The sequence below is a fragment of the Hesperophylax consimilis genome, chromosome 22, assembly GCF_061612785.1.
Source record: "Hesperophylax consimilis isolate HC1 chromosome 22, BYU_Hcon_1.0, whole genome shotgun sequence".
Classification (NCBI taxonomy): Eukaryota; Metazoa; Arthropoda; class Insecta; order Trichoptera; family Limnephilidae; genus Hesperophylax; species Hesperophylax consimilis.
The window spans coordinates 21,964,674-22,025,621 of NC_142857.1; the positions used below are offsets into that span (position 1 = coordinate 21,964,674).

General features: G+C 36.1%; 3 protein-coding genes across 4 annotated transcripts in view; 2 read left to right on the forward strand and 1 right to left on the reverse strand.

The window, feature by feature from the left end:
- Indy (tricarboxylate transporter protein I'm not dead yet) overlaps positions 1–15,360 on the forward strand; it is a 128,927-nt gene extending 113,567 nt beyond the window's left edge. The window contains exons 10-18 of one of the 2 annotated variants that reach the window (XM_089645207.1): positions 1–98; positions 1,759–1,873; positions 2,685–2,776; positions 2,978–3,075; positions 5,139–5,255; positions 11,164–11,256; positions 11,859–12,052; positions 13,205–13,342; positions 14,309–15,360. The exon at positions 1–98 is cut by the window's left edge and continues 25 nt beyond it. In XM_089645207.1, the coding sequence (XP_089501333.1) occupies positions 1–98; positions 1,759–1,873; positions 2,685–2,776; positions 2,978–3,075; positions 5,139–5,255; positions 11,164–11,256; positions 11,859–12,052; positions 13,205–13,342; positions 14,309–14,428 (1,065 nt within the window). In that variant the 3' untranslated portion in view covers positions 14,429–15,360. The remainder of the gene's footprint in view (positions 99–1,758; positions 1,874–2,684; positions 2,777–2,977; positions 3,076–5,138; positions 5,256–11,163; positions 11,257–11,858; positions 12,053–13,204; positions 13,343–14,308) is intronic. The other variant, XM_089645208.1, reaches the window with a different exon arrangement.
- Positions 15,361–32,361: 17,001 nt separating this feature from the next.
- Positions 32,362–44,552, forward strand: RhoGAP5A (Rho GTPase activating protein at 5A). Its single transcript, XM_089644875.1, has 8 exons — positions 32,362–32,542; positions 33,668–33,869; positions 37,338–37,562; positions 37,833–38,113; positions 39,260–39,520; positions 40,390–40,521; positions 42,029–42,134; positions 42,689–44,552. The coding sequence occupies exons 1-8, from the start codon at positions 32,491–32,493 to the stop codon at positions 42,849–42,851; spliced, it is 1,422 nt and encodes a 473-aa protein (XP_089501001.1). The 5' UTR covers positions 32,362–32,490; the 3' UTR covers positions 42,852–44,552.
- A 4,575-nt stretch (positions 44,553–49,127) lies between these two features.
- LOC149413241 (rhomboid-related protein 2-like) lies at positions 49,128–58,238 on the reverse strand. The gene is made up of 6 exons (XM_089645235.1): positions 58,014–58,238; positions 56,123–56,372; positions 55,163–55,403; positions 52,927–53,140; positions 50,899–51,049; positions 49,128–50,067 (listed from the first exon to the last, which is right to left on the reverse strand). Exons 1-6 carry the CDS (start codon positions 58,113–58,115, stop codon positions 49,904–49,906), a joined length of 1,122 nt encoding a protein of 373 aa, XP_089501361.1. The 5' UTR covers positions 58,116–58,238; the 3' UTR covers positions 49,128–49,903.
- Between the last annotated feature and the right edge of the window lie 2,710 nt (positions 58,239–60,948).

A 60,948-nucleotide genomic window follows, 5' to 3' on the forward strand; every position in this document is an offset into this window, starting at 1 on the left:
GATTTCCCCCACTTCATGATGTACAACGTGCCCCCCATGCTGATCATGCAGTTCGCCATCTGGGTGATCCTCCAGGCCATGTTCATGGGCATGTTCAGGTAATATAAGGAACATTTTTACAATACTAGAAGTCGGGATTTTTTCAGAGCAGAAATTCTGGGACTAACTACCATTTGTATTCCTCATTTCCCAGAATACTAATGGAGGGAAATAATTGTGCAGAGTCAGTGAACATCTTCAATTTATCACCTGACAAATACAAAAGTTTGTTACTGAGGCAGTTCAGTTATGTATAATACAGTCCCTAAAAAGGGCATTAATAAATAAATAAATATCAAACACTCATCAAAGAGCAAACGTGTTCGACATTTTCACAGATGCAGTGCATACGCAAAAGATGCGCAATAAATATGGGATCTTTGCGGTACCACTTTAGGAAGAGAGACATTTCTGCCGTCAAAAGTAAAAACACAGTATTGTCATTGAGAGTCTCAAGGACCATACTGTGGTTTTACCTATGACGGTAGAAATGTACAGACTGAAAGTATGTTCCCATTCCCATGATGCTTAATGATTAAAGAGAGATGTTAGCACAAAAACCAACTCTAAAACAAACAAACAAACAGTTGATGTCACATGGTCATATATTTATTTGATGTGCATTGGTTTACCATGTGCTTGGCTTTTTTTCTAAATCCAACCCATCAGGCTAATTTGTTCACTTTTGGGGACAGCTCATAAGGTCTCATAGAAATCGTTGTATCTCCCTCACTGTCATGGTGAGAAATATATTCAAATCTAGAAGTTAACCAACCACAGAAGAATCAAAATGTACCTCTATGAAAGCAGAGAAATATTTATGAAACTTTGTGAATTTTTTTATTTATTTGGATTCACAGACATAGGAATTAATAGACGAGAAGATAATGGCGAGGGGTTAAATCAACTGTTGAAGAACGAAGGGAGTGAAGCTGACTGTGATTCGTCAATAAATCAATCTGACAGTAAATAGGCATCTCGCATTATAATATCACCATTTACTTCTTAAAAGTAAAATCTGCTTTTGAATGAATAGACATTTTTACATGGGAGCGCAAATTACTCGCCACGTTATGAACTAATTTGCGAAGTCCAAATTCGGCAAAGTAAATTTCTTCTGTTTGCAGAGTCGTAGTTAGTTTCAGAGTATTTAGTTAAGACACTTTTACAAATGTTTCATAATTTACTTACCCCAGTAAACAACGATGAGCACACTTGAGAATCGCTACATTGTGATGTGATAGTATATGTTTCTAAAACTGATCCATATAATACGGTGTGAATAAGCTTAAAATAGAGTAAAATAATGCTTACTTATGGAATGTAATACGACAATTGGGTTTATTCTCTTTTTCACATCTATTTTTACAAGTTTTCATATCACAAGTCAACATTTTGCCGTGTTATTTCGTAAAATGAACCGATGATGCCTCGACCATAGTTCGCACAAGAATGATGACGTCACGTTTTCAAATTTCACTTGAGGCCATACGCGAGCCCAGCCGGCTCCAATGGAACCGGTTTGGGGAGTGGGGATAATACGCTTTTAATCACTTAGGGCAGGTCTACTAATATTCATATGTCTATGTTTGGATTTTATTTCAAAGCGGAAATACACACAAAAGAATAAGAACATGCCAAAGGCCAGAGGTGTTAAAGAAAATCAAACTGTCATTTAAGAACTTTTTGAAAATGAATTTGTTTTTTTTCTGTCCCTAGGCCCAACAGCCAAGACGCCAAGGATGTGAACCTGGGAGAGAACGGAGCCAAGATCGCCAAGAAAGTTGTAGATGATCAGTACATCGCTCTGGGACCAATGACATGGCACGAAACCGTTAGTACTATATTCTACCACTTTCGAATTCGTATTATAAACTCCCAATAATTTTAAATACATCTATTTGAATTTCGCTCTTGTTTTCCGAATAAATATGTTTTATGTATGTAGGTAATGATATCAATTGTGAAGCAAGAAAATACTTCATAATAATTATGTAAATAAAAAAGAAGAAAAAAAATTACTAACTAAGGGGGTACTTCACCATCCTCTTGATAGCTCATCCATAGGATAACGTGTATTAATAAATAAACAAAAAAATACTAGCAATAGATGGAAAACTCAACTAACTTATCTGATACATAACCACTACGCATAGGATAGAGTACCGAATATTAAACTCGCACTTTATAAATAAATAAATTCACAAACCATCAGAGAAATATTCTTTTATGGACCTCTTGTATTTGGTAAGATCGCAACTGAAAATATCCACCTTGGACAATACGCTATTGTAATTATTGTATAGTCTGTTCAGGAAAGAATTCTGCTTAGAGTTCGTTTTGCATTGATCCACCCTGAACAGGACAGAAGAGCGTGTAAATATATATATATGGCAAGACGCTAATATAATTTAATAACAATCGATTATTTAAATTAAAAATTAGTTAATTTTCGGCAGTCAAATCAAAGCTCCATAGCTTGTGATAGAAATGATGTTGCAAGCCTAAAATATTTGTGTTGATCTAATGATTCCAGACAGAAGAAGCTGTGCAAATTTCACTATGCTAAAGCTCACCGTTGCTGCTTTAGCACACGGGCTTTTATTTATTTGGTTCATTTTACTAATAATTTATTGTTATTTCAGAGTGCCGGTCTTCTCTTCATCTTGGCCGTGTTCTTGTTCTTCCTGAGAAGTCCCGGCTTCATGCCCGGATGGGCTGACGTCATGTCAGACTTGTAAGTATTATCCATTTTGCATACATACAGTCTGATGACATTATTTATCTAGGGCAAACGGACCCCCTCAGTTTATCTCTATCCGAAACTAAACGAAAAAGTCACACAATGTAATACGATTGACCGAAAGAATCTTCAATCATATCTGTTGGTATATTTGTTGGTCTATTCTAATCTGTTTGTTGTTTTCCACCCTTCCAGAAAGGTGAAGGATGCTGTGACGGCCATGTTCATAGTCATCATGATGTTCGTCATTCCGGCCAACCTAGACTTCCTCAAGTTCTTCACCTACAAATCAGGTATCAAACAACACATCGCAGCACTTGTAAATTATATTAATACTGTATTTTATTGTACAACTCACTACCTAACTAGTTTGAAGAGTATTAACCCCATTCAGATCTTGCATTACAAATACTTGAATTGTTTTTTAACAACATAGCAATGAAAATAAAACATATTTAAGTATTTTCAACTGCTTCAACCCTTTTGTAAGTTAGGTTAGTTTTATATTCATGAATATCGAAGACTGTATTCCTCAAATGGATTTCTATGCAAACGTTTTCCTCTTCTTCAATGTCGAATATCGTCAATGAATAAACTATACCGCCCAAATGTAACTTCTCGCGAACATTTCATATCTCTATGGCTGGCTTTACACACGTAAGTATTTTCTTGTAAGTCTAAAAGCTTACGTAAGTGACTTATGGCAAAATTACCAATGTAAATGACATTATAAGTTACTTACTGTAATTTAAAGCAAGTTACAGAAGTCGTAAGTGGTATGAGTTTCAGACATGTCTAATTGTGTCCGCGCGAATTGATGAAGTTGATAAGTTGAAACGCCTACCGTAAAAAGTGGTACCTAAACGCCGCGATGCGAGACGCTAAAAATTTAAAAACAGGTTTTTGTAGGATTTTTTTTTCTATAAAAACTAGTATACACGCCTCACAACGTTGCCCAACTGGGTGGTAACATAGCTCCCCTACCTTTACACTGTACAGTTAGGGGCGCTCTTGTGAGGTGTCACATAAACAAAGTATTTATTATTTGAACTAAAATCTGATTAGAATAAGTGGATAAGTACATTATAATCTCCAGAAAACAATATAAAAAATAAAACTCAAATTAGCTCTATGAAAATGAATTTTAACAGAAATAAAATTTTCTGATACCAAAAACTGAAGAGATGTCATTTATTTTTCAGGTGGTAAAAAGTTTTCCGAAAATGAGCATTTTTCTTTTTGATTAGCCATTTCTGTTTTTAACATGACGTGTTGGAATTCGAAGTGAGTTGATGTCATCTGGCTTTCATTCGGATAGAATTAAAGAACTGTTATTGGTCCCCCATTCAATTCTGCCGTTAACGGCACAAAAGTGCCTTGACTATTTTTTTTCTCAAGCCAACTTCTATTCCAACACAACGGGAAGCCATCTTACCGCATATAAACTTACAGGTGTATCGGTCGTTGTGAGCACTTATATGAGTTAAACTTTCAAACATCTTTTGTGAGCATTAATTGCCATAAGTTGTACGAATATGTAAAGCACTTGTGAGTAACTTTAATAAGTCTTAATTTTACTTGGTGTAAAGCTAGCCTAAGGAATTCAATAAAAAACATCTACATAATTTCACTGCTGTTTAATATTTCCCTTGATGTAACTCAGGGCACAAGAAAATCTTAGCATCATATTTTGTATGTAATTACCCGTGCTCATCACTTTTTTTTTACATGTTTATTTTTCAAAATAAATATCTGATGCCACGCATCACTTTTTTTGTTAAAGTGATTATATATATATACAATATAAATAACGAATACGGCTTAAATGCCAAGAATCTCATATATAAAATCCTGATATAATTTTTAACTATTGGACGCTACAATTTATTCCTCGATATCCTTTACTCATTTAGCTCACTAAAACAAAATTGAATTTTCTACACACTAGCTTTAGTTATCGGTTAAATGTACAATATTTTTTCCATAAAAAAATTGCATAACATAAAAAAGTGTTGGCTAAAGGATAAAGCGACAATTTGATAAATTTATTCTTTATAATCTTCAATTAACAATATTCACTCAAAATTGTTTCATAAATCAGCAGAAAGGAGAGGAAATCATATTTGTTACATTACATTCTTCTTTAGGACTTATCATGTGACAACTTGCATATTTTTAAGACAAGAAGTAATTTTTTTAAAGGGTTGAGCCGTTTAAAAAAAATCTTTGATCTTTGCTCTGAATGGGGCGTAACGCTTGCGAATGCCGTGTTTGTTGACTTGTCGTGTTTGATCACTAATAAACGGTTGGCCCCGTGCGCCCTCCGATATTACCCCCTCCTTGCACCATATTATAGTTCCTGTCGTGGAGAAGCAGAGCGCGTCTCGCCTCAGCGCCTCGGAGAAACAAGAAGCCATCGCCGGAGGAGCCGCAGAAGGCAACACGCTGATGGATAAAGGGCCCGTCCGTAAAGGTACCCACGAAACAACGGTGGTGATCAGTCCTTCTACATATGTTGTGTTCCTTCGCTTAGTTTCACATTTAGACTATTATTCTAGGTGTCTGTTGATTGTGAGTCCGTGTTGTTGGTGCAACCTTCAATGCTGGTTTTATAATTTACCTAGTCAAATGTAGACCTAACCTAACCCACCTTAACTTGAACCATCCTAACCTAACCTAGTTTAACACTCTGAGATACAAATTAATTATTTGGTGATGACAGCAACAAAAATAACTCAATAATACATAAAATTGTGTTTTAAAGGTCTACTGTAATTCAAATGAAGACAAACTATATTTTAATACAATATCAGAACGTCGTTGTTGATATTTTTTGTTGCTGGTATTGTACAGTAAGAACTTGTTATTTTGCAGTTCATTATTAAAAATTAAAATTTTGCATTTGGTATTTTTTTATATAAAAACCCTTGACAAGCATGGTGCTTACAGTTATCAAAGTTTACAAATCTCTAGTTTTAGGCCCGGTTGTTTCACAAAATTTGAACAATTCATCCAATAGTTAAAATTCAAGTTCTGTGAAAGTTCTATTATTATTTCATCATGGGCTGGTTATTTTACAGCACTTGAATAATAACGAAACTTGACAATTAACTTTGAAATTTGATGAATTGTTCAAATTCTGTTAAACAACCCGTCCTTAATTTCAAATCTCAGATGGTTAACCCATTCAACCTAACCTAACCTATCCTTACCAAACCTAACCTATCCTAATTGAAGGTTGGAAATTGATTCTCTACTCTATGTATTTCTAGACGGTTGCTTGGCTAATTTAACAGATGATTTTTTTATTTCGTAAAAGATTTTAAACCTGTAGGCGACCAAAGTGGCTTGCAAATACATATACATTCAAGTACACATGACTTTTGATGTACGTTCAAAAGCTATGACGAAATGAAGGTTTTTTTTATGGTTTCGACTATACATTAATAAAACTGAATATATGTAAGTATTTGCAGCAATAATTGCCGCCCTACGGATTTAATTTCTGTCCTCTTTTATGATCTTATTTCAACTACCTTCTATACAATTCTCCTCTTACGTAACTTTTATTTTTTTAAACATAACGCATCTGAAGGGACTCTTTTGTTTGTTGTTTTCTCCCTCTAATCAGTGTTCTAATGTCATTCTTTTAATTTTTTTAAGAAACTACATAACTTTTAACGATGTATGAATTTTTTAATATTTTGAGTCAAAACATAATCTGAATACTAAATAGTAACATTGTTTGTAAAATTAACAAGAATAATAAATTGTTGATTTTCAATTAACATTAAAAAAAATATTACTATTTGATCTTCGAATAATCTCGTGCTCTTCAGCATTTTGAAATTACTGTGACGATAATTTAAGCATGATACAGTGATATTTAAAAATAGTCAGTTTCACAACAATTAACCTTTTCACTGCTAACCGCATCATATGGTGCGAAAATAATCAAATTCAGTAATCCCTCATCATTCTCAGCTTAAAAGCTCGCATAAACTTGCTGGGCTTTCTCGTCAAAAGAAAGATTTAAAGTGTTTTAAAATCTTGTAAAAAGTATGAAACACGTCGAGAGAAATATAAAGCTCTATATTGCTGTGGTAAGTAAAAACACAGGATTTTCCTTGATAATCTCTACAAAGGTGCTGTTTTTACTACACATTTAGTTTTATTAGATTATTCTAATTGGATGTTTTGTATTTCTGTATGAATGGATTCACATAGAAATATATTGATATTACACTCAACTGTTTTTATATCCGCCTCTAGTCAAGTTATGTGGCTTCGCTATCAGCGCCGCATTACAGGAATCTAATCCAAGCATTAATGAGGCATTACTGTAATTGTTTTTATTCAACTTATTATGTAGTGAACAGGTTAAATCCCAAGCATCCTTCTCGAAATAAGAAAGCTACAATGTTTTGATGTGCGCTTTTGTCAAAGCTTGTTAGGATAATAATGCTATGCAACGTTTTGGTGAATGTCCCCATACAATTAAATGTGTGTTTTTGAGCTTGCAAAATCTACCTTAATTAATTTTTTAAGTCCCCGGCTTTACTTTAGGAAAGGTTTAAGATTAATTCCCTTTTTGCTTTTTTAGTGAAGTCCCAGTTTTGTGGAGATTCTAAATATTTACTTGCTTCATTTATTCATGTATTTGAAATTGTTTCTCTGACAACCCTTTTAATTTATAATTTGTAATTTTGAAGTAGACAATTGATGATTATATCCTGCCTGCATTTTAAAACATGTTTTGTGAAACGTCTTTTTATGCATGTGTTTTTTTATTGATTTGCGATGAATAAGAACTTTATTAAGCATAAATATCCAAATTGATACACCAGCTCATCAGGGAAAGGAAAACAAATCAAGTTGCGCAGAGCAGGGAGGGGAATCTGATGTTATACAGGCAACTCATATTATAATATCACTATTTAATACTCGAAAATAAAATCTGCTTACAAATTACTAGTCCTTTTGAGAATGGCGTGCAAATTACTGGCTGCGTGAAAACCTTAATTACAAATCCCAAATTGGAAAATAAAAATTTGGGCTTGTTTCCAAAATCGAAAATTTTGTTACACTTTTTACAAATGTGTTATAATTTACTCACCTCACCTATTTGTGTATCGCTATGCTACTCGAATCGTAGATGAATCGGTTAACAATGAACATTCAGACCCTGCGCAGAAAAATCCAACAATACAAAACATTGCCTTACTTTGGCAAACTTTACTTTTTGCGCAGGGTCTGTTTATTTAAATGTGCGCTCTTCAGCGGTCAACACGACTGATATCGTAGTTTATTCCAACTATTCTCAAACACTCCCGGTGCCAAAAATTTGGTCAAGTGGTTTGCCTTCAGCTCGTTGAAATGATTCCCAGATTTTATGTTGAGGCAAGTGTATCAATTTAGATGTCTATGTTAAAAGTCAAAACCTTCAAATAATATTTTATTCATCTACTTTAACAAATTTACATTTGAGGTTATTTTTATCCTAATTAGATATGCATTTTTCACAAAGCTACCTACTGATTTAATAGTGTTTGATAATTATTTAAAATTTTGATTGATAATTAGTTGAACTAAAACTAAATTTAATAATATACGTAGAGGTGATATTTTACAAAAACGGCGCTATAAAAATCATTCAAATTTTATTATTATTATAATAACTTATAATTTAAGACAATTTTTTCTTTTGACCGACAACTTCATTGGTGGTGAGGGAAAGCTAAACCATGTGACTAATCTTTAAAAAAAATTTTTTTTTCGAAACTGCATAAATAAATTTTTAAGCAATACTGATTTTTCCTTTCCACTTTTTCTTGATGTCTCATAATTATTCTTTTAGATGTTACTTTTTTTTAATTTCATAATACATATTTCCTTTTAAAGTTCTGCATTGTTTTTGGAGACTCACAGAACAATCATTATTCAAAGGTGTTAAACTACTTTTTTTAAAAAAATATTTACGATATAAAAAGTGGCTTAATGAATTTTTTTTTAATTCCATTTACAGTCAGACCTCATCAATTGAAATTAAAATCTGTTGACATTTTTTGATTTATAGCAAAATCATTTGTCACTAAACCGAGCTATGAAACCTATTGACGCGGTATGGCTGTACTTTTTTTTCCATTTTCTACATTTAGAATTGCTCTCCTGTGTTTAGTTTTTATTTTGTTGCATGACCAACTTATGTACGAAAATTCTCACCTTTATAAAATTACATACTGTCCTCTTATTCAATAAGTCTTCAGTCCTGATTTTGTCATCATATCTTATTTGTTTTATCCTTTTCTCATTATTAATTTTGATTAAAGTGGAAAACATTGGTGAATTGGAAAAGGTTTTTTTCCTTATAAGATAATAAATTTTGTATAAAATGAGATAACCCAACCCCTTACTGGTATAATGGAGTAGAACTAAAATAATAATAAGCCATGTTTATGTTTTGGAATTAAAATTTTGGTTTGGAAAGGTTTCCATGTCTCATTTTGGGTTTGACAAGCATTCAATAACTCATTTTGGGTTCGACAAGCATTCAATGTCTCATTTTGGGTTTGAAGAGCATTCAATATCTTATTTTGGGTTCGACAAGCATTCAATGTCTCATTTTGGGTTTGAAGAGCATTCAATATCTTATTTTGGGTTTGACAAGCATTCAATGTCTCATTTTGGGTTTGAAGAGCATTCAATATCTTATTTTGGGTTTGACAAGCATTCAATGTCTCATTTTGGATATGGAAAGCATTCTAAGTCTCATTTTGTGTTTGAAAAGAATTCAATATCTCATTTTGGATATGGAAAGCATTCCAAGTCTCATTTTGAGTTTGAAAAGAATTCAATTTCTCATTTTGGATATGGAAAGCATTCTAAGTCTCATTTTGAGTTTGGAAAGCATTCAAAGTCTCATTTTGAGTTTGGAAAGCATTCAATGTCTCATTTTGGATATGGAAAGCATTCTAAGTCTCATTTTATGTTTGAAAAGAATTCAATGTCTCATTTTGGATATGGAAAGCATTCTAAATCTCATTTTGTGTTTGAAAAGCATGAAATGTTTCATTTTGGATATGGAAAGCATTAAATATCTCCTTTTGGGTTTGTAAAGCATTCCTTGTCTGATTTAGGGTGAATAGCCGCTGTGCCTGTCCATTTTTGTTGTTTGTGCCTGATATTGCCATTAAATTTGCAAACATTGTTTACAACAATACATAGTTATCTTTAATTACTTGATTTAAGATAGTACAAACTAAAATATTAGAACAGTGCATAATGTTTTTGATTTTTTCAGAATTATATATCTATAGAATATTTTTTTATTTATGTCACATCACAGGTCTGTTTTACTTTTTTGCTTATATCGTGTGCTGCTTAAAATATTGATGTGTTTCGCCTGTTGTGTGCTTGAAAACTGCTTTAAAAATTATATTGTGTTTGTCCATTAGAAATAAATAAGTGCATTTTTTTTATTTCCACTTAAATGATTGTGTTATTAGACCAGATAAACTCGTATTTCCTAGGCCTGTTTCCTTTAAATTATGTTTTCTGTACTGATTTCATGCTGTTATCATTTCATCCATCTACTTAGTATTTTATTAGTAGAATATTGATCTTTGTTAAAACCTTTTTTTTCTATCAATTTCTGCACAAATATTTCGGCTATAATGAATCCTCGGAGTAAATAATCCATATCGTGTGCTATATATTGATTGACAATTAATTCATACTCAAATAAATTATTTTGTAACAGGGGTTTAACTTAATCTAGTTCTACTTATTAGATTCTTATGCGCCGGTTCAGCGTTGGTATTATTTAAGACCGTTAATGTGATAATAAATCAAGTTTTTCATTATTTCGACCTATACTTATAATGTTTACACCATTCATAATTATACGAATGGGGGGGAGGTATTACGGGGTTTTGAATTTATTTTTTGGATTAAAAAACTAATGTTGAATAATTCGCGTTTTAATAACTTTTCTCTCAAATTATTCATTGATTGTCAATAATTACACATATTCAACCCAAAAATTATTCATTGATCGTCAATAATTACACATATTCAACCCAAAAATTATTCATTGATCATCAATAATTACACATATTCAACCCAAAAATTATTCATTGATCGTCAATAATTACACATTCAACCCAAAAATTATTCATTGATCATCAATAATTACACATATTCAACCCAAAAATGAAAATTCTCTTAATTATCCAATAGATTTGTTGATTGTCATTTCTAATCTTGAATTAATTCATTCTGAACGTTGATTGAATATGGATTGTAATACGTATGATGATTTGCTTCAGGGTTGAGCCGCGAAGTGAGAATGTTCCGTATTAATAGGTTTACTTTATTTACAGCGCCCCCCACTCTGCCCACAAAGCCCAGCCCTGGAATTGTCACCTGGAAGGTTCTCAAGGAGAAGATTCCATGGGGTCTACTCTTCTTGCTTGGTAAGATTATACCAATACAATGAAAACTCTGCATAATTCATAATTTTTCCAGAAATTAGATTCCGAAAATGATCTTCTACATATAAATCTATTTGAATTTCACTTTAGTTTTTCATAATGAATGAGTGCAAATTTTGAAAGCATCGATAGTGACATCAAATGCGTGGATAATGCAGAAAGAAAGAGTTGAATACTATTTTGTGGAACCAGAAGACAACACCCAATGACAACGTTGGTGAATTTTGCCAAAGTGACTAATCTACTCGAAAACATGCAAGCAATTCATTTTAGGGCTCAAAGTCAAGCAACATTATCTACAAAAAAACTTACCAAAATATTTGAGGGCTTAAAATCAAGCAACCTTATCTACACAAAAATATACCTATATTAAAAAAATTACTTGCATGTCTTTTTGTAGATAATCATACTTGACTTTAAGCCTAGAATTATTTTATGTTTTATGTAGGTAATATTGTTTGACATTACATCCTCATACTATCTACGGAGTTAGGTGAAACATGAGAGACAGCGCAATGGACAAATGTCTCGAGTGCTTACAGGAATTTTTCGGACTGTCTCTGTAACAATAATCCTGTCTCCAGGTGGTGGCTTCGCCCTGGCTGATGGCTCCAAGGCATCCGGCATGTCCGCCCTGATCGGTAGCTCGCTGACTGGTCTCCGAGTGCTGCCGCCCTACCTCATCCTGCTCATCATCGTCATCATCTGCGAATGCCTCACTGAGTTCACCTCCAACGTGGCCATCGCCAATATCATCCTGCCCGTGCTCGCTGAGATGGTGAGTCCTTTATCCACTTCACTCCTGGCAACACCAAATTCTTAATCACTATTATTAACTAACCATCTCGCCGTTTCCCTGCAAAGGGATTTCCCTGCGGTAGGCGGAGAGAACTGACCTCCAAATAACTCGGTCATTCACATTCATACATCGCCTCGTTTATACCCTTTTTTTATTGTGACTCATATGGCCTGACTCAAGTTTTTGGTTCACTTGATCGTGCCATGTCTTACTCGGGCGTCCCCGACTTTACCATTCATTAGATTTTCTTTGTTGAGTTTTTCCATGTTCCCAAGACCCAGGTTCACTCTTTCCTTTCGACAAAAAGACCCTCCACACATCCTCCCCAAAGATGACATTGAAAAAAAATGCCAGGTTATGTAAAAAAATAAATAAAATAATCTGCCCAGAGTCAAATATCTTACCCCTCTGCTGAGGAGCCATAGTTCATACAATATGCGTTAAGAAAATTAAGATAATATTTGTAGCTCTTAGTCGAAGTACGATACAGTTAAATATGACCGAAGGCGATAAAGTTGAATTAGCTCAGTGGTAGAGCAAAGCCCTGGCAAGGCTGAGGTCCTGGGTTCATTTCTTAGATGCGACCGAATCTTTTTCTGATTTTTCTGTTTCACATTTTTCATTTGAGAGTCGTTAATATTAATAATAATAATAATGTGTTTTATTATCTTTTTTATTGTAACAAATAGATATAATGATATCCTCACTGATATCTCCTGTGCTGAGGATTTCATTTACATATTATGTATAATTTAACTATGTATAAGAAAATTAATATTACAACAAATTTACATATGAATTTAATTATACCCTTCAATTATTTAATTATTGTCTTCAATGTCATCAATAAGGTTACTTTTGCACTATCTATCATAAAATTGCATTAGCACAATTGTACTGGCATCTGCAGATGCATCAGAAAAGGGACCAAATGTATCAAAATCCCTCAGGCAAAGAAAGGTTGACCAATACTGTACCAATCGCTCCCATGGGCGGACCAATCATGTATAATTTTAATGGTAACAAAAGCTCCTGGTAGCGAATATATTAGCTTCATAGCACCATGATTTCAGAATACATATTCAGTATTGCCATCGGATGACGTTATTAAGTGTATTATCTGAATTCCAGTCTGTGGCCATGGAAATTCACCCCATGTACCTGATGATGCCTGCTGCGATTGCCTGCTCCATGGCGTTCCACATGCCGGTGGGAACGCCGCCCAACGCCATTGTGGCTGGAGTGGCCAACATCCGCACCGGAACCATGGTAACCAACTGCCCATTCATTTACTCTTCTACTTTGACTTCTTTTCTATATCCTACCCTTATACTATTCTTATATTTTACTGTTTCGCGATATTCCCATCTTTTCTTTTAACCAGTGGACTGCAGTAGAGTCTCTGGAGAACATGTGAGCATTCTAATATTATCCTGCCATGCGATTTTGACTTTAATGATTCGAAAAATGTATGAAAAACATCGTTTGGGCTAATAAAACTACCGCCGACCAATCACGGGGCGTTTGAGCGTCTCACGGTCTTAATCTTTTTTGAATGACGATTTATTAATTATATGTGTAATTATATACAGGGTTTTCCATTAAGAGGTGTTATTTTGATATTCAAAGAAACTTTTCCCGTAAAAGATCAATGGTTTTGTTGCTTGTGTGGCACGTAGCGCCGTCTTGTTGAAAGTAAACGTTGTCCAGATCAATACCATCCAATTCCGGCCATAAAAAATCATTAATCATCTCTCGATAGCGCAATCCATTCACCGTAACTGTTGCTCCAGCCTCAGACCATAAACCGCACCAAACAGTCACACGTTGAGGATAGAGAGGCTTTTCAACAATAACTCTTGGGTTTTCCGAGCCCCAGATGTGACAATTTTGCTTGTTGACGAAGCCACCGAGGTGGAAATGGGCCTCATCACTCAAGATGATTTGCATTTGATTCACTCAAGTGAATTTTAATAATTTCAATGCGTTGTTGAAGCGTGTATTGTTCCATTTTTATTTGGCTTAGTTTCTACTTGTCAAATGTCAAAAAATGACAGCTTCAAAAGTAACATCTACCGAAATAGCGGGCTATTCAAAATAACACCTCTTATTGGAAAACCCTGTATAATAAAGTTATATGTTCAGAATCTGCGTTTGTTGATCTATACGAATATATTTAATTTTAAGCTATAATATTTTGCGCACAAGTTCCTTATTGTAATTTTTTTTTTTCAGGCTATTGCTGGCATCGGTCCCACACTCATCACAACCATCGTGACCTGGGCCTTCTTCCCCACCTGGGGAACCATCATCTTCCCCGACGTCCTCAGCTTCCCCGAGTGGGCCAAGTCATAAGCCACTTCCCCATAATCCCCACCCTTCTCATCGAGTACACACTCGTACAAGTTGGTTACAAGACCGCCATAAGTATAACAGAACTTTGCATGGCCTTATTGTGTTACCTTACTAATTATCAGTGTGTTAGATGAACATTACCGCGGTATTCCCCGTTTGGGATGATTTCCCGGGAATTTACCCATTACTACTCATTATACAGACAGAGTTGTACATAATTAGTCGAAACTTTAACCACAGATTCTTGATTGTATCATGAGTCTAATTATCATTGATTGTATGTCTCAAGAATCTTACCACAGATTCTTGATTGCATCATTAGTCTTAGCACCAATTTATTAGTAATTTCATAAATACAGACCAATAAATCTTGACGATGTTCAACTTGTATGCATTTAGAAATTGGTGCTTTAACTTTTTCCATAATATAACCAACAGCAAGTAATGACTTAGAATCGGGGTAATAAAGGACTTGATAAATAATAACTATTATTAAGATGGCTGCATAATTCGGCTAGTCTAACCTAACCTAACTTTTCCTCTCCCAATCCAAAACCCAACCTTAGTTAGTTGAGAAAGAAAACCCACTTGACTGCATACTGTGAATGTTTAGCCAATATATTACTCATTGACCTACAAAAGTTAGTGTGAATGTTCTCTTATTGAATCACTCCTAGTTAAGTAGTCAAACTAAATCATTATATCGTTGCGTTCACGGTAAAGCCTTCTTTGCTTTACCCGCATTTTACTCATGACGCTTACGTTCCGGCAAACTAATTGTGATTTTTTTTTATTCTTCTTGACACTTTTTCCCATCGCTATCGGTCTCTTGACAATTTTACGAAAACTATATTAAAGACTCTAACTCTGTTTATGCCACTGTAATTTATAATTACAGTCGTCAACCTTTGTCAGGGCTGATACATATTAAATGTTTTTTTCTGCCCTGACGAAGACATGCTTACGTTGACATGTTATACACAAAGTTACAGGTTGTGTACACGAAGTTACAGTGTGCATAAACAAAGTTTAGGTGTGTGTGTACACAAAGTTATAGTATATCATTTAAATAATATTATTTTCGGAGAATCTGCTTTGAGACCTAATTATATTTATCAACATTGATTTTTACAGTTTAGAAGACTTGTTTAAATACTTTGTTGTGATAAATGTATGTTAAGCTTAGTTACTACTGTTTAGTACAATTATTAACGTGCCGACTCTGTTTGAACAGAGTGACGTACATCGCACCTTTGTACGCAGATTATTCGAACTGCGTAAAGTTGTATAATATTTTAGGCGAATTTTTATTTTTATTTTACAAAAGTTTTAACTACTGTGTATTGTGTAGATACTGTTACAATTTTATTTTATTTGTAGAAATTACAAATGGACTGAATGTTTAATTTCAATTATGTAGGTTTTTTGTGTGTCCGGATGATATTCATAAATGCCCATTATTATATTTGATATTTTTTCGTTTTAATGTTTAAGATGGTTTTAATGTTGCAATTTATTGTATTTTTGTGCATTTTTCTGCTCAAATTAATTTCATTTATTTTTTACATAAGGCAATACTTTCATTATTTAAGCATTTTTTCATCAGACAAGATATATTTTTTTGTAAATAAAGTTAAATTTATTTTTTATATGCATTTTATCAAATCCCTTTAAAATCACAAATAATTTAATGTCAATTCAATGATAATTTTTACGTAGGTTTAATAGTTTTATTTTGGCTTTTATTTATGAATAGAATAGTTTTAATTAATGATGAAATGAATCAACATCATATGCATCTAGTGTAAAATTTTATGTCGGACTGCATTTTCCATTTTGGTTCAAAGTGGGCTGTATATAATTCATTTTGGTCCAAAGTACACCGTATATAAAGCTTATTTTGAGACATATTGAGTAATGAATTCAATCGAAGTATCATAATTTTGACCAAACTTGTGTGAAATAATGGATCAATTGAAAAACCAGTTGCTAGAAATCAGGGAAAGAGCTTTTGTATTGAGATTGACTCCAGACATCAGCTGGTCCTACTAAAACATAGAATGATTGTTTAATTAACTAAAACAGTGGAATAAGTCTGTTGACATTATTTTTCCACTATGTATCTTATGTATTTATTTTTCGTGTGTAAAAGAAAATCTTTCTTATGCAACTCCTAAAGTGAATTTCTTATTAATACAATATGTGAGGCATATTATATATTTTTAAAACAATAATTTGTATATTTGTGACTCATGAACTATGTACAATATATTTTTATTGTAAAATTAATAAATAAAAAATATTAAAAAATCATTTGTTTTATCTGCACATATCCCAGTGCCGTTCCCACCATCTTTCTTCCATATTTCCATTGTGAAAAGTTTTTGGTTAGTATTTATTAATACATAGCATTTTATATTTGTTTCGAGACTTGGTTGTTTTGATGAGCAGATGAATCGAGAAAGGAGTGAGTGCAAATATTAATATATGATGTAGGTTTGTGGAAGATGAAGTTGGGGACACCCAAAAAGATACGACACAATCAAGCGAATCAGATACTTGAGTCGGGTTAAGTCGAGAGTCAGAGTAACAAGAAAATGAAGAAATAACAGGCAAAAAAACTGTTCTTGCAAAATCTATTAGGATTAGTTTCATGCCAGTGAAAAAGCATGGTTTTGTTGAATAGCTGGCATGCTGTAACGGTTTATTTGCCTCGCCTGCAAGATAGAACCGTTACGTTTATCTCTGCTGGCTGGCGAAACCAACACTAAAGCTGTTAACGCCGCTCTGGCAACGTAAATTAAAGGAAGAAGACATGAACACGAGAGGATGGGTTTTTGGCCGGCAACGGGGACTTCAGTTACAAGCGGGCAAGCGGCTAGAAGACATCTTGGAAGGACTGGACGTGGAATCTCGAACGGAAATGGTCGCGTTAGTTAGTTTCACTTTTGATTGACTGGACAATATCTTCTTAAAATTACTACTAAATTTTGTTGAGATTAATCATCTCCGCATGGCGCCCTATAAATTATCACAGGTTAGTTGATCTCATGGTATTTTATGTCACTTTTGCGTAATTCTTAATGTTACAACTAAATTCCAAGTTGCTAGTGATCTTCAACCTAGCTCACGGCCTTGAGTTTATTATAACCATTATTAAAATTATTGAGTCTCATGTTTCTAAATTATGAATTAATAAATATTGTTAACTTTACTTTCTTTTATTCTTTCAATGCAATCCCTTCTTATAGAAAACATAATTATCACAATGACGCACCAACGCGTCTTTAATATTGGCATACCTTTTTAAATTATTACAATGGCCCCAACGTATCATTTTCAATCCATAAAATTTAATTTATTACAGCTACTCAGGTGCTTGTAGGTCAGTATTCACACTACCTACTCACTGTGGTTGAGGTGGAGATCTTGGAAGAAATAGGAAACAAACACTTTATTCTACAAGTAACTGCAATAGTACGCAGTGAAGTTCATAATTTTTATTGCCGCACCGAGCCATTTTGGTTACGAAAATATCAACTTTCAAAAAAGCAACAAAACAGTGCATCCATGTGATCACTCAGACATGCTGCACGTCTTCCATCACTCCCTCAACCTCACACTGCATGCGAAAAATGCGTGCGATTGAATGGCATACAAGCTACTATCAGCGACACGATGCCCATGCCACTAGCATGCTGAAGGCCGCTACTGGCATGCCTTTGCTCGAGTTACTAGCATGTGTATCTGCGGCTTGGCTAGTGCCACACCTAATGTAAAATAGGTACCTATTTATAAAAATCACTACTAGACTGAACCAAAAAATAAATACTGATTGAAAAATGGAATAGAAAAAAATATGAAGATTTTTGACAGATGTGTCACAGTGTTTAGTGGTTCTTTGCTTTACTATGGTAAGTTAAAACATTACAAAGAAGTACACATTAAATTTTTTCCTATCAATTGAAACACATAATTTATATGTCAATGGCAGCATCTATTATAAGATATGGATTAACAATATGGGGAAATACTACTATAACCAATCTGAAACAATTCTAAGTTGTACAAAACGCAATTGTAAAATTACTAGTCGTCCCTAATATTTTCAAACAGAGACATAATACACCGTTGCTGTTTCAGAGTGCCAAAATTTTACCTGTTATGGCAAAAAATTATAATTCAGCATATATTTACCCCGCAGCATAAAGAGAAATTAGAACATAAATACAGCACTAGATTCACGCACAATGACGGGTTAATAGTTCCGAAATTTAATAATAAGTACGGACAGAGAATGTTTGAATACAACATACCAAAGATATTTATTTTATTACTTCACACTATAAAGCAATGTAAGTCTATGAATAAGATTAAAAGATATGGTGGAAAATTGGCTATCGGAAAAAAAAAATTTCTTTAATATGTATGAAAAAATGTCGAATCCGTAGATATAAGATGTAAATTCTAACTTTTAAAATGCATATGTAACTAAACGTTAAGTACCTGTTGACAAGCCAATTCATTTGGCTTAGCAGGACTTGTTTGTTGATATGTATTAACTATTCATTCAATAAAAAATAAAAAGGTAGATTTTTATCGATTATAGATATGCCTGCACCATATTATTTTGTAATTAAACTCTTCCTTAGGACAACTATCCCGAAAATGAGATTGTGGAAAAGGTGTCATGTTGTAGAAGATTGTCCTTATTTTGTAAACTATACTGGAGATCTATTATACTGGTGCTGACTCCGCTCCTACTGATGCCCATCATCATTATTGAGACAAAGCAGGTAGGACACGATATCAGAATGAGTTTGTAGCGTAGGCACTCAAATATTGAAACGAGGTGTCACAATATTGTCTGGAGGAGGGTGGCTTGAGATTTTCACAGTGTTTTTACTTACCAGTGCAAGATATTAAAGGAAGAAAGAGGCTAACTAACCATCGTACAATTTCCCACAGGGGTAGGCAGAGAGGACAGACCACCAAACAATTCGGTCTTGGCACAAGCTCCTTGCCTCATTCACATTCATATATCATCTCTCTCATACTCTTCAAAGAGGCGAGTGCGCAAATATGCACATTCATGCGTAAATTAAATTAAGTAATCAAGTTAATATAACCCATAGATTGTATATTAACCATAGATACGTACACAACAATGAAACAGTCACAGTAAAAATAGATAGTTAATCTGTTTATACTTCTCCTATTCAAGTAAAAAATAGCATTACAGGAAGACCTTCAAACAAGGGATAATTCAAAATACACATAAAGAGTTTGTTCAAAAATTTTAACGTGTGGTGCGAACTCTGAGAACCTATCATAAAATATCAGTTATTTTTGTGTAAGCTTGCGTAAAATAAAAATCTGGTAAAGCGTTCCTTTCTTTGAGATGTGTGCAGAAAATGAAAACATGTGTGCGTAAATTCATCTGAAATCTGAGTGTCATACAAATGTAAGTAGTGTTGAGTCCATCAACTGGCTCAAGATGGTTGGGAGCAGTCGGGACTCTTCTGCGGTATTCACATAATTAAAAATAAAAATCCTGACCTACCGTGCTGATGCTGGTGACCCACACTGGAGTCTCGCTTGTGGTTGATCCAATCGCTCTGCTCATTCTTGGCAGGACTGCCAGACGACTGCAACTTAGCTGCTTTGGTCAAGTCATAATCTCGTCTTAATATTTCTCTTAAAATATTTAATATTTCTTATAACATTTTTCTCTTTATCTCAATAAATTTTTTACAGCAACACCAATTGGCGGAGATGAGATGTAATCCTGTTATATAACTAACAACATGTACGCACTCGCATACTGCCTACTAACACTGAGACCATACACGTCAAGACTCGTAAGTCTTGACGTGTATGGTGAAGGAGGAAACCATCTGTTTCCTTAGAATGCCGTGGGAAAGTGGTAGGCAACCTCCAATGACCCACACTCCAATCATCCTGACGAACCAAGCACCTGCGCTCCATACAATGTGTCATCAGGAGAACCGCATCACTGACATTATTTCTTATGACGGTTGTAAAGTTAATTTTTTAGGATCCGCCAAACTCAACAATAATCAACATCGCAACTGCCCTTAAGAATATTTGGTTATAGTTCCCTGTTTGTTTTGCAGTCTTACAAATGCATCCTCTGCATTCTAATAATAAGCATTTACTGGGTGACGGGTGCCTTACCACTAGCCGTCTCATCCCTACTGCCTCTCTTTTTCTTCCCCGTGCTGGGCATCATGAGCTCGGATGAAGTAGCCTTCACATACATGAAGTCGGCGAGCATGACACTTCTAGGATGTCTTATGATCACCGTGGGAGTTATGGAATCCAATCTACACCATAGGATCGGATTGACACTTGTGAAGTTATGGGGTTATTCTCATAGGCGGTTTGTCTTTTAGTCTTTATTTATTTTGTGTTTTGGGCGGACCAGGTTTGGTACCTGACGTAAAGAGCTCCACGATATTATAAATCTTGCTTTATAAACATTTATAAAATTTAATTTGGCCATCGCTATCTAGCAACGACATATATAACATTCTCATTTGCAATGCTCAGAAAGTGAAAGGCCCCGAATTCAATTCAACGTGCTTTTTTAACGTGTATGTACTTATGTAATCATTTTGATTTATTATTCGCTGACGTCTTTTCGTGTATTATTTTTTGTGACTAACACGAAAACTGATTATAGCTTGTGTTTTGGATTTGGAGTCACAACCATGTTAACTTCAATGATTGTCCCCAACCCAATGGTCATAATGGTGACTTTGCCTGTCGTCAAAGATTTGTTAAACATTCTTCAGAAGGTAGGCAAAATCTTTTTCGTTTTCTTGAAACATTATTTAAAAAGAACACACTCAAACAAATGTATTAGTAATAATATGAGTTTTTTATCAGGAAGGAATAGCAGAAATATATGAGGAACCAGAGCCTACAATTGAAAAAAAGACATCAGAAAATATCCTCGAAGGGTTTGTAAAATTATGACTTGTTATTTTATTTATTAGTAGTGGACCCTGCAATGATTCGCCATTGCTAATATCTTTCTCAGGCATCTCCGAGATCTTCCACCATTCACTACTGTATACCACAATGTTATTCTTAAAAAACTACATTACATCGACATAATTCGACTCCGTATCTTATTCCAGTGTAGGGATATTGCATTAAGTATACCTCGGGCGTCCCCGACTTCCTCTACCATTCAATCTTTAAACACTCCTGGCACTAATTAGAACAAACTCTGAATTTTGGTTGGCAAGGCTGAATTTTTATATATTACCAGCTGATGTGTACCCGGCGTTACTTGACTTATCTCTATTTTCCATAAATATAACATGCATGTATTATATATATATAAACCTAGAAGAAATTATCTAAATGATAGTGGAAACCCTGTCAAAATCCGTTGTGTAGTTTAAAAGAACTAAGCGCACAAACAGACAGACGTGGATAGCGACTTTCTTTTATACTATTTAGAGATTGTGTACCAAAGAGGAACTCGACAGGCCAGTGCGGAACACCCTTTCATAATTGAGGTCATGGGTCGTTTCTCCGAGTCGTTCCTATTAAACGAGCTACTGGCTCATTCATTTCCTTTATCATTTAATCTTTAACCTGTGTTAATAAATCACACTATTTAGCCACTTCCTTCAACTGTTTCCCGTCGTCCAACTAAATGATGCTAAAGTTCCCATCTTTTCAAATACTCTTCGCTCTAATCCTTAGCCATTGATCTCCAATCGGGCCTTGTCGTTCCACTCCAATATTATACCACACCTCGTCTTTGGTCTGTCTCTGGGTTGTTTCCACTCGAACAAATATTTGTTCACAACTTTCCGTGTCCTTTTTATCTGGCTTTATTTCCATATGTCTAGCCCATCACAGTTTTCAGAACCTACGGAATCTTACATTGGTAATATGATCAATTAGATTTTTAACTTTGTTTGTTCTAAATGATTATTTTTTTTACCTTCTGTTCAAGTCTGCTTATTTACGTTTAACAAGGTAGATAAAACACTGATCTTAATTTCGTTTTATATATGAGCAGTTGTTTTTGCTAATGCTAATGGTTTAATCATGTTTTATTCACGTTCATTAGACTGTATCCTGTACCAAGTCGTATCGCCATGTGCTATTACGTAACGGTAGCCTACTCGGCATCAATTGGTAAGTCAGAATTATAAGTTTTATATTATGAACTGTGCAATACCTGTGTTACTACGATGTGAATTTTGTTTTAGATAAATCATTTGTATTGTCTGTTTTAGGTAGCATTGCCACTTTTGTTGCAAGCCCGGGAAACATGGCTTTGAAAGGACTTTTTGAAACGTAAGAGTTTTTTAACATTAAAATTAGTTAGTGTGCATCGCTACACTTATCATATTTAATCGGGAAAGCCTTGCTTGACCTAACACCGGACATGATGTTGAAAATATATGTGCGGCCTCTCCTGGAATATATGCTTTCCAAATTTTGCGAAAGATGTACATCTAATGGAGAGAGTGCAGAGACGATTTACAAAATACCAACAACCTTGAAAGACCGGCAATATGAAGATGGACTCAAGTAACTAAGATTACCAGCATTAAAAGAAAGAAGAGAAATGGGTGACTCAAAATTTTATCCAGACGTTATAGTTGTCTTGGCATCTAAGAAATCTTCATCACCAACAAAAATATAAATCTCCGTGGACAGTCAAAAAATTAACAAAACACCTTTTGCATCCAACCTAGTAAACACTTTCTTGCAAAAGAGAAGTTGAAGCATGGAACAAACTTCCACCCTATTCATTATGTATAAACCAATTTAGCTCGATTGGATTCTTGTTTGAAGAGAAGAATGGATTAACTTATTTTTAAATTTAAAACAACTCAATTACTGTCACTCACTCGTGCGATAGCTTTCCAAATTTGGGTAGGTGATTTTTATGAATTAATCATAAATTGAAACTTTTTGGAATATAGGTGGATTCACTGCAGTTAAAGTTAAACATCCGGAAATCTCCATCATGCAAAATTGAAAGAGTTAATATGAGTTTTTCTGTTTGAAGGTATTTCCCAAGCGGACCTACCATTGAATTTCCCCTGTTTTGGATAAACACCATTGTTCCAATGTGTTTCATGCAAATAGGCATCTATCTTTTTTTCCAGTTTTTCTATCTCGGAATGTTCAGGTAAGATGTATAAGATAATATCTTATTGTTGTTTTACCAAAATGAGAATGACAGAGTAATTATTTTTTGATACATCATTTTATGTGTCTCTTGTAGGCCTAAAAGTAATGCAGCCATTTCTGCCGCTATGCCGGATCAGGAGAAGGTAGCCTTCAAGAAAGCCGTTGAAGACAGATATGCAGAATTGGGACCACTAACATTCTTTGAAATGGTATTATAATAAAAAAAAAAATTGCGTGAAATTAAATTGGGCATCATTGCTGAAATTACAAAACTCCTAAAGTGCCTATGACGTGCAGGCACGCCAACGCAAGCCGACCGTCTGGTGCAAAGGCGTGCAGGCACGCAAATGCTACTATGAGAATATTTATTGCTATATATATATAAGTGGGTAATTTGATGTTGTTAATGTAGAAGTACCCATTAAAGAAAATATAATAATTGTTAAACTGAGATTTAAATAGTTCTTCTACGTCGAGCAAAAGAAAGGCTTCATGGCTAGCATAAAATTATCTCAAATATTGCTCTTCGTCGACCAAAAGACAGGCTTCATGGCTAGCATAAAATCATCTCAAATATTGCTCTTCGTCGAGCAAAAGGCAGGCTTCATGGCTAGCATAAAATAGTCTCAAATATTGCTCTTCGTCGAGCAAAAGGCAGGCTTCATGGCTAGCATAAAATAGTCTCAAATATTGCTCTTCATGGAGCAAAAGAAAGGCTTCATGGCTAGCATAAAATTAACTCAAATATTGCTCATCATGGAGCAAAAGAAAAGCTTCAGGGCTAGCATAAAATTATCTCAAATATTGCTCTTCATGGAGCAAAAGAAAGGCTTCATGGCTAGCATAAAATTAACTCAAATATTGCTCTTCATGGAGCAAAAGAAAAGCTTCATGGCTAGCATAAAATTATTTCAAATATTGCTCTTCATGGAGCAAAAGAAAGGCTTCATGGCTAGCATAAAATTATCTCAAATATTGCTCTTCATGGAGCAAAAGAAAAGCTTCATGGCTAGCATAAAATTATCTCAAATATTGCTCTTCATGGAGCAAAAGAAAGGCTTCATGGTTAGCATAAAATTATCTCAAATATTGCTCTTCATGGAGCAAAAGAAAAGCTTCATGGCTAGCATAAAATTATCTCAAATATTGCTCTTCATGGAGCAAAAGAAAGGCTTCATGGTTAGCATAAAATTATCTCAAATATTGCCCGATAAAGGAAATTTACTTGGTGTTCAAGTTCAACAAGTTAATGAGACTTTCAATAATTTTTTTTTTTTTTTTTTTTTTTTTACAGTATTACCGCACAAGAGTCCCAACTGCTCCCGTCTGGAGCCAGTGAGACTATGGCATCCCCAATTGGGGTATGTTGTGAGGCTGAGGGTATTGGGGAGGGGAGGGAGATGGGGAAGAGGAAGGTGAGGAAGTACCTGGCTATTCAGATCTGGTCACCAAACACGGCTAAAGCCATTTCAAGCAACGTTTCAATTCTGAATGGTGGTCTTACACCAGGGCGATACTGAGAGTATCTTCCACTCTGGAACGTGCCGCAAATATACTATATATTATTTTAATTAATTAATTGTGAAATAACACAAATTAATCAAATAAAATTTATTTGCGCACGCCGGGTTCGAACCCGCGACCTTCGGATCTGTAGTCAAAAGCGTATACCACTAGACCACGCCGGCCGTCAAATAATAATCTGTTTTCTAAATTCTAGGCAACTGGGTTTTTCCTACTGCTTGAAATATGTTTGTACTTGTCCAGAAAACCATTACAACATGATGGATGGTCAGGAACTACTGCCTTGTAAGTGTCTTGTTATTTATCAAAGCACTTATATATTTTACCGTGGGAGTTAAATGTTATGACTAAGTCCAGAGAATATGAGACTTAATTAATATGGGTTTCCGGATACGGAATCCTGCCTGTACATGTGTATGTGTCATGTACCCAATTTTTCCATTACACAAGAAACATTGTGTATTTTATTTTTTAATGATAAACAAATGTTTATAAGACAAGGTTTTATGCATAGCATAAAGGATAACAACTAATTATAAGCAATAATTAGTCGCCTGAAATATCAATACAAATTGAAAATATCTCCCGAGTAAAAATTAATGCCGCCAACGGGAATTGAACACGTGCCTTCTGATGTCTGGTCAGGTGCTCTGAAACCACTGAGCTATGTCGGCTTATTTCCAACTCGCCAAATGATTCAATATGTAATAGTTTTTGTCTTTACTAGTTTACTTTGTTATCCTTTATGCTATGCATAAAACCTTGTCTTATAAACATTATTTTATCATTAAAAAATAATAATATTTGACAAGTCAAAAATATTTCACCAATAAATGAGGATATTATATGTCTCGACGCCATCTAGTGAGAAATTTAGCACTAACAAAGCCTTTCCTACAAAAATAATGTTGGTTGTTTACAGGTGGAAAAAATATAATAAGCAGTAATTGTTGATTGAGGTACTAGTACATATTGAATCATTTGGCGGGTTGGAAATAAGCCGACATAGCTCAGTGGTTTCAGAGCATTGTGTATTTTATTTAATGTATATCTGCTGTTATTGTTTCAGAACTGCCCAAAACAGCATGCCAGCTTTACTGATTGTGATTATAATGTTCATCATACCTAGGAAACTTAGCTTCCTTAAGTTTTTTAACCTTAAACTGAGTAAGTTTGAAGAAATACATATTTAGTTTGGTTGTTTTCCCGAACAAAATATGAAATTCCAATCTGGGTTGCAATTTCCTACTGCTCGTTTGTATAATAGTGGTCAATCTTAAATAATCTTCACACTCTAATGATTTTAAAATATCCATTCTTCCAGAAAGATCTGAGCTACCGCATTCCAGCACTCTTGGCTTGCTAGCTTGGAAGCAGATCCATGAAGAATTGCCTTGGGGAGTCATATATCTCATTGGTCAGCATTATTATTTCACAAAACTTTCAAACAAAACTGATATATAATTTTTTTCAGACAACTACTGCATTTTCATATTACGTAACACCACCCACATATTACTATAGAGTAATTACTCAAACACTTACTACAAACCGTACAGACATGTAATTTTTCTAAAATTATTTTATACTGATAAGAATGAATGTCATAATAATTTTAAGGTGCTGGCTATACGATATGCAGCGTTGTGATAAAGACCGGAACCTCGGATCTCCTGGCCCACTGGGTGTACTGGTTCAAAGACCTGCCCAAGGAGGTGACTATTCTGCTGGTTCTCGTCATGACTAAATGCCTGGCAGAAGTTACCTTCAATGTTGTAGCCCTCAACCTCCTGCAGCCAATCATTTCAGAAATAGTAAGATATCGTTATCTTTATAATCCATTTAACAAGTTTTTTAAAAAGAGAGGATTGCTCACTACAAGACTTTTATATACCGCCGCCCCGGGAACATACTGCCATAGGTCACCCCAAGTGGTTTTTTACGTTTGTTGACTTAGCAGGGGTGCGCGGGTTCATGTGGTGAGGTTTTTATAGGTCTTGGTGGCGGATGCGTCTGGATCGGTCTGGATCGGGAGAGACTAGTTGAGGGAGACCTTTTGACCTCTCCAGCCAGACTCTCTCGGCCCATGGACTTGCACCACAGTGGCAGGGATGACCCACTGACCCTCAGATTCCTAGCCAACTCTCATATCTTTTCCTTCCCTGAATTTCCTCTCCTCCTTTCCTTGAAAAGACCTTTCACACAGCATCCCCAATCCCCAAAGATAACATCAGCCCTGAGGGAAATTGTTTTCTTAGAGCCTCCTGGAAAATGTTTAATTCTGTACGTGAACTGAGCCTTGAAGAGATTCATGTTGCGAGAGAGAGGCAACATTGAAGTCAGCAAGATATGTCACAGCTGAGCTATTCAGTGCAAGAATAAGTCGTAAAAACAACCCATTTTCAATCACCGTTCAATAAGGAAGTTGGGTAAAAATATATTCACTTTTGAAAAATATGTTCATGTTCACGGATTCTGAATACACATATGTATATAATTCCATATTTTTACTCTCAGAATTAATAAATCGTTTTTGAAAAGTGATTTAAAGCTATACCTACAAACGCTTCCATGATTGGTCGAACAAAATCTGGTACCTACAATGTAATAACTAAACATCTCTGTGTATCTCTTTCTGTTACATGGCATACTTTGAGAATCAAAGGGAAAGGTTGCCATACAGTTTTATGTTATGTAGTTTTGTATTTGTATGATGTAAGGTTCTGAGATAATTTTTATGGTTGTGTTTTTAGTTTTATTTTACATATGGTTGTGACTAGGGAATGCAATCCCGCAAGAAAATGTCAATCCAGGTATTTGCGGGACTGAACAATCTTAGTCCCGCTGGATCCAGGTATTTGCGGGATCCAGCAGAGTGGACTTAGATATCTAACCAATCGTATAATAAAGACCTAATACCTCGATCTACCAACCTTGATTTAAGAGTTTTAAATTTATACCTATAATTAAACAAGTTCTTTGGGATATTTTAAATGAATTATTTATAGGTATACCTTTAGTTAGACATAGGTAAAGTTTAAGTCATAAATTGGCAAAGAATAAGATAAGACATAAATTTACATAACATACCCGCCTCGGAACAGACTTTGTCTAGTGAGGTGGGTAAAAGAAATCTATGTACACAAATGAAAATAAAATAAACGCCCGGATTGCCGGCACTGAAACTGAAACTGAACTGAAACTTAAATTTAAATAATAACGTTCACACGATAAACAATATTCTTGTACAATGAGCATCGTAAGTTGAATTAAACATTATTTTGGAAATAGCTTCGTAAAAAAGTTAAAGTATTAATTGTGTCATCTGATAAACGGCTTCTGATATTGGACACAAGGTAGCCAGCGGCTGAAAAAGCTCCTTCAGCTTCCACGCTGGTTGGCGCAATAGTCATTAGCGCATTGTAAGTGAATTGAAGGTATGTGCCTTTTAATCCACCGGACTCGAAGTAATTCAGAGTAAGTGAGGGTAAATCTGTAGTTGCTCTCTTTCAGCTTTAAAATATTTTAAATAACCATCATTTTTAGTGTCTTGCCGTAATTCATAACCATTAATTTGATTGAATTAGACGATGTTGGTAAGTTAAAACCCCCGGCTTTAAGAAGATCTCTCAAATCCGACGAGGTATAGAAAACTAGGAATGGTAAACCATCTTTAGACACCATTCGTGATACCCTCTTTTCGACGGTATTGTTTTCGCTTGAAAAATGGTCAGTGATTTTATGCTTCTTTGCCAAAGTTGATGGTTGAGGTTCACAATGAGCCGATGTGGAAGAACTGGACGTCGATGCAGTTGTAGAAGCTTCTCTGTAATCCCGCCAGTCCAGCGGGATCCCGCAAAATTTTCGACCGAGATTAGTCCCGCAAAATATCTGCGGGATCTCAGTATTTCGGGATCCCGGTATACCGGGATTGCATTCCCTAGTTGTGACTGTGATCTTCATAATTGTCCATTAATACACACGATTATTGTAAAACATGTTAATATAATGTCATTTTGAAGAATAATATGTCAGAAAACAGATCAGGTCTACAATTTTATGCGTAAAACCTTCTTGGAACATCGATAAATTGCATCTTAACCCACGGTAGACGTGCAGAGCACAGATGTCTTCACGCACCCACCTACCTCTTATTGCCTCTTATGCTTGGGTTGTGGTCGTTTTGGCAGGCTTAAAAAATTCAAATTCGAAGAATCAATTTAGCTATGAAAACAAACTTTAAAAAAATACTGGCATTTATGTTTGAATGTGGCTCAGTTTCCTTATTACAATTAAATACATCACAAATTATTTTTTTACCCTTTCCATTCTAAGCGAATCTATATCGTATAAAGAGTTTCATGATAATGTTAAATAATAGAAAATACGCTGCTTCAAATCCACAAAGATCTCTATAAGAAGTCACTCCATGCCATGGTTCATGTTGAGAGCAATAGGCAAAATGCAATGGGTCCCTTATGCACTCCATTAATCCACACCAGTTTTGCACAACACTATTACACGTACACTGGAGTGGTATGATTTAATCAACTAGCGACAGCTGAGGTTCGAACCGGATTATAATAAATTTAAAAATAAAATAAACTTTACTATCTTAAATAATTTATCTAATTAGAATCACGTTAACATCTCATTACTTACATGTATTATCACTTTTTAGTGTATTCGTTTCATATTGTATTATATAATAAAAAAAACAATCTCTTCACTTTATATGTACAACAATTTTTTTTCTTCTCATATACATTTGTATGTTAAGTTTTAACTCTTATTTTTTTTCCCTTTACACACAAGTGTTTGACAAACCAATAATAAATAATTTTTGTATTTAAAAAAAATTTCAGAGATTTGTAAATTAGTATTAGTATTTGTAATTAGTCAATTGAATAAAATAAGTTAAATGACACTTTTTATTACTTTTTTTGTATTCTGCAGGCAATAGTCAGTAGAATTCATCCAATTAAAATGATGATCACTGTATCCATGGGCGCAGCGTTGACCTTTCACTTCCCCCTCGCCACCCCTTCCAATGTCATCCTGGCCAACTTTGCCCACATCCCTACCAAGAACATGGTTTGACAGCTCTCTTCTTTATACCCATATTTTTCTATCACTGTCTAAGTTATTTTTTAAATAAGAGTTTTTAGCAATCAGCGCCATTTTGGATGTTTAGGCATTTCTCACCCCAAATAACGGTCCCCATGTATTCTCAGGCCGTCTGCGTTTGGTCTAGATTATCTCTAGTGTGACATAAACTTTTGCAGATTATCGCTGGCATTGGGCCCTCAATCATAGCCATCTTGGTCTGCTGGACCTCCTTGCTAACGTGGACCCCCTTTGTGATGCCAGAATTTGAAGAGTTTCCACACGGGTGGGAAGACCATAACCTAACTATTGACATGAAGGCTGCATTCATAGCATACTATCCGGTTATTTACCCATGAAACAATGGTATCTATCATTTATAAATATGTGTAGATAATAAAGTAATTATTTTTGAAAATTATAGTGTCTTTATATTTATTTGGTTGGTTTTATTATGAAAATCTACAAAAAAAAACTATTTTTATACAATAGATCAAATCAAATTAAAGATCCATTTTAAATAGTTTGTTTCTCATTCACTTTGACGGCAGCAGAAGATAAATTTAAGTGTAAATAACTACATATATGTATTATGAATGTTATGATCAGACGAATCCCATCGAGAATGATCACAAGCCTAAGCTTAATGGCGACGGAGAATGATAATGGTATTGTCAGAACCATTGGGTTCTCACTCTCCAAAATTTTCTTTTCTTATTAGTAACAGTTGATAAATACTATATTGAACAAGCAATAATTATTGTACATTGTTGTATTTTTTATGGTCAAATGGATACTTTAAAGTTTCATAGAGCAACAATGTTGAGAACGAATAATAGTTGCATTGAAATTGAAAATTCAGATAGAAAATAATAGTATTAAAAAAAGGACCATATTAGAGCTTAAATTTATATTTTACAAAGAGGAAATACTCCTGGAATGGATATATACAATATTATGATGTTGCTTACAAGTACAAGTACAGGTTACAGCAAAACAGACAGTGCAGTTTTGAAGGGCCATTAAAAAACGGCACAACTTACAGAAATGGGGTTTATTTTATTTTATTCGGTACATCATTCCATTTTATGCATGACTTCAAGAAAGAATTCAGAAAAATGATGGACCCCAGTAGTGATACATTGATAAAGGCGATTTCTAAAGTTTTCGGCCGCATTTGGCACATCTCAACAGGTATAGTGGCGATTTCCTCCCGAATTCGATACTTGAGTTCTTCTAATGTGTGAGGCCGATGTTTAAAAACATTTTCCTTCGGGTAGCCCATGGAGGTAAGAAGTCTTACCTCTATAGGTTAGCCCTCCAGGAAGAAGTTGCAAATGCTCAAATCATCTGAATGCGCGGGTCACCCGACGTCACCCATCAGAGAGACTAGGCACGCAGGGACCATCCATGGACCATCTGACGCAATTTCATCATTGAAACTCTAGCGGTATGGGCCGTAGTACCATCCTGTTGAAACCGGATGTCTCCCAGATCTGTTTTCTTCCAATTGAAGTTCAAAAAATTTTTCCATCATGGAAACGTAACGTTGAGCGTTGACAGTCATGGATTGTCCATTATCCACAAAAAAATAAGGCCTAATCACCCTTAATTTGGAAATTACACACCACACGGTCACTTTTGGGGAGTGAAGAGGTCTCTCGTGAAGTTGCCTTGGGATAAATTACGGTGAGGGACGGTATCACGATTAAAGATTGAAGTGCAGCCGGAAGGCCCTCCGGGTAGCGAAGAAAGAACGGCCACTTTCAAGAAACGTGCGGACGGCGAAGCCCTGATGTTGTCCGAATCAAACCATGGTAACGATAACGACTGAAAACGCCACGACACAATAAGACCCCTCCTGGGTTCCTATCTCCACCACACAGCATGTACCTTCAAAATTGCACTGTCTGTTTTACTGCAACCTGTTTTTGATTTTTTTTAAAATTCTTTTATATACAAATCTATCGAAAACAGAAATGTGACATCTTACCCCGTCTTTGACCAACTATTAAAAGTTAGGTAAGTACTTGAACAATAAGCTGTCAAAATTAATTTTGTCTTCTGGCCGGTAGTTGTTTACAAAAACTTTGACGTTTGGGTGACGTTTCGTAACATTTAATCTAGTTGTAAGGTTTCTTAGTAAAATATGACCGCAATTTAGTAAAATAAACATTCATAATGTGTTAAACATCTGCCCGGGTTCCGGATTATGTGAGCCGCGCATCGAAAACACCACAATGTCTTCTGAAATCGCGGAAACCAAGTCTAACAAGATGTGGAAACCTGAATGTGTGTAGTATTTTTTTCATTCATCCTAAATCCTTGTTCTGTTACCTTTTGTGAATATTTCAAAGTTGAATTGCATGACCATTCTAAATTGTTTGTGTCTTTGTTAGTTGTCTAAATGAAATCACCTGGTAAACAGAAAGACCTAATTACACTTTTCAGAATTTCGGTTTCTGGTATTCTGTTTTTATTGTCTTTTAGGTCATTTTTACACCATTTAACGCTATTTTTGTAAAGAATTGCGATAAATATTGGCTAACCTCCGCACTTTTAATACGCACAGATTACATTGTTTCAACAATTACGACAAGAAACAACTCAACAAATCATGTCGGGAGAGATGATAAAAGATGCATTAAAATTCCATTTTCATTCAAAGAAGTTCAAAATTTCCCTTATAAAATGATCTCTTTGCCGCCATTTTAGATTTTTTTAGTATGGATTTGAAGTTTGTGAAAGTCTGGTATTAACCTAAATTATTTAATTAACCCATTATTTTGTACATGTAAATAATTGTTTCTTGTAGTAATTATTTAAATAAAGTGTAATTTCCATAATCTCTGCCTAAAAGTTTGGCGCTTAGGTAAATAATTACCAGATTAGCAATGTTCAGTGCTTGTAGCTAATTAAAAAAAATTTTTAAACAAAGAAATATTGTTATTTACCTTAACTAATCTAAAATAAGGCAGAAATATATTATTTGCACATCCCATTCCCACAAGAGAAACAGAGAGTTAAGCCAGACAAGTTCGGGGACTGAAACCATTGAGAACAGTACAAATACTTTAGACCTTCTCAAACAGATTCATCATATTACTATCATCACTGCTAGAATCCTCAGAGTCCTGGCCATTTCTGGTCTCTCTACCTCTCCGGTTCCTTATGTCCAAAGATGCAGAATTGGCCTTCACACCTTCCAAACATCATGTTTAGGTCTCTGTAAGATTGTCTTCAATTCTGCTACACATTCTGCCCATTGCAGCTGTCCCGGTTTCATAAATCGACAGTCCTTCAAACATCTTGAATAGCTCATTTTGTACTCTGTCTGCCAGACACCATTTTCTTGTTTTGTCTCCAAAGATCATCCTCTAAAAATGATTATTACCCCATCCATTATTTGTTTGCCAGTGTACAAGATTCAGCTGGAAGCTCCCACGGCGAAGATAATCCGCTGCAGTCACGAGTTGGAGCGGCCGCTGTTCTTCGGAGCGGAGTACCACGGAATCCTGTCGCACAAGGAAGCCGCCTTCATCCTGGACGAGGAGCAGAACGGATCCTATCTCGTGAGGAAGGGCTCGGAGCTTAATGACTTCTTCACGCTGTCTTGGAGGTAAGATGGAATACGGCGAAGTCTTATGGTTCCACAGTCTGACTTCCCAGGTATTGGAGCCTTCCCACCAGAGTGGGACAATGCCACCATGGATGATTCGGTTTTTCTTCATCCTCTCTACATATTATCTTGCAGCTCTTGGTGCTTTCTATTCCCGACAGCTGTATGTGTCCCGTGAGATGGCAGTGTCCTGAAGTATTTATTTTATGTTCATGGTTTGCTTTTATTATGTAAAATCAATGTGTGTTTTGCTTTCAAGGGTTCGTTATGAGCAGAGGCGGCTCATGACTGAAATTGCAAGCAGTGCATTTCACTTTCAAAATGTACCTAGCATGTAATATATCGTCGCATTAATTCGTAGACTGCGTAACTCCAAATTTTTCGAAAATACGTTTTTAATGCCATCTGGTGTTAAAATTAGACCCGCATCGACTAGTAAAACTCGAAAATTTAAAAAAAAATTAACCTTTTAGATAAACACAAATTAGGAAACTGCGTAAAATTATGGTGCCATTTTTACTCGCGAATACTTCGTAACTCCTTAATTCAGTATTGGCCGGTGAGCCGTGCACGCTTGTTGTGTTTTTGACTGAGGAAATTTATTTACGGTGTAATAGTTTTACCGTGAAATTAACTGAGATAAGTTGATTAATCAATTTTGAACATTTTATAACCTTAATTTTAATTGTGAAGTCACGAATAGTGTTTTGTATCTGTAGTCTAAACTGACGTCTTCTGCACCGTGTGACGCTCTGCCGTAGCTCTCTTGTTTTATGTGCCTCTGCGGTTTCGTAAATACCTAATAGGTCCTTGTTCTGTGATTATCTCTTCTTCAAGGTCACCATCTCTTTGCAAGTGGATCTCTTCCTGATGCATATCCGGATCCGGTTCTTCACTGTCCTCTTCAAACAAACACAAAATATTTACGGTGGAACGTGCGACAATTCCATCTCGTCTCTCCTCAGACACAGTCCGTTCTCTGTCAGGCATCTTCCGCGGGTCAAGCACATGTCTTGGTATGCCATCTACTTCGATGTTGTTGACTGAAGTAAGTCCTGTCACCCTTCCATGCACGATGTGCATCTCCCATCTACTGGTTTAACCGCAAGAAGATCGCCCACTTAGAGCTCAGTCAATACTTCCTCTTCTATATTCACTTGCGCAGAAGGGTGTCTCCACGAGTGTGAAGTGTGAACTATACTAGACAGCGCAATACCTCGATCATCCTGACTTTTTGCAGCCAAAGATTGTACCGAAACACTGCCTGCAGGGGATCGCTTCCACTTCTGGCTGCAGTTCTCTTTATTGTTTGATGATGTCGTTCAACTATACCGTTTCCAGCTGGTCGGTATGCCGCGCAAAATCTTTGACGAACATTCCATCTCTTACACTTATCTGTAACACTGTAGGAACAAAATGCAGTACCATTGTCCATGAGAACTACTTTGGGCGGGCCTCTTTCCCGAAACACTTCTTCCAAATGTCTGATAATCGAAGCTGCATTATCTGACTCGATTTCCCGCCACACGGCAAATCTACTTGGACCGCAATCGATAAATGTGAGTAAACATTTCCTACCGAAATGAGTAACATCAACTGCCAAGCGACTCCAGGTTGTCACAACATTAAGATTACCCGCTTCATAGGATGATGGTGGAGGGTCAATTGTCTTGCATTGTACGCAGGAACGCACGCATCTAACGACGTCCTTTCTTCTCGCCTCGGGATCGACCAGCCGGGCAAGATGAAGCGTTCACTTTACTCCAAAGTGATGCTGAGCATGAAGAGTTTCTACGCTTAAAGCACATGTTTGCTCACCAGTTCCACTTTCAAGTCTCTCCCACCTATCTTCACACTCTGAGGAGTCTCTTTCACAACGTTTCCTGTCATGGCTACTCTTTGCCCGGGTCTTGCAAACCCTAGTAAGTACATCAGTTTTATTTCTACAGGACAACAAGGGTGATCGACAATGTCAGATCAAATTCTTCTACAATCTCCTTCATCAACTCCAAGCGTCACTTAACGATCATCTCTGACACGACTACTCCCGGTCAGTGTAGATCTCACCCAGCACAAAACCGTCGCCGAATCTGTAATGATCTCCAGAGTTTGAAGATTTCACTTGAGAGTCAGATTTAATCCCTTAAGGAAGGAAAAGTACCAGCATTTACAAGACTTAAAACAGACATTAGAAAAGGATTACCACTCCTTTAACGATAACCTTCCGCATCATTAAAATCATTAAAATGCATCTAAATAGACTGCCTCGACATACACATACATTGTTGTGTTTTATTTTGTAAATGTAAAATTCCTATCTCCCAAATTTTCCGCTAGGTTGTTCATAAAACTGTTCGCAGAAAAGTATGTATCTTTTGTAAAATGCGTATCTCCATTCTCGGTTTTTACGTAAACTTCCTAACTCCGATTTGAAATAGAAAGCCTTAACTTACAAAAGTTTAATGATTGAAAATAAATTTCCAAATATATTATATGTTCGAAACATAAATAAAAAGAATAAGCCGTTTTTCATTTTTTTTCACTACGAGGTTTTTTGTGCCTCCTGTAAAATTTTACATTTGGGAGTTACGCATTCTACGAATTAATGCGACGATATGTGTAGTAAATAAATTAATAGGAGTACTGCAATAATTCATTAATTCCATCAAGTTACATTTGTAAAATAATTGAATAAATAATACTGCTCCGTCAGCGTTCGCAATCATCTCGAGAGTAAAGGACACACAATTCATCGCTGAAAATCTCGCTTTAAATTCACCGCGCACAAGTGCCAATGTGTGAATGTTATAGCGCTAGCATTGTAAATTAGTATTCCTAAACGAATCCCTTCCAGATGCATTGGATTACGCATGATCAAAGTTGTGCAAAATTCACTTGCCTTCAAAGCGCTTCGTACATGTGTCGATAGTGTCCGGGATTAGTTATATATCTGCACTGCTCCAACACATGATTTGCCGTTAGGAGCGTAATCTGTCTTGCTCATGTAACCGTTTCGCGGCGAGCAGAGCTATCTCGATACCGCCCGGTGCTGCTGATATTCTATCGGAATATGCACAATCTATTTGCGCTTGCGTGGGAGTCTTATTCTAAAAGATAGCTCAAATAATGACCTGATGGGAATTATGACTGGATCGTACTTTCGTATGTCGATTACTGGGGCACAGGTGTCATTGTAAGTTATGTGAAGACTGAAGACAAGCAGTGCAATGCACAAACGCCCATACCAAGGAATCGCCTCTGGTTAGGAGTATGTCTCACAACCATTAGATCAGTAAATAAGATCAGTGTATTTTGGTTTTGTATATGAACAGTTTATTTATTTTGCTCAGTATTTTTGAGCAGTCCCTTACAGGTATGGAGGGATCTGTTTCCAGTCAGTAGTCTTTTATTCCTTACGTGACTGAGTCATTACCGACACTCCGTAATAACACTGTTGTGTGTTCCCAGATTCAATGACAAGGTGAACCACTACAAGCTGTACTACGATGGGCGCTACTACGTGAAGGACAAGCGTTATGAATCTATGCGCGAATTAGTTGCAGACGGTTTAGTGGCGCTGCACATGGAACTGCATGCAGGTCACATCACGCAGCGCATGCACGCAAAAGCGGCGTATCTGGATAGTCCGTATGTCACGCTGAATAGGAGAAAATTGAAGGCGCTGTCTGATAGGTGAGATATTTTTTTATTGTTAATTTTTTTGCTAATTCTATACACTTTGCTAATTCTTATACATTTTGATCATTCATATACATTTTGTTAATTCTTAAATACTTTGGTCAATCTAATTTCTTTATATTCTTATTATTTTTCATAATGCTTGTAGATATATTCTTTTTGAAATTTTTATTACTTCGATTATCTTCAATAATCGATTATCGCTGTCTAATATTTTCAACCGCTGCTCAATTACATCTCTAATGCATATTCCTTTACTTTCAGAGTAAACGATAAGAGCTTTGATGGTTCGGAAGACGGCTATTTCATTAACGGCTCTGTGCCACTGCCACCTCTGGACAAGTCGGTGGAAACCATCAGCCACGACCTCGCCCACAGTGACCTGGGGGGCCGGGGAGAGGCTACGACGCCGAGTAGTGCAGCACTGGTGGAGAAATTCACCAAAGAACACAATTTCAAGTTGCACACGTTCAAGGGACTTAACTGGTGTGAATTCTGCGCCAATTTTCTGTGGGGATTCACTGCTCAGGGAGTTAAGTGCGAAGGTAAATCAATTTTTAAATTGCGTAAAATATTATCAGTTTTTGTTATCCAAAACATTTTTTTATGTAAATAGATTATATTTAGCCAGGATATCGCTAAGTTGTTATCTAAAACGGGATTAATGAATTTCGCCTTGTGTAAACATTTTTATGGAGAATTGACTGTTATATGTAGTCACATCAAAATAACAATAATCTTTGTAGAAATGAATGGAAAAAAACAGAAATAGCCTTTTTTCCTGATATTGCCTTGTGCCCGTAATAGGGGTAGAGGAAGAAAAAGACTATTGATATCTGTGCACTAAACATATATGAAATAATTTCTAACTAACTAATCATCACTCCGTTTGGCATCCTGAAGGGGTAGGCAGAGAGGACGGACCGCCAAAGAACAAGTAATTTCAAGTATTGGAAAACTTTACAATGATTCTGCTGCTGAGAGCTCTATTGCAACCTCTCCCTCATAATCACTCGAGCGATGGGGTTTTTACAAAATAAATGCTTTAAACAATGGAGATTTCCGAGCATCAATTTTGCATTCGGCAGTGCTCATCCAAAATATCATACTTCTGAATATTAATATGGAATCATGTAAACTGGTTACTGTGGTTTCAAGCCAATGGTACTTAGATCAATATTGAATATTACTATTTATTTATGTTGTCTATGATCTACTGGAAATGTCTATAGTCACAGACACTTAAAATCATATTAATAATGCAATTAAACCCTCATTTAGCCGCCTTGAGGCGGACTTTGCGTGAACGGTAATTTCGGTCACATATCCACCTTTGATCGAGAGGTTCCCTTAATATTCAGAGACAATACAATAGTAGTGTGCCAACTGCCACACGCAACAGTTGTGTCTGCCACGCTGTTTGCGCCACCACCGGCGCTTTATTGTTACCGCACGTGTAGGTAGTGCAGTGAGTGAAGCGGATACCAAATTAAGTGGGCCTCCAACTACAAACTATGCCGCTATTTAAGGGGCCGAAGACCGATAGGTCTCCCGGCCAAGGGGAATCGGTCACATATAATAATAATCAAGCATTACATAGGATCACACTGTTTGGGATTATTTGTTCAGTGATCGCAGAATTGTCTGTGATTCATAATATTACTATAAATCGATCTATCCACGCATTCCAGACTGCGGTTTCACGGCACACTCGAAATGCTCGGCCCATGTGCCTGCGCACTGTGCCCCCGCGCTTCAGCGTCTGCGGGGTGTGTTTGGGCTGGACCTGACCACTCTGCTGGGCGGAGGGTCAGGGCCCGACGTCCGGCTGCCCTTCGTGGTGCGGCGGTGCGTGACAGAGATAGAGCGGCGCGGCATGGAGCAGGAGGGCATCTACAGGATTTCGGGCTTTGCGGACGAGATTGAGGCGCTCAAGATGGCGCTGGATAAAGGTATGATTGGTATAACTTGTAACAGATAAAACATCTTCCCGTAGTTTGTTTTTGACAATAAATCACTTACACACGTAATGGACATAATGTCAACTCAAAGCTACCGTTATACATACTGGAGGGAAGATCTCTATGGGCAGAGCAAGAGAGACAAAAAGGCAAAGTAATATCTTCTCCAAGCGTCTTAATTAATCGGCCAGGTAAATGTACCAAAAATTTTAACAAAACGAATACACGTTTCAAATATTATAGAATTATAATTTTTTTTATTTCTTTTTATGTGACACCTCACAAGAGCGTCCCTGCCTGTGCAGTGTACAGACAGGGGAACTATGTCACCACCCGGTTGGGCGGCGTTGTGAGGCGGAATAAGGTAGGGGCTGTAGGAAGGGATTTGTTAATGCGGGCCTTGAAGAGGCTCGGATTATAGGAGGAAGGAAAAACAGGTGCCGGTAGCTCGTTCCACATACGAGCCGACTTACACAAAAACGAGTCGTAAAAACGGCCCGTTCTCATGAAGCCAACGTCAACCGCATCTATGCATTAGAGAAGGCAATCGGTCTGTTAACAACGGATTGTCAATCAGACGGATCGCTCTCCTTTGCACAGATTCAAGCAGGTTTATTAAGTATTTTGGGGCACCAGCCCAAAGGTAATTTTTTTAATAATAAAAATATAATAGAATTATATTTAGGTATCTACCTTATCGCTTGTCTGGACAATCAGTTCTAATTTTGAAAATGACTTAAATTCAAATTAATTTGAGTTAATTATGCAGAAATATTTCACATCACGCACAATATCACAGACAACCGAACTTAGTATGTTTGATATCTGAAATAAATCTTAAACTGGCCTTTACTTTGCAGATGGAGAAGCTGCTAATTTAGAAGAGTACAGTAATATCAATGTGGTGGCGGGATGCCTGAAGCTCTATTTGCGGCTGCTTCCTCTTCCCCTTCTCACACACCAGCTTCACCCCAAACTAGTGGCAGCCACATGCAAGTAGCCATTAATATTCTTTATACTACAGTTCAATTCATAATGGAAACATTATTTGAAATGGCTTTAGACGTGCTGAGCAGTGGCCCAGACACCCGGCCTCCCAGAATGGACACCGATGTTGCAACTGACATAGTAACTTTTGACTACAATTAGATCAAGACAGCCAATCAACATTGCGTTCTCTGTCTCTTTTCACTGCCGGACATTTTACATCGCCATTCCATTTGAATTTGAATTTGTAATGAGACTGAATTGCTGTATTTGAAATTTAACACATTGTTTGCGGGACACACTTAAATGGTAGATATTTTGTATGAAAGTCATAATATTTCTTGACTGAAAATAATTTGTAACACCCGAATGGAGGCAGAAGCGATAAAGGAGAACGTCTTGAACCAAAGAATATCGCTATAAGACTGAACAAATTTAAAGATAAAAATGAAATGTTACCGCTGTTTATGTGACCACAAATTTTTTGCATACTGTTGGTAGAGAGTGGGAGACGCTTTAAAGACTGTTTTGTATTTTCATGCTATTAGACGGCGGGAAATGCCAAAACGTGTTGTTACTCTGTAAAATAAAAATTAGGATCCAGATCTCGTGAGACGTGTTCCAGGTAGCTACTCGAAGTGTAGCGCCCTTCGTGGCAGCCAGAACACAATCACCAGGAACAAGATTACATGGAGATGAATGACGGACTTGCCGAACGTCACAGCGGTGCTGCCAAGGTCTGTTATCTATGTGAGGATACTGTGTCAGCACTTAATTAGCAGCAGACACATACCTGGACGGATGACGAACCTCATGCTGGCACTGTTGGTGGACGCGGTGCAGTCTTTCGCTGCAGCAGCTGGTCCAGTTTCTTCACCACCTAAGATTCTTGCTGCAGAGTCTCCATCTTCTATCTTCGTGTCGTCTATTCCTGTACTTCATTTTATTTAACTTAATTTCACTTTATTTTTGTAATATTTATATTTTTTGTAATACCTGTATCAACTGTAAAGCACCCCTGAGGTGATATTTCAAATTAAAAATTGTCTAATAAATAAATAAATGCCAGACAATTTGTAGAGTTATTCAGACTGTGGTCATAAAACATGCGCTTGTGGTTATATAAACAGCGGTAATATTTCGTTTTTATCTTTACATTTGTTCAGTGTTGTAGCAATATTCTTTGGTTCAAGAGGTTCTCTATTACCCCTTGTGTCTCCATTTTCTGTTACAAATTATTTATGTTCAAAAAATATTACGAATTTCATACAAAATATCTATCAATGTGAAAGGTAATTTTGTGCGTGAATTCGATAAAATTGCCCGCTTTACGGAGTGGATTGATAAAAAACCACCTGCAAAATTGTGTTAAGTATGGTTAGACTTTTAGATCGCATTTCTTCTGTTTTTATTTATTCTATGCCTGAAGCCATACTAGAAAGAGAGATTATGATAGAAATCTCAGCGACAAGACCATAATATGTACTAATGAAATGAATTGAATTGTTGCAGATTTAAAAACTCCCGCAGAGCAGATATCAACTCTGAGAGAAGTTTTGACAGAGTTACCCCCAGCGCATTATAACACGCTACAGTACATGATCCAGCATTTGCACAGGTTAGCGTTACATTCATAGGGAGGTAGTTTGGGTGTACAGTTGATTCTGCTTAATTGGGACACATTGGTCTATAGCAAGGCTGCCCAACCCCAGGCCCGCGAACGAATTATAAGTGGCCCGCGTGAACCATTTTCAAAAAACCCGCCAATCCGCCAATTTGAAAAAGTATCGCTATTTGGGCTACTCAGACCGAGAATCAGCGACGAAAAAATCTAACCTGTTGAACTTACTTTTTATACAAAAATACACCGGTTTTGATATAGTATTTTTTTCCTTTTTTTCCTCAGCGAAGTTCCGTAACAACCCCCCCCCCCCATGGATTTCAAATATTTGGTGGGGAGTACTCATTTTGAATTTTTTTTTTGTGAGGAATTATGTTTTATAGAAATTCTCTAACAACCCCATTGACAGAATGACGTAAGTGAAGAAATGCACTTAAAAAAGTTATACTAATGATCACTCAATTTATATTATCATAAAGTTCACACATAACATATGTTGCTGTTTCCCCTAGTTGATTAGTTAGTATTTAACGCTATAATATTAATTCCAGGGTTTCCCTTCTCTCCAACATAAACAAGATGCCCCCGCACAACCTGAGCACCGTGTTTGCTCCAACCCTGATGGCCGTGCCCGCGCACTGCACCGACCTGACACAGGAGATCCACGTGCTGGAACTGCTCATCACACATGCAGCCAGGATCTTCGGGACGTGAGGGTACAACCATTTCTTCACCGTTTTCATCGGACACTTTTAGCCGTGACGAAATGTATTTGGATTTAATTATGGGTCCTCTTTCAATCCCTCCCTCTATTCCCTTTCCGTTAATTCCACTTTTTCATTCTTTTCACCATTTTCTATAGTTGTGATGAAATGTATCTGAATTTAATTGTGAGTCCTTCACTCTCTTCTCTGATACAATTTCAGTCAATTCCATTTTGGGCACTTTGAGCCATGATGAAGTGTATCTGAATTTAATTGTGAGTCCTTCAATCCCTTCTCTGTTACACTTTTAGTCAATTCCACTTTGGCCACTTTTAGCCATGATGAAATGTAGCTGAATTTAACAGTGAGTCCTTCAATCCCTTTTCTGATGCAATTTCAGTCAATTCTATTTTGAGCACTTTTAGCCATGATGAAGTGTATCTGAATTTAATTGTGAGTCCTTCAATCCCTTCTCTGTTACACTTTAAGTCAATTCCACTTTGGTCACTTTTAGCCATGGTGAAATGTATCTGAATTTAACTGTGGGTCCTTCTTCCATTCCCTCTCTCAATTCCCTTTCCATTGATTGATTCCCATTTGTTCCTTTCATCTCTTCCTTTGTCTTCTCAAGCAACATTCTCTAACATTGGGAATGCAACAAATTAATAATAATGGTTCCGGCCCGTGGAACTCTTTTGTAGCATGCATATTTTAAGTATGTACAGACGTGTTGACTTGCGCATTTATTATTTTCCGGAGCTCATTTGCTTTTGTGAGTCACTTATTATTTAGGTGACCAATTACTCAAATTTTCGCAAGCAATAGGTGATGGGAAAATTCTTTGGTGCTTATTTAAACAGCTCGCAATATTTTCAATCGAATTTTAACTAAGAAAAAAATTCGAAATAATTTTTTTCTGAATTTGACCTAACCTAACCAATTAATTATTCAAATTGCGCCTCACATTTTTAATAAGATTACCCATTATTTTTATGGTTTTAAAATATATTTTTAGAATTAAGCTGCCTAGTAAAAAGACATACTTTACATAAATATGATTATTGATACCATTCTTGAATTTAATAATTACAGTGAAACTCTCTTATAAGGTTTTCCAAGGGACTGTAAAAAGAACAATACTATTTAAGCACGAAAACTCCTTGATGGCCAATGCTAAATTTTCACCGCGCGCCAGCTGATTCTATTTTAGTAATAACTTACTTGTTTTTTGCAAAATAATGGTTTTTTAAATGTTACCGTCTTACCAGATAATGTTTTTATATATTTATAAAAATAGTATATAATCTACCATTAGTAGTTTCCTCAATAACTAGTTTTTTCCAGAGAAATGATTTTTTAAATGTATCCTTAAGGATACGCTGGCGTTCAAGAGGTTAAGTGGGTTTCACTGTAATATATGAACATAACTCATTCAAAAACTGCTGTAACAAAAAGACAAACTGTTTAAACTTACTAAGAGTAGATTTAAGAATTCAAACGCACAAATTAAAATTACATAATAATATAAATTACAAATTAAAATAAGAAACTTTAGCTTTGTTTTCAGACAAGTTTATATGATATAAGCACTTATCTATGTAACTCAATGGCATATTTTTATGAAACTCTTCAAAGAAGTGGAAAATTATATGATAACCTAATATAATATGTAGGTTATAATAAATTAAAACGTACTTATAAAATAAAATAAAACTAGATAATATTGTATTTAGTCTTAAATATATTACGAATTATATTTTAGGTATCTTCAGTATTTTTACTAAGTCTAAAATGTTTACAAAAAACTGCAATATTTTGGATGTCGCAGTAATAAAATGATCTTATTTTTCGGCTTAAAAATCTTTCTAAAATGCACTGAATTTAGATTTTAATCTAGTAATAACTAAAAAAAAACTTCATTCATCCAGTTCACCCACTCTCTAGTCTTTATTTTCTTTCCATTTTTCATTAAATGTATTCTTATTAAGAAATTAATTTTAATATTATATTTAATTGAAATAAGATCATTACGAAGAATTTTGTGTAAAAGACATTGTACAACCTATGAAAGAAGAAGAATGAGAACACAGTGAAACCCTCTTATAAGGTTTTTCAAGGAACTGGAAAAAACTGCTTATGTGGGAAAACCCTTAAGCCATTCGTACACCGAGATACTTCTAAGCGACTCGAGTTTTGTATGCGTAGCTCGTGAGAATATGAGCCATACTATTTAGCTATCGTTCGCACACATCGCGACGCGTCGACAACAGGTTTGACTTCAGTTGCACGCCACTGACAGTGCTGGTAGCGCGCTACGCTAGTTGCACAACCATTTACTTCTCTTTTGACAGAAATGGTGTGAATATTAAATATACGGATTGATAATGTGGGAAAATATTCGGATTTGGATTTAGGATTTGGTGGAGAAGGTGTGGATTTGACGTCAATTTGACCTCATGTAGTTCCTTGGTGGCGTCAAATGCCCAGCGATTAATATTTATTTCTCTGTATGGGTGAACCCAAAATCTCCTTTTAGATCATTTTTTATCCACTGGAGCGTTCTCCTATATTTCAGCCTTGAGCGTGAATTCATATTAGTACCTACTTGGAGCAATATTAAATATTATGACTTCTGTATATTGTCTATCGCCTAGTTGATAAGCACTGTTATAAATTTAAATTCTAACATGTATTTTTTAGTATGTAAACACACGATCAATGATTTGTGAGAAAAAATATTTTAATAATTTCGATTCATGGAATGTCAATAACAAATAAGTCGGAAGAGATGAGAGACATCTTTTGTTAGAGTGTGAAACTACTAAGTAAGCTTTGTGATCAATCGAAAATTCCAACAAGCTGGAGCTTATGAAATAATTCCAATAAATGTTTTAAATTATCTCTTCAAATTGCCCACATTTTGGCCAGCGTGAGATTGCGGGCGTTTGCAAATTGGCCAAAATATGGCCAAATAAGGACCGGTGGTTATGCTTACAATAAAGATAAAAAAGAACAATATTGTCTTTATTGCTTCAGTCACTTGACATTGTAGTAACTCCACGGTTGCACGTGAAAAAATGATCAAGTTCAATATAATTCGGGTAGCGCTGTGTACGGAAACCAGATTAAAGAGTAGTATATCAGTAGGCGACTTGTGGTTGCATCGCAGTCAACTAGCGTGTCAGTAACTTTGTGTACAAAGGGTTTTACTGTATACAAATTAAAAAATATGTAAAACATTTTTTCATAGCAGTTTTCATGGGACCGAAAAACTCAATTTCTTAAGCATGAAGCTTCTTATGTGGGTTTACTGTATTAAAAAAGTTTTCAAAGCAATAGAAAGTACATATAATGAAGAAAGTAAAAAAGGAAAGCTTAGTTTATGAGAATGAAAGAGAAGTTAAGCTGATTGATGACGGAAGAAGAAGTTAGAATAGATGACCGGTCAGTGGCCGAGTTGACATTGCGTTTGGGTCCCACTTAGGCGTAGTGTGTTCAATTCCTCGGCTGGCTAAGTCCTCCATCATAACACAAGCAACATTTTCCGCTTAGTGTGGTGGTAGTAGGAGATTTTCAAATATTATCAGGTTATTCGTAACCCGGGAATGTTTGTCTTTCTTTTTAAAAAAAAAATTACGAAGAAGATAGCGGGAGTGAAACAAAATCAATTAGCTTATTTTACTTTACTAAATGTATAAACGCGAATGAAGCAAAATAAATTGACTTATTATCAAATGATCTTAATGTAATCAGTATAATTAATGCACTTAATATGTATTTTAATAATGTTTAAGTGTATTGTGATCAATAATTATTTTAGTTTAATCTTTTAAAGAATTATTTATATAACATTCCTGATTATTTAATATTACTTTTATAGAATAAGAACAACATTAAATACTAATTTGTCAGTATACAAAAACAAAATCCATTTGAAGAAAAAAAAAATTCTTTGTATCAAGATTTAATTTGTATTTGATTTAATAATTTTATTTTAATATTATGCTAAAACCTCCCTCACAATAAATATACAGTAGCATACAATAAGTAACCGTAGAAGTACAAATTTTATATTGTATTTTCATAAATATAATAGAATCTATGAAGTAACTACATATATCAAATTATCGATAGTATTTCAATGTACGGCCTGGCACTTATCTTTGCAGTCGGCCAAAAGAGGAAATAACGAAGTAACAAACTTTTTTGTTGATCCTCAGGCCTAAGGCATATGCCGTCAGAAGGTGTTTTGTGTATTTCCGCTATTAATATTTTTTATTGTATCTGAAAACTAAAAACTGTTTTTGAAAGATGTTGAAATAAGCTTTCAAATTTTATTGTTAGAAATACACATATGGTTTTTTAAATATTAAATTTTTTAATTCAAAAATTTTGAAATGCTCATTTTACGTTTTTGTAACTAAAATTACTGATAGTAAAAAATAAATAAAAACAGACACATTTTATTACACAAATGTATTTCAAACATTATTGTTTCATATAAAAATAATTTGTAAAAAAATCGAATTGTTTCAAAATGCGTTCGGACCCTTTGACAAGAAAATACCTTTTATGCTAAAAATCAACATAATTATACATTGTTTTTTTGATATTTAGCAAAAAATATTAATGATTTACTTTAAGCACTTTTTGTGAATTCATCAGAATCAGCAAATATTTCCAAAGCGAGTTTTGCATATCTTAACCACAGAAGATACCTCATATCTTCTGTGGTTAACTTCTGGATTTGAATATAAAGCGTGGTATTTTCTCTTTCTTACACCGTTTAGATCATATTTCTCACCATGACAGTAAGGGAGATGCATTGATTTCTATAAGACGACCATATGAGCTGTTCCTAACCTAACCTAACAGATTACCCCGATGGGTAATGTCATGGAAAGGATTTAGGTTAAATCAGTGGATTTTTTGTGTTTACATAAATCTATACTATCAATGTCACCTGCTGCAAAGTTAAGTGTGTCAAGCTGTAGCTTTTGTCACAGAACTTACAACATGATACCAATAGGAGTGCGTATCAAGTGATTTGCGAGGTTGCAGGTAGTGGCGTTGTGTGATGAAAAATTATTTTTTTTCTTTTAAAATTATTTTTCACTCCAAATAAGCCCGGTATTCGCTGGATAAAGTCTGTCAGGTACATGCTGAAACACCCTATACAGGGTGTCCGGGGGTAAAGTGCAGTAACTTCGTGGGGGGATTCTACATGATTGTAGGAGTAAAAAAGATAAATAACTTTTTCCGAAATTCCAATTTTTTCTTTTTCATACAAAAAGACATACCTGCTAAAAAGCCATAGTGTAGGTGCAAACTTACCCGATAAATTCGCAAGTGTGAACGTGGCAACGTTGCATATTGTGAGTGGCGCGTATCCATGGAAACCGCATGTGAATTGTAAACAATAACAACACAGAGTTCGCCGTATGTTTTGATATTTTACCAAATTCAAAAAGAGAACTGCACTAAAATCACTTTTTATTATAAAAAATATTAATAACTCATTGAACACTTAACTAATTTCATCGCTTTTTACTAATTTAAAATATTTTCAAAATGTCCACCTTCTGCTTGTAGGCAAGTATGTAAACGTACAGTAATATTATTTATAATTCGTACATTGTGGCGTATTTCATCTGCGGCTTCGTGAATACGTAACCGGAGATCTTCGACGTTATTTACTTCTTTGGCGTAAACTCGATAAAACTCGATGTTTAAGGAAAACACGCACCGAATAAAGATGTACTTTTTAGTTAGACTTATACACTAGATAAAGACACTAAATTAACAAGTTTTTATTTAAATGAGACTTTTAACACTAGATAAATTAAATTTTCAAAGTTGTTTACTCCGCGCGTCAAATTATGTGACATTCAAAGCACAGACGTTTGCTTACTGAATTACAATAGCGGGGGGTGCAGGAAGGGGCGCGGGATGTAGATTTGGCAACGACGAAAAAAATAATGCCGTCTAGGCACGTCGGAGAAATTTTTCGTTATTAGCTTAAAAGTACATCTAAAAGTTGGAATTTCAGAAAAAGTTATTTATCTTTTTTACTCCTACGATCACGTAGAATCACCTCCCGAAGTTACTGCACTTTACCACCGGACACCCTGTATAATATGTGTAAATTTTTTTGTTAAACAGTTTCACCAATATGCATTTAGGTTTATTTCAAATAAAAACTACAGAATTATCATTTCAAAATGTGTATTTATTCAAAATATAAAAATAAAAATAAAAATAAATTAATTTTTCACTAATCTGACACATTAGAGATCTGGCATTATCTGAATCGGCATTAGACTTTTTAAACAAGGTTTGCTTGGGAAAACATCTTTTGTTATAAATGACTACTGCTAATGTCTTTCTCGGGCGTCTCCGACTTCTTCCACCATTCACTACCAAAAACTACATTACAATGACTTTCATTCAACTCCTTATCTCATTCCGGTGCAGAGATACTGCGTTAAGTATTCCTCGGGCGTCCCCGACTTTTTCTACCATTACAACCATTCTCTAAACACTCCTGGCACTAATAAGAACAAACGTTGAAATTTTTAGCGATATCCCTTGACTACTTTTCGAGTTTTGCGAGTGCAAAAATATGCAGGCAGAATTTTGACGTATTGAGATTTGGTTAACAATAGAAAAACAAATTTAGCTACTACGCACTTATGAATCTGACTTTAAAAAAATGTATGTTGGATAGACAATATGCATTTATTATCTAAGTATGTACATACTTACACTATTTTGTGTTAATTTAATATTTAATCCGGTTAAATCAATTTTTATAAACATAGTGCCAGATCAGTGAGATTCTATTTAATTTTTTTTGTTTCTTAAAATTATGTACATCTAGGTAAAAAATATTAGAAATTGCAAATAATACTGCGAAATTCGGTAGAAAGAAGAAATTATCACTGAGATGGTCTGGACGAGAGTGGATGGACAGACAAAGGGTGTCTGTGCAGTTTGGTCGAAGCTCAGTGACAGTCATATCTCCCTTTGTTTCCATGGTCTGTGCTCACAATATTGGAAGGATCATGAGACATATCTAGTGTCAACGAAGTGGCTCGGCCAGAAGATGTTGATGCAGATGGCTGCTGAGACCAGGAGGAGGAAGAGTGTCACAGCCACCCACCACAGGATTTTCTCCCACGACTTCACTTCCAGATTTCGTAGAACTCCAATTCCCACAAGTAAACCTGAAAGATAAAAAACTGTTATATTTATTACTTTCGGAAAACCCTCCAAAGGTAGATACAACAAAGTGAAAATGTGCTACTTTGTTGCCCTTTTAGCCAGTCTGTGCGCACTTAAAAAGGATTCTTACTGTGCAGTATTGCACCCCATATTACCCCAAGTGAGTGTTTTTGTGGTTTTATGTAGATTATAAATTTTATTGTGAACTACCAAGTATGTGGGAAAAGTTTTAATTGCCCCAATGGAGCGGGTAATATGCCGATGCGAAAGAAGTTCAGCCTCCCAATCTTGGCGGCAGGTATGCCGATGGGTTAAATAATAATTCACATCTGTGATAAGGCAAGCTTGATATTGTGTGAGTTTAGGACCTTCCCAGCATCAAAGTTCAAATCCGAAGCGATTGAAGTACTATCAGCGCCTTGGCTCCTTGGCGCCTTTGCAAGTCGACGCCAGGAGCGTACTACTCCAATCGCGCCTACACAGGGCCGACCCTTAATGTTTGATCTACTGTAAATGTACTTCGACCTTGTTGAATTCTGAGTAGCTGAGATTGTAGACTCCATCTGTTGCAGAGGAAATATGGTTTTTGGAGACCTTAGAAGGTCTCAAATCTTGGACAAAAGTAAAAAAAATAACATTATTGACCGTAATAATCTTAAATCGAAAGAGAAAAATGGTTGATCATTGGTACAGCTTCTCCGAACTAGCAAGTAAGTTAATAATTATTTGAACTTTGATTGGAAGACCCGTAAACTTTATTTCGCCCTTTTGCTAGTTGGGAGTGGCTCAGTATGTTGTGCGAATGTTGTGAAAATAAGGACAGTTGAACTGACCTGCAAGCACGCCAGCGAGGTGGGCGGTGTATCCTACGTTGCCCGGTTTCTCTATTGGATACCTGTTCATCACGTTGGCTCCAATGTCCCCCGCAAAATACAGTAGGAACACCATCAAACTTACTAAGGGGTGCTTCATTTCAGACCAGTTCTGTTAAAAATAATAACACTGTTAACATTCATAAGAAAAAAACAACTTACACTTTTTCACAAATGATCATCTAGCCAATCAACATTATGCAAGTGCATTCTATAAGCAAAATAAATACAAAACAATACAAGAACAACATGTCAAATCACCAGAGATCAAATGGGAAAATAATTCACCGACTCCAGATATTTTCATATCAGAGGGCTCGGCTCGGTAGAACTCCTAACAGGGCCTATAAATCCTACTGATCCCTCAACATAAATATTTTAAAAATCTTTCGTTATCCTACATGTATTTTAAATTACTGATTTTAGCATTTTAGTTATTATTATTACATAATTATTCAAATACAGTAGAGCCTCGATAATCCATACCTAGAAAATTACAGCCACGAACTAATTACGTATCCGAACGTGGCTGTAATCCAAATGCCAAATGACCCCTCTCTCCTCTCACTGAGACCGCTAACGCTGTGTTTTCTGTAGTTACGTAAGAGCTCTTGCGCCTCTTGTTACACATGTGCTGCAGTCACATGGTGTTATAGGAAATTTTATAAACATAATTCGTATGTCAAAACGAAAACTTTAACCATAGTGCAAAAGTGAGTCATATTGGATAGTTTGAAAGATGGAGTATCACATTACGCTATACCCATCACGGTCTATTTCAACATATCTCTCACCATACACTACCAATTCAAATATATGGCGAGCGATATGCTGAAATAGGCCAAGCCATGAAAATATAGCGAGATCTGTCACAGGCTTAAAGGGGGTGACAGATTATGCTATACGCATCAAAGCGTTTTATACAACTCCATATCGCTCGACATACAATCGCAAACAGACCTGTCGCACCTGACAGATGATGTGTCATAAGTGTGGGCGTGATGACGATGAGGCGCCGTGATCTGCTAGCCAGGCTATATTTGAAAATGATGGGAGTATATCAATTTAGTCAGATCAATTTACAGAGCGCCGTGATCACGCGGCTGTCAAGGTTACAGATCCCATACAAAGAAATGATATTCCACGGCAGTTCCCCAGTTGATCTGACGGAAGATTATAGCCTAATCTGAACGCTTTTCCAGTCCGATCAGGTTTTGTTTTCATTAGTTGGGATTATCAAGACTCTACTGTAATAATATATAGTGGACGATACTCTCAGTGTCGCCCTGCTGAATGACCATCATTCAGATTCAAAAAATAGCTGGAAACTAGGTACGAGAGCCAGTTATGGTCCTGCCATTACATACACTGAAGAGATAAGCCGATAGAAATGTTAGTGGGTGCATCTGGTGAGTCCAAAGTAAGGTGAAATCTCCCTTACTTAGGGTGAATTTGATCAGTCTTTTTCAAATTTCAAAAGATAAGAGTCGAAAAGTTTTGTGTAAATTGGTGACATCTGGTTTAGCCATTATCTAATCAGTGAAAGGGTTCTGAATTGTGTGAATTTGAAATGTGGATAGTCTCAATGGTCGAGGGGTAACTCTCGACTAGCAAGCTGGAGGTCGCGGGTTCAAATCCCGGCGTGCGCAAGTAAATTTTATTTGATGAATTTGTGTTATTTCACAAATTACTCACTCAAAATAACATTTAGTATATTTGCAGCACGTTCCAGAGTGGAAGATACTTTCAGTTTCGCCCTTTTCGACCACGATTCAGAATTGAAAAGTTGCTTGAAATGACTTTGGCCGTGTTTGGTGAGCAGATCTCAATAGCCAGATACTTCCCCACCTTCAGCCTCACAACATACCCCAATTGATGCCATAATCTCACTGGCTCCAGACGGTTGGGATTCTTTTGTGGCTTCACATAAAAAAACCTAGATGTTCCCCTCTGATCCACTATCATACGAAAGAAGAAGAACACCCTTACCAGTACGATACTAGAAATGTTTGCCACGTATAGAGCGAAGACGCCCCCCGAGGCGCCCACCAGCGCATCCGTGGAGTTGAACACGGAGGTGGCCAGAGAACCCGCCAGCACCCCGGCGCCGTACACCAGCAGCACGCGCCACCAATGGTGCACCATCTGCAAGGGGATCCCAATCAAGATCTGCACCAGCAGGTTCATGAGCAAGTGGCCCAACCTGAAACAGATAGATAGAAACAATAAATGATTATTGTTAACCTTTCCTCATCTGTGGTGTGTATTTACTACACATTGCTTCTAATAACTTTAATAACTCTATAAATATAATAAATTCTTCATTCAGATTTTAGGTATTCCTCCGTTATACATTTATGCACTGAATTAAAAAATAACATATTATATAGTTTTCAAATTCAATTAAAAATCAGAGTTTTTTATTAAAAATCGGGAACAAATACACCAATACAATCAACCGTGTGATACTAAATACGCGATGAGTGTGTGAGGAAATGACACGCTATTGATGTCCCGCTTTAATTCTCTATGCGGGAACATGAGACATCCACACTTCTGCAGTTGTAGTTTTTGATTTAGACCATCGATACCTACGACCGCACAGCTGTGTTTGTGCTAGCCGCCAGCCGCGCCGCTAGCCAGTTGGCCAAGAACCGTCGTTAGATGTGGACCCTTCGCACGTTTCTTTAGCATCTGCCGATGGTTTTTTTATGTTTTCAGCAATTAAATTACAATTATTATCACTTTTGATATAAAATATAATAAACATAATCGATTAGCTATGAATATTCATATTTTTCCGATATTAAATTGCTTATTTTGAGATGTGTATTGACTATACAGCACCGTAACGCATGTATTTTTTTAGCACAGTAAGGGAAAGGTTAACGGAACGAGTGAGAAGCTCAACGATTCATGTGCTTGGCATCAGTTCAATAACAAAATATAACATTTAAGAAAAGTGAAGATAAAGAACAAACAACAAAGCTAACCTAACCTAACCTAACCTCACATGACACACTCTGTCTTAGCACACACTCCCTGCTTCTTTCTCATTCATGCATACTGTTATTCTGACTCTTGATATGACCCAACTGAAATATTTGATTCACGGCCAAAAGTAAAAGTAATAAGTAAAATTTCATTTTCACGGCCAAAAGTTATACATATAGTTATTTATTTTTGGGGTATTATGCCGTGTTGAGCTACCTCCTTCTTTAGCCAGCGTTTCGGACAGCATTACAGTCAGTGGCGGCTAGTGGTCAAGATATGTGGGAGTTCACCAGAACACGTGTACATATACATGTACATGTACTATGTTATATTCTCCCCTCCTTTTGTTTGGCGATAACCTTTATGACCATCTTTAATTTTTTTTTAATCTTTATCTTTTTTATATCTTGTTGATATATGGCCACTGAACAAAATGTATGATTATACCATTGCTCAAAATTCGATAGATTTCGTACCTTTTTCCAAAAAACTCTATTCTCCCTGTGAAATTCAAAACCCGCACATCTGGGGACTTCTTCCCAGAAATAGCATCACGAGACAATGCTTGACAATAACAATTAATCTCTCATCTCATAATAACATTTTGTAACTTGTATCGAAGAGAGCTGTGAGCGGAACATTGCCTGAAAAAGAGTCTGTAGATGTTAAATTGAGGGCACAACATCAACAAAAATATCACGCAACTATGTTCTCGTTTAATATGCTACTGAAAAAACTGTTCTTTCCGATGTGGTGGTAAAAGCAAGATCGCTGTCCGCGATCGTGCTAATATTGGGAAAGAATCATATGTACCCACACTTTCGACTGTTCACAGATTATCCAAACAAAGTAGTAAAATTTTGGATCGCAATCGAAAACGAACTGCTATGAACTTCGTTGAACATAACTTGCATTGCACAGTCGCAATGCAAGTTATGCACGCTTGGTAGGTACCCATCGTATGAGATCTTTGTGAATGTTATAACCGAACCGAGTTTCGTATTGTGATTAGCCATGTCGGAAATTTCTTTGGTTGTTGGACGCTCGGCAGCACAAATTAACTGGCCGCCACTGATTACAGTATCCATCATCAGGACATATGTGTAATTACACACCCGAATTTGGGTAGCTATCACTTGAGAAGTTAGACACGTCAGTACTGCATTAGCAGCACACAACAAGCAACATACCTTCAGTTTACTCATCTTCGCACCCAAGCCCACCTGCTTACCTTAAATGTACAAACATATATGTAACGAATCTCCAGGCTTCTTGTCGCTTGTACGGGTTGTACACAAGCCAGGTGGCCACGGGAGCGCCTCCATTCTCCTTCAGGTCACTGAAGAACAGATCGTCCACCAGGTACAGAGTTATCTGCAGCATGGACACCAGGACCATCACCACTGGCGGCGGCCACCATTTGTACTCCTGCTTGTATTTCCCGTCTGAAGCGGATAGACGGGATACGCTTGCTGTGGAAATAAAATTTAAATAATTTGATTGTAGTAAGTCAGGTATTTTCAAGAAAATATCGAGCTATACTAGTATATAGTAGAAGGCAAAGGATCGCGAGAGAATTCTGAATAAACCACAACCAAAGAATTGCCAAAAATCTGGCATACTGCCGTTAATGGTATTAATTAATTTTTAATATTAATTTTTGCATGGTAGCCGTTCTTTCTGGTCGCTCGCTAACCAGGAAAATTTCTACATAACTACTTTTTTACCTCTGACCAAACCCGATGGTCGGCTGGCTAACTTGGCCCGCGAGAAAGCTGACTTACTAGGCAAAATTTTTGCGGAAAACTCCTTCCAGATAACGGAGAGACTCCGCCTTCCATTCTGCTCTGCAGTTTCCAAATGTTTCTCCAGTTCAACCAAAAGATGGAGCATATCACCTGTGGCAATTAATTTCAGCGTAGATAGCGCTAGATAATAATGCCTTGAGAGTATTTCACATACTTTTTTTATTAATTAATCAAAATATCCCTATGTTATTTTTTTTATATGAAAAATAGTGTTTTTCGAATAGCTTATCAAATTCCTTTTTAAGATTTAACGAGGGTGGGTTTTTAAGGTTTAAGGAGGGTGGGTTTTTCTCTATTTTGTGAAATTTCAATGGATGCTTTGCGAACTATCTAAAAAAATTTGCACCACCAATTACTTCTCTAGTTATTATTTAATTACCCACCTGCTCCAGTATAATGTCTCGGTGGCACCACAAACCCAACGTATCTCTGAACAAAGCGCCCAAAAACATTCTTCAGCTCGGGGTGGTGGATCATGATGCTGAACTCCTCGAAGTCCAGGTGCCCCGAGTTGTCCCGGTCCGCCAGCTGCATGATGCGCCGGACCACACCCTCAGGAAAGTTGTGCTGCCCGGAGTTGATGATGCTCCTCAACTCCAGGATGGAGATGTTACCGGTTTGGTCATAATCATACTGAAACAGTGGAAGTTGGGAAGTAAAGTGCGGGGCGACGGTCCGATTGAGGAACTAGCAAAGACACGGTCAAAAGCACTGAGACAATCAGGACCGGTCCTGTGCAGGCGCAATTAGAGTATCGCCAAGGAGCCACGGAGCCAAGGCGCTGATAATAACCTTCTTCCTAACACGTCCTTCCAGCTTTTAATAGCGCCAGGCACCGTTTGACAATGAACCAGCCCTGGAGACAATCCAAAGTTATAAGAAACGGTCTAAAAAAAAATACCCTAACTGAACCAGCTGTCAGCTACTGTATGTTCAATATTGATGGACACTGAGGGAGCTAGTAGGACTATTAACCGGACACTTCCCAGGTCAGGAGACAAATGCAACTGTGGGATTGGAAAACATCAATAGCTGAAGGAAATGTGAAGAGGATGAAGAGACTCCAATTCATCTTTGGTGCCAATGTCCCGCTCTGTTGGGAACAAGGCTCAGATACCTGGGAAGACACATTGTAGAACTAGAAGACAGCCACATATCCAATGACGAAGATCAATTGATGGAAAGAAGGATCAGATGCCTGAGGAGTTCATTTGTGGAACCAGGAGATATCGCCAAATACCTGAACTTCATTAAAGGGTCTGGAACACCAAAGGGAATAAGGTAAAACATAAAGATGTGCTATCTTCGGGGAACTGTGCAGACCTTCTCCATATCAACCATAAATAAATAAATTATTAATAGTTACACTCGGCAATAGTTCCTTAACATATTGATGGACACTTGCCAAAAAACAGAGGTTCGTGGTACGACACATGTGTTTTGTGAAGTCGGTGAAAATTAGTAATAAAAAATGTAATCAAATATGGAAGTGTTAGACAGGCTTACTACTGCAATACAAAATTTGACTTCCCTGCCCGTTGTGTCATAGTGATATAACAATGTTACATTGTACATTAAGGTGCAGACTACTCCCATCGAAAAATATCATCATCACTGCCACGATTGCCTGGATGGAGTCCTTCCTGATGGCCCTCTGGAGATGAAAGACGGTCAAATATCATTCATAAACGGCTATTTGGATAAATTTTTGTTTTTTATATTGTTCGCTTCTTTTCTGTTTTTATTCTACTATGTAATGTTATTTTGTCAAATTTCTTTTTAATAATATAGAAATATGAAATGTATTGCGATGCACTATCCCCGCACGCTTTCTGGAATATTAAATAAATTTTTGTCAAATTTCTTCTGAAATGACTTCAATGTCATTGAATCTGTCTGTTATTTGTAAAAAAAGTAGCTCATTATACAAATACTTTGCTACAGATAAATAAACTGTTTAAACAGTGAAATTCCGGCCAATAGCGCACATTTTTGAAGACAGGTTGATGGAAAAATCAAGATCAGGTTGGTAAAATTGTTTAATTCTACAGAAGTTCTTTGTAATGAGAGACATTGTGGTGGCATTATACTAATGGAAAACAAATGCCGTATCATTTTGTAGTGAGAAACATTGTGGTGGCATTATGCTAATGGAATACAAATGTCATATCTTTTTAGCCTTGACAGTGGCGTTTGGGAAATTCAACTTTCTACGGTCATTGTTTCCCATTCTATGGTGTCATAAAGTTTTTGTTTAATAACAACACAACTTACCTGGTCAAATAGCTGTCTCATTGTAGATGGTCTCGCTGAAGCTTCAGAATGTTTAATATCCCTCAAAGGGATACTTTCTGCCTCTTCCACATCTTTCTCCATCTTAAAGCTGCTAGTTCCACTAACTTTTTACTCTTCAAATTAATTTAAAAAATGTTATTTTAACCATCTAACCTGAATCGGTTATTTATTTATTTAGATAGCAAACTAAGCACGTAATGTCCTTCTCAGAATTTCACTGATAATGTTCTAGTCTATTGGGGATATTGAATACATTATATATTTGTTGATTTTGAGCGTATAATCAATGCTGGTTGGTGTATTTATTATTATCTATAAAAAAAAATTGATAAGGAATATGGGCAGAGATATGCAAACCAAATCACAATTTTCAGCAGAATGATATTTTGAAAAAAAATTGTGCGTTCCAACTGCCGGGGCCTTGGGAATTATGTCATCCTCATTTCGAGGAATTGTGAGATATTTTTTTTTTTGGTGAATTCCGCACAAGAGTCCCGATTGCTCCCGACTATCCCAAGCAACTGGCAACTTCAATTGGGGTGTGTTGTGAGGCTGAATAGAATTGGAAAGGAAATGAGATTGGGAAAAGGGGATATTGAGATGTGTTTACCAACATGGCTAAAGCCATTTCAAGCCATGTTATTATTCTGAGCGATTCTAAGAGTATCTATCAAAGGGAAGGAGAAAAGAAAGGAGAAGATGAGGTTGAGAAGTAGCTGGCCCATCTACCGGTTTTGACAAGGGGTGTCGTGTTTAACTCAGGGCCGGCCCTGAACACAGCACCCCCAAACTGACAAATCTTCATACACAAATTGAAACTTAAAAAAAAAAAAACTAAATATTTTCAGTTACAACAACATCAATAATGTTGTATTTTTCAATCTTACCACTCCCGGAAAAGTCACGGACCACCACCGTTGGCTATATATCAAATATATGTAAGGATTAGCAGATATTGAGAATTTTTCATAACACACAATAAATTGAATATATTTTTAGGACAAGTTTTTTTTACTAATTTTAATAACATATGAGGACACGTCAGACAAGAAAAATGTTAATACTGGACCGGGATTTGAATTCGGGACCTTCTGTAAATTCAAGCGCCTGTCAATATGTTGAAATAACAGTACATAAATAAAAGTTTGTGAACCCCTGCCACCTGTGGCGATCCGTAATCTCTGCCACAGATTACAATGATGAATCACTTCTGATTATGACTGATGTAGTAATAGATGTGCCGCCTGGCAGGGTGGAGAGTTAACCAATATCAGGCATGGCAAATAAACTGAGAGATAACTTTGAATGCCTTCACCATCAATGAATCAAGTTGACAGATTAAAAAAATATTTGGGCGTCAACTGAAGACAATTGTTCTTTATTTATCTTTTTATATAAATGAGAGTGACTGAGGCCGGCGGCCACGTGGCGAACAACAGGCAGGCGGCATGTATTTAATTTTTATAAAAATCTACAGTTTTATTCCGAGATTGATGAAATTTCGCACACTTGACCTTCAAAATAAGCAGAAGGTCACTGACTTCATAAGATTTTGAAAAACTTTGCGTAATGTCATATAAAGGTACTTCAGCTAGTTAATTATAAAAGGGAAAATAATATGATTCAACATTATAATATCCATCCCAAAACGCTCGCAATATTTGGATAATGTTCTATGGCCCCAACACAATATACAATACACTACAAACAAATACGTGTTTGACATCAACCCGAAAAATAATCCAAAATGAAACATCACTATAAGGTAGGTAGACGATATAATTTTTTATGTGAATACCAGGAGTCCCAACTGCCCTTAGCCAATGGAACTAATAATCAACACGCACGAACATCATAATAACAAAAATTTGTTTCTATATTTTATACTATCGTTAGTGTTAGATGTAGTATGGGTATTGCTTCGCTATTGATTTACTTTGACCATGTCACTTCTTCCTCAAACGTCCCCCACTTATTCTACCATTGAAAACACTCTCTAAACATTCCTTGCACTAATAAGAACAAACTTTGAAATTTTCAGCAAAATCGGTCAACTAGTCTACGAGTATATACGGCACCCACATACGAACATTGTTTTATCTATATAGATAATTTAATATTTTTACATTGTTTTACCCTTTTATAGGTTTTCTGTAACTAGCGGATCTTCCAAAAAATCTTTGAATCGGGTGAAATCATGCAGTCCTTACGTAGATGGCGATAAGGTTAAAATTCATGCTTAACACCAGCCGCCTGTTTCATGCAAAAAAAAAAAAAATTGCCTACAAATATGTTTTATTTTATTTTGTGAAGTTCAGGCAAAATTATTTAACTTTTTTGCATAATTATGTAAAGAATTTAATTTGCCATATTCGAGGGTATTTTATTTAGTTATTGGCTATATTATACAATAAAGCCATGTCAGAAAAGGGGTTTGTAAGTAGGCAATTTCGCACATTAAAGCAGTTGCAATTGGCCTGATTCTTAATTTTTTTCTGGGCTTATAAAGACTGCTCGATTATTTCAAAGGCTATGATTTGTTCTACTCATATATAACATAAAAATATGATTTATTTTTGTATACCTGCTTCTAAATATACCGTCACGCCGTCTCCGCAGGTAGAGGTAGGCAGAGAGAAAGGACCGCCAAATAACTCGGTCTTGGCACACACTCCTTGCCTCATTAACATTCATGCATACTCTTCTATTATTCGGACTCTTGACATGGCCCGACTCAAGTATCTGATTCACTTGATCGTGCCATGTCTTTCTCGGGCGTCCCCGACTTCCGTCTTCGAAAACCACTGTTCACGCTACACATGCAACACTTCCCTCATACAGAGACACAATTGCCTGTGTGAGCTTCATATTTACTCCACACTTGGACAACATTTTCCTGTCGACTCAGACGTAT

Excerpts from the sequence above, each read along its gene's own strand:
- RhoGAP5A (XM_089644875.1), top strand. The coding sequence starts at position 32,491 with ATGTCTTCTGAAATCGCGGAAACCAAGTCTAACAAGATGTGGAAACCT. Across the intron at positions 38,114-39,259 it reads TCAGGGAGTTAAGTGCGAAG|ACTGCGGTTTCACGGCACAC; the intron begins GTAAATCAATTT and ends CACGCATTCCAG. Across the intron at positions 40,522-42,028 it reads CAAACTAGTGGCAGCCACAT|ATTTAAAAACTCCCGCAGAG; the intron begins GCAAGTAGCCAT and ends GAATTGTTGCAG.
- LOC149413241 (XM_089645235.1), bottom strand. The coding sequence starts at position 58,115 with ATGGAGAAAGATGTGGAAGAGGCAGAAAGTATCCCTTTGAGGGATATT. Across the intron at positions 56,373-58,013 it reads TGAGACAGCTATTTGACCAG|TATGATTATGACCAAACCGG; the intron begins GTAAGTTGTGTT and ends CCACTGTTTCAG. Across the intron at positions 51,050-52,926 it reads ACATTTCTAGTATCGTACTG|AACTGGTCTGAAATGAAGCA; the intron begins GTAAGGGTGTTC and ends TATTTTTAACAG.